The sequence below is a fragment of the Gossypium raimondii genome, chromosome 10 (genome assembly GCF_025698545.1).
Source record: "Gossypium raimondii isolate GPD5lz chromosome 10, ASM2569854v1, whole genome shotgun sequence".
Taxonomy (NCBI): domain Eukaryota; kingdom Viridiplantae; phylum Streptophyta; class Magnoliopsida; order Malvales; family Malvaceae; genus Gossypium; species Gossypium raimondii.
Genome location: NC_068574.1, coordinates 61,214,073 through 61,286,161, shown reverse-complemented (window position 1 = coordinate 61,286,161; position 72,089 = coordinate 61,214,073). Strand labels below are relative to the sequence as shown.

At 32.0% G+C, this 72,089-nt stretch overlaps 5 protein-coding genes and 2 long non-coding RNA genes across 11 annotated transcripts; 4 read left to right on the top strand and 3 right to left on the bottom strand.

The window, feature by feature from the left end:
• Positions 1-17,965: 17,965 nt before the first annotated feature.
• On the top strand, positions 17,966-20,290 carry LOC105774966 (uncharacterized). Of its 4 annotated transcripts, XR_008189580.1 has the most exons (4): positions 18,181-18,412; positions 19,264-19,411; positions 19,508-19,558; positions 19,957-20,290. It is a non-coding gene; the product is annotated as an uncharacterized LOC105774966 (long non-coding RNA). The 4 variants fall into 4 exon arrangements; XR_001127621.2 differs by lacking the exons at positions 19,264-19,411; positions 19,508-19,558 and adding an exon at positions 17,966-18,174 and having other exon boundaries at positions 18,313-18,412; XR_008189578.1 differs by lacking the exon at positions 18,181-18,412 and having other exon boundaries at positions 18,419-19,411.
• A 9,483-nt stretch (positions 20,291-29,773) lies between these two features.
• LOC128034111 (uncharacterized) lies at positions 29,774-30,616 on the top strand. Its single transcript, XR_008190213.1, has 2 exons — positions 29,774-29,887; positions 29,983-30,616. It is a non-coding gene; the product is annotated as an uncharacterized LOC128034111 (long non-coding RNA).
• Positions 30,617-36,441: 5,825 nt separating this feature from the next.
• On the top strand, positions 36,442-39,938 carry LOC105776876 (serine/threonine-protein kinase ppk15). 2 transcript variants are annotated; one of them, XM_012599819.2, is made up of 7 exons: positions 36,442-36,957; positions 37,373-38,198; positions 38,326-38,605; positions 38,700-38,807; positions 38,900-39,178; positions 39,268-39,411; positions 39,488-39,938. In XM_012599819.2, exons 1-7 carry the CDS (start codon positions 36,666-36,668, stop codon positions 39,659-39,661), a joined length of 2,103 nt encoding a protein of 700 aa, XP_012455273.1. In that variant the 5' UTR covers positions 36,442-36,665; the 3' UTR covers positions 39,662-39,938. The 2 variants fall into 2 exon arrangements, with proteins under 2 accessions (XP_012455273.1, XP_012455274.1); XM_012599820.2 differs by having other exon boundaries at positions 36,825-36,957; positions 37,317-38,198.
• A 5,272-nt stretch (positions 39,939-45,210) lies between these two features.
• LOC105776878 (uncharacterized) lies at positions 45,211-48,347 on the top strand. Its single transcript, XM_012599822.2, has 6 exons — positions 45,211-45,706; positions 46,270-46,398; positions 46,486-46,606; positions 46,681-46,762; positions 47,648-47,801; positions 47,911-48,347. The coding sequence occupies exons 1-6, from the start codon at positions 45,401-45,403 to the stop codon at positions 48,043-48,045; spliced, it is 927 nt and encodes a 308-aa protein (XP_012455276.1). The 5' UTR covers positions 45,211-45,400; the 3' UTR covers positions 48,046-48,347.
• Positions 48,348-48,811: 464 nt separating this feature from the next.
• Positions 48,812-52,455, bottom strand: LOC105776877 (DEAD-box ATP-dependent RNA helicase 38). The gene is made up of 8 exons (XM_052622879.1): positions 52,215-52,455; positions 51,833-52,126; positions 51,001-51,240; positions 50,011-50,076; positions 49,448-49,852; positions 49,270-49,381; positions 49,111-49,196; positions 48,812-49,021 (listed from the first exon to the last, which is right to left on the bottom strand). Exons 1-8 carry the CDS (start codon positions 52,428-52,430, stop codon positions 48,959-48,961), a joined length of 1,482 nt encoding a protein of 493 aa, XP_052478839.1. The 5' UTR covers positions 52,431-52,455; the 3' UTR covers positions 48,812-48,958.
• Positions 52,456-55,636: 3,181 nt separating this feature from the next.
• Positions 55,637-58,314, bottom strand: LOC105777923 (tryptamine 5-hydroxylase). Its single transcript, XM_052622649.1, has 2 exons — positions 57,384-58,314; positions 55,637-56,345 (listed from the first exon to the last, which is right to left on the bottom strand). Exons 1-2 carry the CDS (start codon positions 58,272-58,274, stop codon positions 55,728-55,730), a joined length of 1,509 nt encoding a protein of 502 aa, XP_052478609.1. The 5' UTR covers positions 58,275-58,314; the 3' UTR covers positions 55,637-55,727.
• An 8,128-nt stretch (positions 58,315-66,442) lies between these two features.
• LOC105784873 (tryptamine 5-hydroxylase) lies at positions 66,443-69,151 on the bottom strand. Its single transcript, XM_052622648.1, has 2 exons — positions 68,210-69,151; positions 66,443-67,148 (listed from the first exon to the last, which is right to left on the bottom strand). The coding sequence occupies exons 1-2, from the start codon at positions 69,104-69,106 to the stop codon at positions 66,531-66,533; spliced, it is 1,515 nt and encodes a 504-aa protein (XP_052478608.1). The 5' UTR covers positions 69,107-69,151; the 3' UTR covers positions 66,443-66,530.
• Between the last annotated feature and the right edge of the window lie 2,938 nt (positions 69,152-72,089).

The window sequence follows — 72,089 nt, the reverse complement described above, 5'->3', positions numbered from 1 at the left end:
GGATATGAATATTAAGGACTAAATTTGATATTATGGTAAAGAAATAAATAAATAAAATATGGGTGGATGAAGGGAGAGGGAAACGGCTTTTGGATAGACACCTTTGCGGTGTATGTGTGTGTAACGTAAATTAATTTACAAAATTAATATTTGACCAAAATTGCATGGATTTATCACTAAATATTGTTTTTAAAATAAAGATATTACATTATACATTAACCCAAATTTATGATTGTACTGATTATCGCATTATTTTTCAATGAAAATTTTTTATTAAGTACATTGAAGGAAGATATTTCATGGACATTGATGCTGGAGTGAAAATACAGAAAATGATTTGTATTAAAGCAAATTATCAAAGTTAAGAAATTACAAATGTAATTGTAACCACATGATATTACTATTCATAGTTGGCCTTTTAACATTTTATTGAATCTTCCTTACCTAAGTAATTCAAATAAATTTAACCCTCTATCAATTTAGTTCTAATTCTAAATTGAGCCCTCAATTTAGTATCAAATTATATGATTAAAACAATAATTAAATTAATATTATAGAATTATTAAAATATAATTAAATTAAAATTTTTAAGCATTGTCATAACCTTCATACTTTTTTATAATGAAAATACGGACTAAAAGTTTAATTTTTAAGCATTTCATAACCTTCATACTAAAAGAAGACACCTTTTCAACAATGCAACAGAAAAGGATGAAGAAGAAGAACACTAACAAAGTTGTAAATTGAGCAGACAGTTAATACTTATATATTTTTTTGAAAGAAAACCAGAAACCATGATATACTTTGACAAGAGCTTTAATCACCGCTCCATTCAAGTCAGAAAAGTTATATATTAATGTGAAGATTTAAACCTTATGAGATTACGGCACCTTAGTTCGTAGAAAATAATTTCAAATAACATTTATGGTTATACTAAAAAAATAATGTTATAATATTACTTTTATCAACCATGATATTTAGTGAACTTAATGATAAATGCAAGAAAACATATAGAAAGCATCAGAATTTATTCAAACTTTTTAACTCAAACTTGGATACAAAATTGTAAAGAAAAACCATAGGATGAAGAAGCTTTTTTCTCAATTTAGTTGCCGTCGACTTTCAAACCAGAAAAGAAGCTTTTTTCTCAATTTAGATTACAAAAGAAGACACCTTCTCAACAATGCAACAGAAAAGGATGAAGAAGAAGAACACTGCCTGCCCTGAACAAAGTTGTAAATTGAGCAGACAGTTACTACTTATTTTTTTGAAAGAAAACCAGAAACCATGATATACTTCATCCCTTAAGCAAATAAGCTCTCTCTCTACCCTGCTCTCACCCACACTCTGTTGAAGTTCTCACCGTCTTGTTGAGCATAAAGAGTGAGCATAGCATGGGCCCTTGCTCCAACAAAGTCGCTCCATGCATTGCCACTGATGCTGTGCATGCCTCCTCCAATCCGGCAGCATTCAAACTGCCACCATTGCTGCTCGTCTTCCGTAACACTTAAAACAATCCGGCCAGCAGGAAGTGTACCGCTAAGATCACGAAACCTCCACCTTTGCGCATGGTGTGCTACTAGATTAACTGTGGCGATCTCCGTCATTTCCTTAGCTCTGCTAAAACTAAACAAGTTTTTGTTTCCCCAAAGCTCAGAACAATTGTGTAATATGATTTGCAGTCCTCAAGCGATCCTTGAATGCGTATTTATAAGAGTAAAACACAAATAGTCCATATACTAAATTACATTATAATATTATAATATTATAATATTATAATAAATTACATTATAATATTATAATAATAATTATAACAGAACTCAATTTATCACCAAAATCAATCTTTAAACTTTTAATAATATTATAATATTATAATAAAAGTTTAAAGATTGATTTTGGTGATAAATTGAGTTCTGGTTATAATTATTATTATAATGGAGTTCAAATATCATTCTATCACCAAACTAATATTAATATAATATTAATTATAATATTACCAAAATCAATCTTTAAATTTTAATAATTAATTCAAGTTGAATTACATTAGGCTCAAACTAATTATTCTTAATTTTAAACAGATACATATAAATTTATTATACGTGATTTAAACATCTTAAATGATATTTGAAGTAATGAAAGTATAAAATTTCAGTTTATAATTTATTTTGAGTTAAAATTTTCTCCTAAACTTTTCTATTTATCATCCTCTTCTACCTTGTCTGATTTGGACCACCTCCCTCCGACATCTTGTATGAGTTAGAAGTTCCATTATGTACGTACGCAATACTTTTTCTAACATCTTATGACATGACCCATTTTTCTAACTGTGTGGTATTTGATGTTAGAAGTTCCAAAACTTTGTCTGCCTGAATTGTGGGGTATTAGATCTTATAACATCTTATTTCAACATCAGAACTGTCGTTTTCTTTCTAACTTTTGAAATCAAGTAAAAAACAAAATTTTTGGAACATCTAACACCCCACAATTCAGGCACACGTGGGAAAGTTTTGGAACTTCTAACATCTAATACCCCACAGTTAGAAAAAGTTTTGAGCCTACTGTAATTCAACTTGAATTATAATTAATATTAGAATAAAAGTTTAAAGATTGATTTTGGTGATAAAAAAATGTTTGGAAAGAGAATCAAATTTATAACTTTTTGTCTCCAAATAATCAAAAGGAAGCAAACCAGGACTCCATTTTAATAAATGAACGCTCTCATTTGATGAGATTCCACCACCTAATTAAAAACACAACCTTCGCCTGGATAATTAAATTAGCAAATAAAAGAAAACAAGTTTTAATTATGGTTCAACATTCGATCTAGTCAAGTTGAATTAAGTCTAAAAATTTTGAGTTAGTTGAGTTGGCGAATTTTATTTTAACAACCGAACTTAATTTGAATTTTTTGCGAATTAAATCAAATCGAGTAAAATATTTTCGAATTAACTTGAGTCGAGTTAACAAATCTTATTATTTATACTCAATGTTACATTTACATGGACCGATTATTTAACTACATAAACAATATAATGGTTTTGCTTGGTAAACATTTATTAAAACTACGTGGTTTTGCCTTTTCTTACTCAGATTTTCAAATAACTCAAATTGTGTAATTCATATTCGAGTTAAACTGAAAATTTTGATTTTTTATTCGAGTTGATCTGGACAACTTAATTAACTCAAATAACTCGAACTATTTAATTTAAAATATTGAATAATTAATTAAATTAATATTTCTAATTAACAAAGATGCACTAAATCATTAGATTGATCTAACCCTAACATTGACAAACAAACCCTTAGCACGTATATATCTTCCTAGGAAACTTCCGAGAAGATAGTTAACTGGCCGGGCCTCACAACACGACCTCTCTCTCTATAAGAAGGAACCCAGACTGGCATCAAAGGGAAGAAAGATGTCTCCGGGACACATTCCATCGTTAAGGTCCCTTAGCTCTTCACTTCCCCTTTTTCATTCTCCACTTTTTAACGTTATAAACAAACTATCTTAATGGTTGTTTGTATCGTTGGCTTATCGCAGGATTAACAACAACAACAGCAGCAGCACTAGTTTCAGCTTTCTGATGGGTGTATTCCTAGTTCTCATGAACCTCAATTTCCAACCCCTGCGTAATACTCAATCTCTGTTTGAGACCCAAGGTGTAGTCATGCCCATGTTCGTCATCTGTATGCTCATCTACTCCATAACGTTCTGCACTCCCTACTTTCCTGAAGTTATCAATCGCATAAACCTCCTAGCCGCAAGTCTTGCCACTGTTTTACTTACGTTTACCCTTTTCCCGCCTCTAGGCTGGCTCATTCTTTTCGTTTGGACCATTCTCTTTTTTAAGCTAATATATCGTGCAATTCGAAATATTCGTCAGCAATGCCGTGCAATTCCATCTGCGTTCGATTTATTGAATCAAGTAGTAGTGTTCGGTCGCAATGAACAAAGGTTGTAATTCATTCTCTCTATCACCTCTTCATGCATGTTTATACTATAACTCGTCACTATGTTTATACTATAACTCGTCATTAATTAACTTAATAAATAATATTACTATTTTTGTATTCTTATATTTAAACCCAAAATAAATTCAAATGGCAACACTTGGGTCAAGATGTGAAAAGATTCAGTTTCACCATTTCAATCAAACTCTAAATTTTTTTTTATATTAATGTGTTCAATCTTTTAAAGAAATGTTTGTTTAGCCAAAATAACATATGTTTTTTTTACAGTAGCAATGGTAGCACAGTCAACAACAATTGTCATGCCAGTTTGGCCTTTGCAATAGGTGTACTCCTCCCTCTCATTCCACTAAAGTATCCTCAGTCCACGAAGCCACTTGAGACCCACAACGCCATCATGTCGATATTTATCGTCGTCACACTTGTTTTCGCTGCAGCTTGGCAAATCGAACATCATCTTCTAACCAGCAACAATAATTCATCGATTCACCGCCTCATAGTTAACAAAATCTGTCTCTTTAGTGGAAGCCTCGCCGCCGTTGTACTAGTATTGCTTATCTTCCCAGCAATTGGGTGGTTCATTCTTCTTGTTTGGACCCTCATCCTTATGAAGCAAATATACGATGCATGCCAAATGCTCCGCCGGCTGTATCATTCAATTTCCTTGGTTTCCTATGTGTTCAATGAAGTATTTGGTCCCCGTGCTCATCTAAGGCGAGGAAGAAATGGACTGGAAGTTTAAGTAATTATGCCTTACTTGTTTGGACCTTGTTCTTTGTCAAGCAAATATAGGAGGAATGCTGAATGTTCCACCTGCTCTACCAGTCAATATTATCGGCTCATTACAGTTTAAGTTATGGCTTTGTTCTAAGTAATTAGAAATATATGTATAAATAATTTATTATTATTAGTTAAAAAATTATCTGTTAATAATTTGTTTCTCTCGAAAGGATTATATGTAACAGTTACCTCATGTCATTTGTATTTCTTTTTTCAATAGCTTTATATCGCATCAGTATTTTCATCTTAAAAATAAAAATAAAATTAAAATCTTAAAATTCAGGATAAAATTATTAATGTGACATAAAACTATTAAAAAATAGGGTAAACTACACCCGTGGTCACTTTTGTTTACCTTAGGTTACATTTCAGTCACTTATGTTTGAAATGTTACATTTTAGTCACTTATGTTATCGTGTTGTAACATTTTAGTCACTGAGCCGTTAATTGTCGTTAATGGTGTAACGGTAAGCTGACGTGGCACGTTAAATCATCATTTCAAACAAAAACTTTAGGTTAAATTATACAATTGGTCCCCATAATTTTTCGTTTTGAGCAATTTAATTCTTTTATGTTCTTTTGACTTTCTTTCTTTCTTTTTCTTTTTTTTTTTCCATTCTCTTCTGCTTCTCCCTATGTTTTTCTACCTTCTTTATTTCTTTTAACATACCAAGAAGTCGAATTGGTAGTGAAAAAAGAAGCATGGTGTAATACCCGATTTTGGCCCGGGTAAAAGGCCCAAAACCAATTTAAAACGGTGGCCCAAATTCGAAAATGGCCCAAATCATTTGCAGAAACCCTAGGGTTTCTAAGGAAGCCTTTGCGCCGCAGCCAGGAGCGTCATCGATCTTTACCTGCAAGGAAACAAACAAGAAAGGAAAGAAAATCAAGGATTGCAAAATCAAATCAAGCACATCAAGCAAGAAACAACAAAAAAAGGAAATGAAATCAAAGATTCACAAATCAAATAAAAGAGATTTGTTTTTTCTTTATATAATTTTTTTTAGAATGGCTATATAGTCACCGAATGTAATGTAAAAAAAAGGAGGAGGTTGCAAAACAGATCAAATATCGGTTTCTTTAAAGGTGATTATTAGAGTTTTTCTTAAGATTTTTTTCTTTCTCCGATTTAATTTACGATATGTGAAAAAATACAAAGAAAAAGAGAGAAAAACAGATTCAAAAATATTCGAATACAAAGGTTTCTTTTTATTTTTTTACATTATTGGCGTTCATCATTCTTTTACTATCTATCTATATTTTTATTTTTATTTTCCTTTATTTTTATATTTTGCTTAAAATAATAAAGAGAAAGGGAAACTTACCTTTTTTCTGCCGGAACCACCGAGTTGTTGCCATCTCCGTCGCAATCTGAGCTTTGGCACAAGGCTGAGTGGTGGCACTCTAGGGTTGATGGAACCCTAAAGAAGCAATTTCATTTGCTGCTTCAGAGAAAGGGGAAACAAAATTGTTTCCTAAAAATTTGTTTTTTTTTAACTTAAAAGAAGAAGCAAAAAGGCACCGTCCAGTTGGAGGGAGGGGTCCGCGCATTTCCACTCCTAATGGGAAAATTTCGCAACAAGCCCTCCCTCTTTTGTGCCATGTTTTTATTAAGCCAATTGCTTCTTTTAATTTGGCCCGAATGTTTTTATCTTTGTGCATTTCAGCCCGTATCGCTGCACACCGTTTTGGGGAGGCGGATTATTTCCTATTTGGCCCCCCATGTAATTTGCATGTCGCGATTTAGCCTACAATTTTGCTTAAATTTAATTTATTTCTTGTTATTTTAGTTGTTTCAACTATTTGGTCCTTTTTTGCAATTTGTTTTTTTTAAGTTATTTTCTTATTATTATTATTATTATTATTACTATTATTATTATTATTATTATTATTATTATTGTTGTTGTTGTTGTTGTTGTTTAGTACTATTATAATGTATATATGCTTTTATATTCTTAATTTCAAAAACTTGTTTTTTTACTTTTGTAAATATGTAAATACGTATGCTTCTATACATGTTTTATATATATATATATATATATATATATATATATATATATATATATATATATATATATTACTTTTCATAATTTTTTAACTAATATTTTCTCATATTTATATAATTATGCATATTTATTTATTTATTTTTATTAATTTTGATAATGATATTATTTAATTATTTTAATATATTTTATATGTTCATATATATATATATATATGTTTTTTTATTTTCTATAAACGCCTAAATACCTATTTATTTTTTAACACATATTTCATATGTATATATATATATTTTAATACATTGTATATTTTATATAAACTTTATAATCTAGAATTCTATATGTAAATTCATATATGTGCCTCTTATTCCTCATAATTTCAATATATATTATAAACTTTCTATTCTTTATTTATTTTGTTTATTTTCTTCGTTCGCTATTTTATTACATTCTTGTTTTTATTTATTACGCATATTTATGTGATATTTTATATGTCATTAGTTATTTGTACCTTATATTAATTTTATTTGTCTACTATTCATGTTATTACACCATTGATGTATTTATTATGGTACTTGTTTTGTAACAATTATGCATACGCTCAATTTAACATTACATTTTTTACTCGATTTTTTAAAAAAAAAATCAAACTCTTTCGAAATTGATATTCTTTAAATCAAAATAAACTCATTATTGGGAATTCAACACGTTGTGCCCTAACGTATTGGATGTGACGCATTGATTTCTCGAAATGAAGATTTTTTAAAAATCATGAAGGAAATATTCCGAGTTTGAGATTCTAAAGGAATTGTGCCCTAACGTATTGGGTGTGATTTCTTAAATCTTGGATAAGTGGATGTTCTTTTAAAGTAAAGGAAATATTCCGAGTTTAGGATTCTAAAGGGATCGTGCCCTAACGTATTGGGTGTGATTTCTTAAATCTTGGATGAGTGGATATTCTTTTAAAGTTTTATTGTATAAGTATTCTGACCTAATTCATCTTGGAGGAAATTAGAATGTTGTGCCCTAACGTATTGGGTGTGGCATTTTTTTTTGCTTCTCTAAATTGAAAAGGGTCTTAATACGCATCGTTTTAAGTTTTTAAAGGTTATATTTTTAAAATTTTCGACCTTAAGATATTAATTAATTAACTAGGTACCAATTTTTGGGCGTAATGAGGGTGCTAATCCTTCCTCATACGTAACCGACTCCCGGACCCGTTTTTCTAAAATTCGTAGACCAAAGTCGTTTTTAGGTGATCCAATCACACCTTAATAAAAAGATTGGTGGCGACTCCCAATTTTCATTTTTTAAAGTCGACAACCTAAAAATTTTGTTTTTTTTTTTAAATCGGTTTCGACAGCTTGGCGACTCCGCTGGGGAAATATTTTTTTTTAAAAAAAAAAGAAGAGAGTCGAGCCACAAAGTTGATTAATTTTTGTCTTACGGTCGAAAAAATATTTTTTTAAAAAACTCATGACATCCTTTTGCATTCATTATCTTCTTGTTTGCATTATACATTTCATGAGTTGAACAATGTTACCCTTTTAAGTGGGAGTGAGAAACTATGCCTTCGTGAGGTTTTTACCTCCGTGTAGGGTAGTGGATTACTTTTGGGATACATCCGTACCTATGTCTTCGTGAGATTTTTCATCTCCGTGCAGCCATAGGGAAATGTATTCCCCTGAACTGAACTCGGTCCATATGAGCCTATAATGGGTGAGGATTGAGGAATCTGCTGGTTCGGGTACCTTTACTCTAGAAGCCAAATTTCATATAATGAACCTTAGGAATCCACCTTAGGTAGAATCATACTAAACCCTAGTAGATATCCAATTAGGGATCTTTATTATTTCTTGATTATATCTTGTGTTTTATGTTATACTGACTTTTGGTGTTTTATTTGCATGACATGACATTTCATTTCATCATAAAAGGCGTCAATTCAAATTCAGTTGCTAGATAGAAGGCTTAACATGGAAAGCGGGTTTCTTGATAAAGTGGAGGACAATGCAGCTGTTCGAACTTGGTCTGAGACAACGCAGCAGGAAAAGGGTGAGTTAAAGGATAGAGTGATTATGTTGGAAAGATCTCTTCGTCAGTACCGAGGCCGAAATTCTACGATAGAGTTAAAAAACCAGCTTAAATAAGATTGAAGAAATGGAGAAAAGAATTGAAGAGTTAGAGATGGAGCTGCAAAAGTGTGAGATTCAGATCAAGCACTTGAAAGCAAACGAGAGTCATAGTAATGAACAGTTTCATCATTTTCAGAATCAAGTTAGAAGCAGAGACTACCTTATCGAGAAAGCTGTAGTCCAGATTCGAGGAGTAGCTGACCATATACAGACTTTAGCAGTACAAGCTGACACGCTGAGTGTGAAATATGAATTAGAGTCAAATCGGGGGCAAGAATTGGCTTTGTTACTTAGAAAGATTAGAGTTCTGGGTACTAGGGCAAGGTCGTATTTGTAATTCATTTTATGTAAAGGAACTTAATTTCTAGTAAAGTTTTCTTATATGGAATTGAATTCAGATTGACGCCTTTCTGCATTCATTTCATGCATTACATTGCTTCATATACATTAATAAATTCATTAAGGGATTCTAATTAATCTAAATTACTCGTCAGTTAATCTGGAAACCAATCAAGCTATCAAACACTGCTACGGAACTCGATCCAAAACTAGAGACATGGACCAAAGGCTAGAACAGTTCCAGAAAGAAATGCAAGAGCAAATGAATGAGCAATTAGAGAAGATTCAACAAAAGATGATGGAAAAAATAATGGAATCTCAAGGGAGTATGATGGCAAAGTTGACTCAGTTATTGGCTGGAGGAGTTGACAAAAGAAAGGGGTTGGTGCTCAACAATGAATAAGGAGACAACGAGGGACCTGTTTACTCCTCAAGACTTACTTCTCACCAAGCGGGGATATATCCGCGCAAATCCTCCGTTACTATTAAACCTCAGGACGGTACTGAAACACCGATAAACTTCCAAGCTAGAGACAATCTTGCTAATCCTGTTATCCCAGACTTCGATGAGACAATCGAGAAAATGAATGATGAATTACCGAAACAACTTGAGGAAAAGTATAGATGGCTAGAAGAAAAACTTAGAGCGATAGAAGGTACTGAGAGCTACCATGGAATTGATGCTAGAGAATTGAGCTTGGTTCCAGGTCTGTTACTTCTTCACAAGTTCAAAATGCCAGAATTCGAGAAATACAACGGGACTAGTAGCCCGGAGCACATATTACTATGTTCTGTAGGAGGATGACTGGATATGTTAATAACGATCAGTTGTTGATACATTGCTTCCAGGATAGCCTCACAGTGGCTGCATCCAGATGGTACAATCAACTGAACCGTTCCCAGATTAATTCATGGAGAGATCTAGCACAGGAATTCTTAAAACAATATAGCCATGTGACTGACATGGTACCTGATAGAATGACTTTGCAGAGCATGGAGAAGAAGCCTGGTGAAAGTTTCAGGCAGTACGCACAGAGGTGGAGGGAGGTTGCTGTCCAAGTTCAGCCATCTCTTTTGGAGAGAGAAATGACGATGCTTTTCGTCAACACATTGAAGGCACCATTTATTACGCATATGTTAGGAAGCGCTACTAAAAGTTTTTCCGACATAGTTATGAATGGCGAGATGATTGAAAACGCCATAAGAAGCGGAAAGATTGATGCTGGAGGAAATAACAGAAGGCATGCTTCAAAAGAAAAGGAAAATGAAGTGAACAGCGTGAATACGTACGGTAAATTGATTGCTAATCAACAGGGTTTATCAAGACAAGAATTATGTGTGAAGCCAGGTACTGAAAAGCTCCAGTTCACGCCAATTCCAATATCGTACAAGGAGTTGTATCAAAACTTATTCAATGCGCATGTTGTTGTTCCTTTACATGTGAAGCCTCCACAGCCCCCGTATCCCAAATGGTATGATGCAAGTGCACGATGTGATTATCATGCAGGAATTACGGGGCATTCTATAGAAAATTGTATTACTTTCAAAAAGCTAGTGGAAAAATTTATCAACATGGGTGTTGTCAAATTTGATGGCTTATCAAGTGCAGAAAACCCACTACCCAGTCATGATTGAATGCAATATATGTAGTGATGAAACAACTGAAGATGAGACCTTGTCAGATATTCGCCCTTATAAACTTGGAAGTGTTCTAAATAATCGAATCGTAGAAGAAAATTTCTGTAGTATCTAAAGATTACTGAGAGTAATGTTCAAAACACACTTTTTGTCTTCAGCCTAGAGGCAATAAGAATTCTTTTATGAAATAGGCTTATGTCTGAACGTTGTTATTCTAATAAAATACATTTTTGCATTCATGTTTTTAGCCAATATTCTTTCATTTTTTTCGAATAATTATACTTTCATTCCTTCGGATCTTCTTTCATATTATTCTATTCATTCATAATTGTACAAATGATTATTCATACATTCTTTTGTATATTCTTTGGTACCTACTATGGGTCCCCAGGTATCAACGACATGAATGATGCTGATACGGGCTCAGAAGTTTCTTTTGAGTGAGATCTGTGTTTAGAGGGATCTCATGACTTTAAAGATGACATAGATTGTAGCCTATTTTTAGACTTGTTGAGGATGGTAGAACAGGAATGAGATCTTACTTCATGAGGAGACAATGGATATTATGACCTTAAGATAGCGTGCATAACCGAAGAAATGAAGCATGACCTTGTTGAGTTACTTCAAAGAGTTCAAAGATATCTTCATATGGTCATATCAGGATATGCTTGAGTAAGCACCGACATTGTAATCGGAATAACAATACGATATCAAGAATTTACAGTATGTTCAAAATTAACATCATGAACGATGCATTTAGAATTCTTTGTCGGGGCAATGCCTTCTCCTTTGGCTTATCATGGTTTAGCCTGTCGAAGTCAAGTTGCCATTTCTCTGTTGTTGGATTTCGTCCTAATTGAAGAGAAAGATCTAAATTTTTCGTCATAGTTAAATTTTGCCCCAAAAGACTCTATGAAAGAAATCTGATCACAAAGAAGATCTTACATTGATTCTGATCGAAAAGGATAACGAGGACTTGTCTAATCCTATGAGTTCAGATTCAAAAAAAAAAACAACAACAACAACAATAACAAAAAAACAAAAAAAACAAAAAAACAAAAAAAAACAAAAAAATAAAAGTGAAAGAAAAAAGAAAAGAAAATGGAGAGGCCAAAGTGAAAACTCGCAAAGGGCACTTTGAGACCAAAGGAGATTTGAGTTGAAAACCCGAAAAGGGCGGCTCAAATATTGATCAGAATGGGGCACGAGGTGATTAGAGCAACTCAAAGTTTAACCAGATTGGGGCATGTGGTGATCTTGTTATATCTGAATTATCAGGAAAAGGTAGGCAACATCTTGGGGCATTGGCAGAGTACTGTGGATCTCCTAAACACATGTCATACTCAGAAGGGTCTTTAAAAAGTTTGTACAGAGAAGTTCAAGCTGCGATATCTGGGGCACCCAATATTTATACTGAATTTGTTATTCTTAGAATACTTCATTCTTTTCCAAGATACACATTCTCAATCAATTTCTTTGCTATTCTTGTTTAACTTTTTTTAAATTTATTCCTTTTGAGCTATGCTCAGAACCAATTGTATTCTCATCCATTGTTATACCTTTTTTGCAAGCATGTTGCATTAGAATAGTGATTAATGGACTAATAAAACTTTCACGAAGAAAGTTTTGCACATTACTTTAGAAGTTTCTAAATAATACAGGAGCCTGAAACAGGACTATTGTTTAGAACGCACCAAGTTTAAAGGTTGGAAATCTGAGAATAAAGTGTCTAAACTAGGACTTTCTCTTTGGATTTTGTTGTCAAAAACATTGAACAAAATGACAAGATGTCGTGTGGATAAATAAGCAAATAATGATGACCATACAATAGGAAAAGGTTTCCTCGAGGAAGAAAGCCTTCACTTGTGCATGAGCCTTTGGTACGATACCCTGGGAATGGTGTAAGAGACCAGAGAGATTTAGATCTTATATCCTTGAACTGTGATAGGAGAGAATGGAGGAAAAGCCATATATTTCTACCCTTGGGTTACAATGGGAGAAAATGTTATGAATTTTTGCGCCTAATGTATTAAACTTGGAGGTTCACAGTGGAGGGTAGCCTGGCTAAATGTTTCTTCAGAAAAGCCAGTCAAGCAAGAAGGCGTTGTAGCACGTCATTCACAAAGCCTTAATAAACTTCGAGTAATGACAACCCAAGTGGAATCATTCTCGAAAAAAATAAATTTTGCATTCATGCAAACACCATTCACACATGTCTAGTTAGGAGCATTTGATGCATTTTGATCATGACATCCTAATCATTAGGCATAATTAGGTTCATTATACAGGTCATGTTCCACAGAGAACAGATCAATGAAAGAGCAGATCTTGCCTTCCTACATTGACGGTGAAGCAGATCGAAAACAAAGCCTTGCCTCCCTGGGTTGCAGCGGAGCACGTTAAAGATAGCAGATCTTGCCTTCCTGCATTGACAGCGAAGCAGATCGAAGATGGCAGATTTTACCTCCCTGTGGTTACATTGGAGTACATTGAAGCCAGTAATTCTACTTCCCTGGGCAACAGTGGAATAGATTAAAGATTTCAGATCTTATCTCCCTAAGCAGTAGTGGAGCAGATCAAAGATGACGGATTTTACCTCATTGTGGTTACAATGGAGTACATTGAAGCTAGTAATTCTACTTTCCTGGGCAACAGTGGAATAGATTGAAGATTTCAGATCTTATCTCCCTAAGCAGTAGTGGAGCAGATCGAAGATGGCGGATTTTACCTCCCTGTGGTTACAGTGGAGTACATTGAAGCCAGTAATTCTACTTCCCTGGGCAACAGTGGAATAGATTAAAGATTTCAGATCTTATCTCCCTAAGCAGTAGTGGAGCAGATCAAAGATGGCGGATTTTACCTCATTGTGATTACAATGGAGTACATTGAAGCTAGTAATTCTACTTCCCTGGGCAACAGTGGAATAGATTGAAGATTTCAGATCTTATCTCCCTAAGCAGTAGTGGAGCAGATCGAAGATGGCGGATTTTACCTCCCTGTGGTTATAGTGGAGTACATTGAAGCCAGTAATTCTACTTCCCTAGGCAACGGTGGAATAGATTGAAGATTTCAGATCTTATCTCCCTAAGCAGTAGTGGAGCAGATCGAAGATGGCGGATTTTACCTCCCTGTGGTTATAGTGGAGTACATTGAAGCTAGTAATTCTACTTCCCTGGGTAACAGTGGAATAGACTGAAATTGACAAGTCTTATCTCCCTGAAGTTGCAGTGGAGCGGATTAAAAACCTTAGATCTTATCTCTCTAAAGTTGCAGAAAGCAGATCGCATCAAGTCTTATTCTCCTAAAGTTGCAGTGGAGCAGACTAATTGCAATGGAGTAGATCGAAGATGGCGGATTTTACCTCCCTGTGGTTATAGTGGAGTACATTGAAGCCAGTAATTCTACTTCCCTGAGTAACAGTGGAATAGACTGAAATTGACAAGTCTTATCTCCCTGAAGTTGCAGTGGAGCGGATTAAAAACCTTAGATCTTATCTCTCTAAAGTTGCAGAAAGCAGATCGCATCAAGTCTTATTCTCCTAAAGTTGCAGTGGAGCAGATTAATTGCAATGGAGTAGATTGAAGCACTAGCTCCTATACTTCTGAAGATGCAGTAGAAAGAGACGAAGCTTTTTGAAGAAGAAAAATACCAAAGATCCAGCATGACCGGACAAAATCAGGCATTTTTAAAGTCTTTGCTCTGTTCCTGTTACACGACAACGAGCAAAGAGGGGCAGCTGTAATACCCGATTTTGGCCCGGGTAAAAGGCCCAAAACCAATTTAAAACGGTGGCCCAAATTCAAAAATGGCCCAAATCATTTGCAGAAACCCTAGGGTTTCTAAGGAAGCCTTTGTGCCGCAGCCAGGAGCGTCATCGATCTTTACCTGCAAGGAAACAAACAAGAAAGGAAAGAAAATCAAGGATTGCAAAATCAAATCAAGCACATCAAGCAAGAAACAACAAAAAAAAGAAATGAAATCAAAGATTCACAAATCAAATAAAAGAGATTTGTTTATTCTTTATATGATTTTTTTTAGAATGGTTATATAGTCACTGAATGTAATGTAAAAAAAAAGGAGGAGGATGCAAAAACAGATCAAATATCAGTTTCTTTAAAGGTGATTATTAGAGTTTTTCTTAAGATTTTTTTCTTTCTCCGATTTAATTTCTGTATATGTGAAAAAATACAAAGAAAAAGAGAAAAAAACAGATTCAAAAATATTCGAATACAAAGGTTTCTTTTTATTTTTTTTACATTATTGGCGTTTATCATTCTTTTACTATCTATCTATATTTTTATTTTTATTTTCCTTTATTTTTATATTTTGCTTAAAATAATAAAGAGAAAGGGAAACTTACCTTTTTTCTGCCGAAACCATCGAGTTGTTGCCATCTCCGTCGCAATCGGAGCTTTGGCACAAGGCTGAGTGGTGGCACTCAAGGGTTGATGGAACCCTAAAGAAGCAATTTCATTTGCTGCTTCAGAGAAAGGGGAAACAAAATTGTTTCCTAAAAATTTGTTTTTTTTTTAACTTAAAGAAGAAGCAAAAAGGCACCGTCCAGTTGGAGGGAGGGGTCCGCGCATTTCCACTCCTAATGGGAAAATTTCGCAACAAGCCCTCCCTCTTTTGTGCCATGTTTTTATTAAGCCAATTGCTTCTTTTAATTTGGCCCGAATGTTTTTATCTTTGTGCATTTCAGCCCGTATCGCTGCACACCGTTTTGGGGAGGCGGATTATTTCCTATTTGGCCCCCCATGTAATTCGCATGTCGCGATTTAGCCTACAATTTTGCTTAAATTTAATTTATTTCTTGTTATTTTAGTTGTTTCAACTATTTGGTCCTTTTTTGCAATTTGTTTTTTTAAGTTATTTTCTCATTATTATTATTATTATTATTATTATTATTATTATTATTATTATTATTATTATTATTATTATTATTATTATTATTGTTGTTGTTGTTGTTGTTTAGTACTATTATAATGTATATATGCTTTTATATTCTTAATTTCAAAACTTGTTTTTTTACTTTTGTAAATATGTAAATCGTATGCTTCTATACATGTTTTATATATATATATATATTACTTTTCATAATTTTTTAACTAATATTTTCTCATATTTATATAATTATGCATATTTATTTATTTATTTTATTAATTTTGATAATGATATTATTTAATTATTTTAATATATTTTATATGTTCATATATATATATATATATGTTTTTTTATTTTCTATAAACGCCTAAATACCTATTTATTTTTTTAACACATATTTCATATGTATATATATATATATTTAATACATTGTATATTTTATATAAACTTTATAATCTAGAATTCTATATGTAAATTCATATATGTGCCTCTTATTCCTCATAATTTCAATATATATTATAAACTTTCTATTCTTTATTTATTTTGTTTATTTTCTTCGTTCGCTATTTTATTACATTCTTGTTTTTATTTATTCGCATATTTATGTGATATTTTATATGTCATTAGTTATTTGTACCTTATATTAATTTTATTTGTCTACTATTCATGTTATTACACCATTGATGTATTTATTATGGTACTTGTTTTGTAACAATTATGCATACGCTCAATTTAACATTACATTTTTACTCGATTTTTAAAAAAAATCAAACTCTTTCGAAATTGATATTCTTTAAATCAAAATAAACTCATTATTGGGAATTCAACACGTTGTGCCCTAACGTATTGGATGTGACGCATTGATTTCTCGAAATGAAGATTTTTTAAAAATCATGAAGGAAATATTCCGAGTTTGAGATTCTAAAGGAATTGTGTCCTAACGTATTGGGTGTGATTTCTTAAATCTTGGATAAGTGGATGTTCTTTTAAAGTAAAGGAAATATTCCGAGTTTAGGATTCTAAAGGGATCGTGCCCTAACGTATTGGGTGTGATTTCTTAAATCTTGGATGAGTGGATGTTCTTTTAAAGTTTTATTGTATAAGTATTCTGACCTAATTCATCTTGGAGGAAATTAGAATGTTGTGCCCTAACGTATTGGGTGTGGCATTTTTTTTTGCTTCTCTAAATTGAAAAGGGTCTTAATACGCATCGTTTTAAGTTTTTAAAGGTTATATTTTTAAAATTTTCGACCTTAAGATATTAATTAATTAACTAGGTACCAATTTTTGGGCGTAATGAGGGTGCTAATCCTTCCTCATACGTGTCAACTCCGGACCCGTTTTCTAAAATTAAGTAGACCAAAGTCGTTTTTAGGTGATCCAATCACACCTTAATAAAAAGATTGGTGGCGACTCCCAATTTTCATTTTTTAAAGTCGACAACCTAAAAATTTTGTTTTTTTTTTAAAATCGGTTTCGACACATGGTATGGGTTTATGGGTTTTGGTTATAGGCAAATGATGACAGTCGACTTCCTACTTCTTTTTTCATTGCCAATTCGACTTCTTAATATGTTAAAAGAAATTAGAAAGGTATGAAAGCAGAGGGAGAAACAAAAGAGAATGGAAAAAAAAGGAAAGTTTAAAGAACATAAAAGAAAAAAAATTAAATTACTTAAAACAAAAAAAAAATATGGGGATCAATTGTATAATTTAACCTAAAATTTTGTTTGAAATGATGCTTTAACGTGCCACGTCAGCTTACCGTTACACCATTAACGACGATTAATGGCTCGGTGACTAAAATGTTACAACATGATAACGTAAATGACTAAAACGTAACATTTCAAACATAAATGACTAAAACGTAACCTAAGGCAAACAAAAGTGACCATGGGTGTAGTTTACCCTAAAAAATAATATTCCTGTTTCGTACAATCCATTCTCGTTCTTTACCTAATGAGAATAACATTATGTCTGATGATAGATAAATTTTAATATTATATATATGCATATATATAATTTATAATTATAACAACCAATAATATTATCCATCATGTTTTTAACCAATGCCTAGGATTCCTTATAATGCAATTTGCTACGGCATTCAGTCGAAGAAGTACAAGACATAAGTTCGAAGAAAATGGCCCAACTTTCAAGTTGGCAGTAAGGCCCACCATCAACAGTAGTAATAGTATAACTATAACACACGGTTATTCTCCTCTCTTTCTCACAATCTGAAATCCCCAATCCCCAACTGATATTTTGTTTTTCATTCTTCTGCCCTCCACAACTGTAAACTTCATTTCTTCTTCACTTAATTTAAAATTTTCTTTTTAATCTCATTTCCCCTAACCCTAATAGCTTAATTCATTGAAAAAAAGAAGTGAAGCGTTTTTCGAGTCTTCTCGTAGGATCCAAGATCTGGTAAGTTTTAATTTGAACTATCTGTTTTTCAATGTTTCTTTACGTGTTTTTCAATTAATATCTGTTTTTCAATGTTTCATTTTCGATTGTAAAAGCAAATGTAAAACTTACCCTTGTTCAAGTAATTTGGCTTTCCAGGAAGAGCACTGAGATTCCATTCTATTTGTATTAGATTGAAAAAACTTACCCTTCTTCGATATTTGGGCTCTTCGTCTCGCTGTTTTCTCCAACACTTCCAGTAAAACTTTCTTTCTCTATTTTCTTCATTTTCTTAAATATTTCCTTTTTGATGTTTGGTTTTCTGTGAATTTGATGATACATTTTAGGAAAAGATCACTAAATCCGGCAATAATAAATCATTATAATTTTTAAACAAAAGGAAGAAACTTTATTTTTATAAGCCATGGAGAGACAATATGTTGTTCTTGTGTGCGTGCCTAGTGTTTGTTTATCTGTTTTAGGTAGATAAAGGTAGCTTCAAATACCCAAATAAAAAATTATGAGAAAAAAAGTGTAATTTTGGGATCCCAATGTTTAGAGATTTTGATGATTCTTATTGGGAAAAATGGGGAAAAAATTTAGTTAATGCGCCAATTTGGTATTTAGCTTAAATTAATGGAACATGTTTGCTTCTTTGAATCTATTATCTAAGATTTTCTAATTCTTTCTTCTAGAGGTGTATTGGATTTGGTTTTTTATTCGATTTATCGTTTTATTTGCATTGAATTTTAGATTCTTGCTTGATAGTCCAATGCTGATTATGGATCTTACTTGAAACTTGTCTTGGTTGATAAGAAGGAATGAGGGTTGAGGAGAGTGCAAGATTCATATTTGTACCTTATTCAAAGTAGCAAAACCAAGAATGATATGGATTTGAAATGTATTAGTTCGTAAAAATGTGGACAAATCTAGAATTATAAGGGAATGGTGAATTTGGTAAGAGTGCAATGGATTACAATGGTGCCATTGTCCAAGAAAGATTTTGGATGTATGAAATGGAGTAAACAAACATAAAAAGATTTGGGGTATCTGAGAATTTATTTGTAGCTTCAAGTATGGTTCTTTTAAGTGCATGTACTATGTTGGCAGTAAAGGGGTCACTGGTGGCTTCAAAAGAGGAAATTTAGTGATGAGGATGCAAAGTTTGATTCAAGTTTGAACACATGGTGGAACTATTAAATCATGGATCTTTAAAAGGAATTGGTTTGGTTTGCTCACAGATAGTCCAAAAGCAGAGGTGATAATTAATTTGGCATGAAGTGCAAATTTGTTGTTTTTAGTTACTTTTCAAGTTTTCCTAACATGCTAGTTTTTTGTTTCTTTCTTTCACAAGGCTTCTCAGTTTGCTGCAAGGATTAAGTCATTATGTATGTGTTTTGTAATCGTAAGTATGTTTATCTCGTCTAAGACTAAACAAGTCGTTTGTGATCTTTAGATGTTTGTTGGATCTAAGACTAAAATGATTGAACTATTAACGTTATCTTCCCGTGCATCTTTTTATTGCCACTGATTTATGTTTAATGTTTAAAGCTTACACCATGTTTAATCTTTCCTATACTATCAACTATTGTCAAATCTTAACTCAAATCACTTCTCTGCTCTCTTTCTTTCTTAGCTCAAATCCTTTATTAGCATTATGGATGAATTTATTGTTTTATCTTAATTGCCAGAACTAGTTGTCTCATGTTCAAATATATATAATATGTTCTTGTCCTGCACTATATGGTAATATATTTATATTCTTCATATATATAATTAGTTTCTTTTTTAATTGATTTGCAGAGCGGTGGTGGGAGAAATAGGCAGTAAAAATTCGGTTTTGAAAACAATCCCATCAATAGTACAAGTGAGCCTTAATTTGAGCCAAGAAACAACTCAACATTTCTTACAGATTTTGGAAATCGGCACCATTATCATCCCCCAATGGATTTGTACCAATCTTGACATCGATCATGGAGTGTGATCAACAAATTCATGTTTCTGCCATTTGTGGGTGTATAAGTTTGAACTTGTATTCTAATAAAAATGTAATCTATGGAGTACAGTGGTTCAAGAATTGCCCTTGTCAAATTTGAATATAAAAAGTAATGGAATATTGTGTAATTTTAACCTTTTATACTTTTGCTTTTGTTTATGACATTTTTGACATTATCCTTGCATTTAATTCAATAGAAAAGTGAACAACGACAAGAAATAGAATGACCCAAATTTGGAAAGAAAAAAAATCATGTACCTAAAATAATAATTATACTAAGAATGCTATTAAATTATATATTCTTTTATTAAATTGTATTAATAATTATATTAAAATATGATTAAATTATTTATTATAATTTTATTAATTCATATAATTATATTAAGAATATTATTAAATTATATTTAACAATAATTATGTTAAAATATGATTAAATTATTTACTTTTTTATTAAATTATATTTAATAATAATCTTATTAAAATTTAATAATAATAACAATAATTATCTACCTAAAAAATTCTACTAAGGGTATTACGGTCATTTAAATCTTTTCCTAATGCTATTACAATATCTATTCCATCCAACCAAACACTAATACTATTACAGTTCTATTCAATTCTATTGAACCAAACAATTGAATTACTGATTACAGCTTTATTCCATTACAATTGTATTCCATTACATTTTTATTCCATTACAACCCTTATTTTATTCACCCCAACCAAACGTGGTGTAAATGTTTTACTAATGCAATTGTTCGAATTCGAATTCCACCACATGTTTATTTTTATTTTTATTTTATATAAAAAACTAAGTACTCTTGAATAATATAAATTATTTTAATTACGGAATGACAATCCCATAAATTTCTATCCGGATTGGTTATTTTGGCAATCACGTTAAAATCACAATCAGCAAGCTAACGTGGCAATTAAAAAATTGGTATAATAACAAATCTAGCTCTCAACTTTTGCATATTATATCAAATTAGTCATAATTTTTTAAAAATAACCCTCAAAATTTAAAAATAATCTCAATTTAGTCCTAATTTTAAATTTGAAAAAATACACATATATTAATATCAAATTTGGTTTATCATATCAACATGCTAAACATCTTTAACTGCTTAATCTCAATTTATATCATATGGTTAATTCTCTTAAGCTTATTAATGATCTCTAAGTATCTTTCAACAAATTTTTAACTGCCACGTCAGTTTACTGTTTGTGATTTTAACTAGAGTGATAATAATCGAACTATGTAACATGATTAAATTATAAACATTTTATTTTAAATGCTTAAAATTTAACAATTAAATCTATTTTGATATTTATAATTCTTTTACTTTAATAATTAAATTCATTTAAATCCTTAAATTTGAAGTCCCATTAAATTGGGGACATCAACCTTTTACCTTTGCCAAGTTTTAATGTGACATTATTGTTAAATTAACTGGAAAAAGGGACATAATCAAAATAGAAGACTAGCTATTGTGTGACCTTATAGCCTAGCCCATAACTAAAGCTTGTTGGGCCAGTTGACTTTTTTGGTCAAACAATAATTTGGGTAGTTTTTAGCCCAACCAACAATCAAGAATCAACCCAAATTATATTCATTTTTAATCAGAAGTCCTTGAAGCTTTTGGATCCTTTTTTTATTTAGGAATAATTTAGTCTTTGCTTATTATAGTGGAAAAAAATTGGAAAAATTAAAAATTAAAAGGGTAAAAAACTAAAATAATTGAGAAAAGAAGAAAATATTCAATCCATTGTTTGGTAGAGTTGAAAAATGGAAGGCAAGAATATAGAACATTAGAAAAATACATAATTTTTAATTGACATACACATCTCTGTCATTTTTATTTCTCCTCGTCTTTCCAATTTGGAATGATTGATTTTTATAGATTAAGATGAAAAACGATAATCCCTTCTATTTTCTTTCCTCTCGCATTTCTTTCTAACCAAACATACTCAAAATTTATTTTCCTTCCGTTTTTCCACTCCTTACTCTCATCTCTCTACTTTTCTACCCTACCAAGCACATCCTGCTTTAAACTCATATCTTAATCACCCCTAAAAATTAATCAATAGGTCAATGCATCTTCCATATGGAGTAAGAGTGGGGTAACTCAATAGTAAGATTTTTATCAACAAAATGGAATTTCATTTAATGAATGATACATGATTCTCTATGAAAGCAAGAGAGGAATATTTTAGGGAACTTATCTAATAAATTATTAATAAAAATTTTAGACTTCACGATCAATATCGGAAGACAACGCATACTTTTTTAAATATGTTTTCATTCCTATCGGTGTTGAAGATATAGAACTTTTACTTGAATTTTCTTGATCTTCCTCTATTTGAGTAATTGAGTGTAAAGCCAAATTATCATTTGTATTTGTTATAGCTATATTTTTAAACATAATTTATCACCGGATAACACATATTCTATTGTACTTACAGGTTTAGAAGTACTTGCTATATTTTTAAAACATAAAATATGTAATTAGATTATTTTATTTCTTTTAAGCCGTTTGTTTCTTATTTTTTGTTTTGCTCAGTGGTAGTATTAGTTTTTGAGTTGGCTATCGTCCGCCTTTTTCCTCTCCCATCAACCCTTTCTTTCTTTATTCTTCTTATTCACTACACACGTCTTCTTTCTTTTCAGTTTGCAGATCTATTTTGTGGGTATCTTTATTGTCTTCATAAGTTGTGATGGACAGATGACAGTACCTGCTGTTTGCTAAAACTCCAGTAGCTTTTTCTTGAAAAATGGGTGGCTCTTCGTCAACTTCTTAATTTGTTTCTATTTTGAGAGTATTTCAAAATAATAAATGATTTCACATGTCGATTTGAACCCGTGTTGTCTTAAGTTTTATATTTTTTTGTTTGTTTTTCCATTGTTTAATAAGTTTTTAGTTTTAGAAGTTTTTGTCTGCTCTTGTAGCACATTTTTTTGTCTTGCTTATCCATGTAATCTTAACTTTTCAAGTGATTTTAAGGATGAATTTGTTGTCGTCCTCTCTAGTTTGGTGAATATTCGATTCTTTTGTCGATTTTTGCTCGCCGCTTTGGACCATCCGGGGTTGATTTTCTTATCGTATTAAGTGCTTGCAATCACTCTAGATATGTCGTGCTTGAGTTGTGACAAAGCCAATTGTTAAGTTGCATAATGTTCTATTGATGTTGAAGCTAAAGTCTTTGTTGTATTGATTGAGCTTGTCCTTCACCATCTACAACTAGTGTTTATTATTTTTTTTCTCTTCGAATTGTATAGTTCCATTCATTTAATAATTAATGAATTTACCTTTGAAAAAAATATATTTAATTAGAGAGCTTTATTTTCTATTTCTCTTTTACACATTCTTATTACTAGAAATTCTATTAAACATGTATGCATATAGAAATAATGTATTTAGAATACAAATTTGTGTTTAAAAGAACACAAATAAATAATGAAATGTATAAAATAATAAAATTAAAATGTATAAAATATCAAAAATAAAGTTTTAATTGAGTAATAAATTAAAGGTTTCATTATTGCAATTGGTTTGGGTTCAAATTCCACTATATGTATATTTTATTTGCTTTTTAAATAAAAAACTAAAATACCCTCAAATAATATAATTTATTTTAATTATGGAAGGACGTTGACAAAAAGATGACAAAAGACCCCCTTTTTTGTTGTGGCACAAAGATGCATTAAATACATTAGATTCTCTAACCCTAACATTGACAAACATACCCTTAAAGAGAATGATGTGACTTGAGTTGAGTTTGGACACAAAAATTCTCTTGCAATCTTTTTGCACCCGTCAGACTTTAGTTACGCGACACCAGGTGTCACGACATTCATGGCAGTGGACATGAGCTTGGCTTGGGGGTTCTTGGTGTCACGACATAGCCTTACTATAACACCCCTAACTCGTATCCGTCTCCAGAACAAGGTTACGAAGCATTACCAGAATAATCAGATCAATATCCAGACATTTCGTAACATTTTACAATTATATCAGAAATCAATAATACATAAATAATTGTGTCCCTTATACTAGCCCTCAAGGCCTAAAATATGTCTTAGAAACGAGTCGGGATTAAATCGGGTACTCAGAGAATTTTTCAAAACATAAAAAATTTTCCTAGGTGCAGGGGACACACGCCCGTATGGTTAGGCCGTGTGGTTCACACGGCCAAGTGACACTCCCGTGTCTTAGGCTATGTGGTATTTGAAGTAGGGCACACAACCGTGTCCCCAGCCTATGTAACTCTCTGTCTTGCAATTATTTAAGTGCAAACGGCCAAGTCACACGCCCGTGTGCCAGGCCGTGTGATCAATTTTGAGTATTCTGTTTTGAAATTTTAAAATATAGGGGACACACGGCTAGAACACACACCCATGTGCTAGGCCGTGTGTCACACTGCAGTGGTATGTAACACCCCTAACCCTAAAGCATCACCGAAGCAGGTTACGAGGCATTACCGGACCTATCAGACAACTTACGAATAATTCATAATTAAAATAACATTCATAGTATAATTGAATAACTAAATCCTTATGATGAACTCTCAAAGTCTAAAACATGTATTAAAGTAGAACGGAACTTGTTGGAAAAATATATTTTAATAAACTTGTCTTCAGTTTCATGACCCATTTGAAATGCGACTCGGGCACCCTCACTTCTAATAAATGCGAAGCTTTATTATTCTTTTTACTGTCCATTTGAACGTGGATTAATTATCCCACATGAAATATAGTAAAACATTACACAATTACATTTGTAATTTCTTAACTTTGATAATTTGTGAGTTGTTTTCGATAATAATAGCAACTGTACATTTATATTTGATGAATTTACAGTGTAACTTTATTGTAAACCATGTAATTTACATGGTTTGAATTTTATATTATCATTTAAAATTTCAAACCATCACCAAATATAAATATACACGTGGGTTTTGGGTTGTGAACAATTGTGTAATATGATTTGCAGTCCTCAAGCAATCCTTGAAACTCAGCTCTTCTAACTCCAGCCAACAAAGACAAATGCATGTTAAGCTAAAGGAAGGAACATAGGAGGCGACTCGGGTCGGTCATATTAAACCATCAGACGAGGGAGGAAAACGTTGAGAAAGATGGGAGAGGAAATATAAAATTTTTATCAATTTAATTTTTATTTTTTTAAGCAAATTGCTTGCTTTTAACCGTAAAGCTAACTAAAAAGATAATTTTATTAAAGATATTGGTGTGACAACATATATTTTATGTTAATGTGACATTATTTATCATATGTACTATATCAATAAATAATTTAAAAATATTAAAATATATAAAAACTTCATAAAATCCAAAAAAAAAAAGTATGAAGGTTATGACAATGCTTAAAAAGTATGAAGGTTATGACAATGCTTAATAAATTTTATATTTCCTCTCCCATCTTTCTCAACGTTTTCCTCCCTCATCTGATGGTTTAATATGACCGACCCGAATTTAAGGAAACTTCCGAGGAGATAGTTAACTGGGTCGAATTCTAAAAATTCAATAAATATAACCCTCAAAATTTACAAAAATTTATTAATTTAGTTCTAATCTTGAAAATTTCAGAAAAAGGAAATATATTTTTAAAATTATATAAAGGAAAATCCAATGGCATCTAACATTTTAAATTCTTTTCTTCTCTCTTCACATTTCAAATTCTATTACTGTCAAATTTTAGCTTCAATTCATTATTGCTACAAAATAGCTTTTCATTGCATTCCAATGGCTGATTTCCACAGCCTGGCATTTCTCCGTGAAATTGAGCTTATCCTAAAACTTGAGGACAAAATAGAAGGGAGAGGGAAACGGTTTTTCATTGCTTCACGAGAATCGAGGCTTTTGGATAGAATTACTTAGTTAATAGGTAAGGAAGATTAAATAAAATGTTACTAGTTGTAGCTCCAGTGTTTGATGAAACATGTAAAGAATATGTTTTATATTCTCTAAATTGAAATGTAATTTCAATATCTGTGTTATATTTCCTCGACTGGAAATTTGAAAATGTAATTACATCACTTGTTCCAAGTTTCATTTGTTGGATTATTATCGAAATTTCTATTTCTTCCATTCTAGTGTTTTTAGAAGATACAACGTTTCTACTTGGTTCTGTAGGAAAAATAGGAATATGAACTGTTTTCATTCCTATCGGTGTTGAAGATATAGAACTTTTACTTGGATTTTCTTCATCTTCCTGTATTTGAGTAATTGAGGGTAAAGCCAAATTATCATTTGTATTTGTTATAGCTATATTTTTAAAACATAATTTATCACCGGATAACACATATTCTATTGTACTTACGGGTTTAGAAGTACTTGTACTACTTATCCTATCTATCATCCAATCTCCTGGTATTGATAGATCTCTTAAAAGTAATAATTTTTATTGTATTTCAGTAATAAATTTATTAGGTTCAAAGAGTTCAATAATTTTATTATTAATTTCTTTGATTTCTATTGGTATATTTTATATATATTTAAATAATTGAAATGGCTCGGCTCATGGTGTTTTTTTTCTCTTATCTTTTTTGAGGCTTAAGAAGATTTGGTTGGCGTCAGCGTATCATGGACTTCACAAATATATTGCATGTAATGTTGTACAAATGAAATATTGTGTAATGTTTTACTGGTAGACTACCACGTCCATTTGAACGTGGATTAATTATCCCCCATGAAATATAATAGGGTAAACTATTAAAATAGTTACTTTTGTTTGCCTAAGGTTACACTTTAGTCACTTATGTTTAAAAGGTTACGTTTTAGTCACTTAAGTTATCATGTTGTAACATTTTAGTCACTAAGCCATTAATTTCCGTTAACAGTGTAACAGTAAGCTGATATGGCACATTAAATCATCATTTCAAATGAAAAGTTTAGGTTAAATTATAAAATTGGTCCCTATATTTTTTCATTTTAAGAAATTTAATTCTTTTCTTTTATGTTCTTTTAATTTTTTTCTTTTATTTTCCATTCTTTTCTACTTCTCTCTCTTTTCCTCCTTCTCCATTTCTTTTAATGTAGTTTTTTTATATTTCCCATTTGTTAAAATTAGTCCCTATACTTTTTTCTTGAACAATTTAATTTTTTATTTTTATTTCTTTATTTGTTAAAGCAAATTATCTTTGATTACATACTCTGTGTGTAAACCCAAATATCGTTTTTGATCATTGCAAGATGAATAAAATCGATCTTATTGCATTAATCAATACCAATTCTTCTTCAATGTATAATAGAACACCAAGCTAAATTCTACCAAAGACATTAATTTGTTTACCAAATTGGTGCCAAAAACTGGAAATCAAGTTAACTCTAATGGGATCAGAAGGGTTAACCAATATTATGAAAATCTTGATTGAAATATCAGGTCCAAGCAATTCTATAAAATCACCATAATAATCCATTTTTGGATCCTTTGTATAGCATCAACAATAAGTGTAAAATATCAAAAATCCCAATTCACAATTGTTTACAATAAGCAAAAAAAAATTAAAAAAATCTTTATTCTAGATTTTCATTGAAGAGCAATACAAAATTGTTACCCTAAGTTGAAAATATATTAAAACTAATCAAAAGGAAGATTAAGCAGAATGTACAAAAACACCCAACATCAAAATAAAAGTATAGAGACTAGTTTTAACAAGCGGAAAATATAGAAAAACTATGTTAAAAGAAAGAGAGAAGGGAGGAAAGCAGAGGGAGAAAGCAGAAGAGAATGGAAAATAAAGAAAAAAAAGGAAAGTTAAAAATTTTGTATTGATCTTCAACGAAAACCGAATAAAGATTTTTAATCTTTTTTTGCTTATTATAGACAATTGTGAATAAAAATAAAATGTTCAAAAAATAAAACTTTAGGGACTAATTTTAATAAATGGAAAACAAAAAAACCATGTTAAAAAATAGAAAAGGGAGGAAAATATAAGGAGAAACAAAAGAGAATGGAAAATAAGGAAAAAAGGTTAAAAACAAAAAAAATTTGTTCAAAACGAAAAATATAGGAATCAATTGTATAATTTAACCTAAAATTTTCATTTAAAATGATAATTTAATATGTCACATCAGCTTATCGTTATATTGTCAACGACAATTAACGGCTCAGTGATTAAAATATCACAATACGATAATGTAAGTGACTAAAATATAACCCGAGGTAAACAAAAGTGACTATTTTAATAGTCTATCCAATATACTAATAGTCCATATAGTAAAACATTACACAATTACATTTGTAATTTCTTAACTTTGATAATTTGCTTTATTTGGAATTTACAATATTTCATGTAGGATAATTAATCCACGTTCAAATGGACGTGGTAGTCTACCAGTAGTCCCAATGTCCTAATCATTAAATATAAAATACGACCTTTCCATTTGAACGTGGGCTTTCCGTCAGCCAAACCCCCACTTATAGTCAAAGAGACTACCACGTTGATTTGAGACTACTGGTAGTCCCTCCGTGTCGATTTGAGACTACCACGTTGCCGTTTTCTTTGCTAAACGTTCCCACTTTTTTATGGTACCATTTGTCTTAGATTTTGTTGTGTTTTTTACGTAAAGAGTAAAACACAAATAGTCCTTATAGTAAAGCATTACACTTTCATTTGAATTACTTAGGTAAGGAAGATTCAATAAAATGTTAAAAGGCCAACTATAAATAGTAATATCAATACTACATCAAAACAGGTCTTTAGTGACGTTTTTAATTTGTTTTATTTGGAATATCAATACTTGCAAGTGGTTACAATTACATTTGTAATTTCTTAACTTTGATAATTTGTTTTATTTGGAATTTACAATATTTTAAAATAAAATATGGGTTAATTCATCTTTCATCCTCACTGCGAGTTGGATTAATTTGGATCAAGTAAATCGGATCGGATCCTTTTTATAGATGGAGAAATTTTGGATCAATCGAATTCATTATTGTTTACGATCTTAATCAAATTTAATTCAATTTAGACAGAGATAAATCAAGAAAATTAAATCATTTTAGAATTATTTTTATAAATAAACCATATTCTTTAAAGATTATTTTAAACTAATCATTCTTAATTTTAAACAGATACAATATCATTTTGTATAAATGTTTCTTATTTTTATGTTTAATTCACGTATAGTAAATTTATATGGATCTGTTTAAAATTAAGAATGATTAGTTTGAGTCTAATGTAATTCAACTTGAATTATAATTAATATGAATAAAAATATTTATATTAGAATAAAAGTTTAAAGATTGATTTGGATAAAAAAATGTTTGGGAAGAGAATCAAATTATGATTAGTTGTTGTGGTAATAATATATAACAGCAAATATCCGTCCTCAAACTTAGCTATCTCAAACCTAGAAATCTAAAAATGGTAAAGGAGAGGGCTTTGCAGCTGCTGTCCAACAAGTTGAAGAGTTTGCTACAAAGAAGAGAATAAAAGATGTTGACAAAAAGATGATAAAAGACCCCCCTTTTGTTGTGGCACAAAGATGCATTCAATACATTAGATTCTCTAACCCTAACATTGACAAACCTACCCTTTAACAAATGCGAACGACCCTCACTTCTAATAAATGCACTCGAATTTAAGGAAACTTCCGAGAAGATAGTTAACCTCCGTTAACGGGGTCTCAGAACAAGTCCTCTCTCTCTATAAGAAGGAACCCATACTTGCATCAAAGGGAAGAAAGATGTCTCCGGGACACATTCCATCGTTAAGGTCTCTTAGCTCTTCACTTCCCCTTTTTCATTCTCCACTTTTTAACGTTATAAACAAACTATCTTAACGGTTGTTTGTTCGTTGGCTTATCGCAGGATTAACAGCAACAACAACAGCATCACTAGTTTCAGCTTTCTGATGGGTGTATTCCTAGTTCTTTTGAACCTCAATTTCCAACCCCTGCGTAATATTGAATCTCCGTTTGAGACCCAAGGTGTCGATATTTATCATGTCGATATTTATCATCGCCACACTTGTTTTCGCTGCAACTTGGCAAATCGAACATCATCTTCAAACCAGCAACAATAACTCATCGATTCACCGCCTCATAGTTACCAAAATCAGTCTCTTTAGTGGAAGCCTCGCCGCCGTTGTACTAGTATTGCTTATCTTCCCAGCAATTGGGTGGTTCCTTCTTCTTGTTTGGACCCTCATCCTTATGAAGCAACTATACGAGGCATGCCAAATGCTCCGCCGGCTATATCATTCAATTTCCTTGGTTTCCTACGTGTTCAATGAAGTATGTGGCCGACGTGCTCATCTAAGCCGAGGAAGAAATGGACTGATAGCTTAAGTAATTATGCCTTATTTGTTTGGACTAGTCAATATTATCGGCTACCTATGTGTACTATGGAGTATTTGGTCATTACAGTTTGAGTTATGGGTTCGTTCACGGTTACGCTTTAAGTAATTAGAAATATATGATAACATTTGAGTGTTTAGAAATAATTTATTATTATTAGTTAAAAATTATCTGTTAATAATTTATTTCTCTGAAAAAAGATTATATGAAACGGTGGCGTCACGTCATCTATATCTCTTTTCTAATAGCTTTATGCTACATCAACATTTTATCTTAAAAAATTTAAATCCAAATTAAAATCACGAAATTGAGATTAAATTATTGATGTGACATAAAATTATTAAAAAATAATAATATATCTGTTTCATACAATCATTTCTCTTTCTTTACCTAATGACAATAACATTATGTCTGAATGATAATAGATAAATTTTAATATTATAAATAAGGCCTTCTATCTCATTTCCTTAATTAACGATATGTTTACATTACACCCCAATTCAATGAGTTTTGGTAATAACATTACACAGTTGGCTGGTAATAAATTACACCTTTTGGTGGGTGGCTGGTAATACATTACACCCCAGTTTAGTGAGTTCCTTAATTAACGGTATGTTTACATTACACCCCAATTCAGTGAGCCTTGGTGGTTATTCAGTGAGCCTTGGTAATATATTGATTACAGGATTATTCAATGTGAAAATGCATCAAACCATTCCGTGCTCCCCCACTGAATGGTAATTCAAGGAACGAGTGGAATAAACATCTTTAACTGCTTAATCTCAATTTTATCATTTGGTTAATTCTCTTAAGCTTATTAATGATCTCTAAGTATCTTTCAACAATTTTTTAACTGCTACGTTAGTTTACTATTTGTGATTTTAACAAGAGTGATAATAATCAAACTATATATATAACATGATTAAATTATAAACATTTTATTTTAGATGCTTAAAATTTAATAATTAAATCTATTTTGATATTTATAATTATTTTAATTTAATAATTAAATTCATTTAAATCCTTAAATTTGAAGTCCCATAAATTTTGGGACATCAACCTTTTACCTTTGTCAAGTTTTAATGTGACATTATTTTCCAGGGGCATAATCAAAATAGAAGACTAGCTATTGTGAGACCTTATAGCCTAGCCCATAACTAAAGCTTGTTGGGCCAGTTGACTTTTTTGGTCAAACAATAATTTGGGTAGTTTTTAGCCCAGCCAACAATCAAGAATCAACCCAAATTATATTCATTTTTAATCAGAAGTCCTTGAAGCTTTGATCTTTTTTTTTATTTAGGAATAATTTAGTCTTTGCTTATTATAGTGGAAAAAATTGGAAAAATAAAAAATTAAAAGAGTAAAAAACTAAAATAATTGAGAAAAAAAAGAAAACATTCAATCCATTGTTTGGCAGAGTTGAAAAACGGAAGGAAAGAAAATAGAACATTAGAAAAATGCATAATTTTGAATTGACATACACTTCTCTGACATTTTTATTTCTCCTCATCTTTCTAATTTGAAATGATTGATTTTTATAGATTATGATGGAAAACGATCATCCCTTCTATTTTCTTCCCTCTCGCGTTTCTTTCTAACCAAACATACTCAAAATTTATTTTCCTTCCGTTTTTTCACTCCTTACTCTCATCTCTCTACTTTTCTACCCAACCAAGCACATCCTGCTTTAAACTCATATCTTAATCACCCCTAAAAATTAATCAATAGGTCAATGCATCCTCCATAGAGTAAGAGTGGGGTAACTCAATAGTAAGATTTTTATCAACAAAAATGGAATTTCATTTAATGAATGATACATGATTCTCTATGAAAGCAATAGAGGAATATTCTAGGGAAATTATCTAATAAATTATTAATAAAAATTTTAGACTTCACAATTAATATCGGAAGACAACACATACTTTTTTAAATATGTGATAAAAAAACCAGACACGTAACAATCTTTAAATCCTATTTATAGATAATATATCAAATACTAATAGAGTAATTCAATTTTCACAATAATATTATATTAAAAAATAAAATAATGAAGTTGGAAAAAAAGAGAAAAGCCTTCACATGAAAGATAAGATCAAGTGGGGTAATTAAAGCATCCATGCCTTGCCTTGCTTCATCAACTTGTCTCCTACCTTACCCTAATGTGTTGGATACATTAATATTGTTTAGTAGTTTATGATGACACTAATGTGTTTGTCTTGTAATATAAAAAACATGTTTCATTATTTATATTTATTATTAAATAATGATAGTTTAATATTATATTATTAGGTATGTGAAATATTTTATTGGAGAATAGTATTTATCATTACCTAATACATCTCCAAAAAGTTTGTTGGGTCTTAATTTGTTGTTTTAATTTTGAAAAGATTGGGATTTTGACATTTTCACTTTCCTCTTTATTTACCTTTCTCTATTTAAAAAATAAAAATAAAAACATATGATTTTATATGATAATGACATGATCTGGGGAAGGCAGAAAAGTTTTGTAGGGTTGAAATTAAATTTTAATTTTTACGATAGTAAAATATAAATTTACCATTTGAATAGTCTATATCTTTATAATTTTTTAAGGAATAAATCGAATATTTTTTTATCATTTTTAGAGGGCTAAAGTACAATTTTATATTTACTAATTTGAAATTTTAAAAAGCCTAAATAGAAAATTTTCATTTTAGGGGGCCCGAGACACCTACCAACCCCTGACTACGCCCCCATAAATAATGTTTGTTTTCTTTAAAATGTTAAGGGGTTTTTTTTTCTTAAGGTTAAAAGCTTAGAAAATTGAAGAAATAAAATTTAATGACTGAATTGAGACTTGTTAATTTTAATTAATTCGACCTGATTAATATAAATTTAAATAACTAAAACTTGATTTGATTAAGTCTGAAAAAACTTTAAAAAATTGAACCTCGAACTTAAATAACTTGAATTGAGGATTGGAGCTTAAGAAAACCCCTTCAAAAGCTTGAAAAATTGTTATTAAATTCTTCAAAATATTTGAAAACTTTAATTAAATCTCTAAAATTTTAAAATATTCTCCATAAACTCTTTTTTTCTTGAAAAATTCCAATTAAATTCCTTAAAAATTAAAAAATTAATTAAAATTCGAAACCTAATACTACATTTCATCATTATCCGAACTAAACAACCCAAACTCGAAATAAAAACAAAAAAACCCAAAATCCGTGGATGCTAGATTCAATCTCACATTACCATTATGAACTACATCTTACCCATTAAAGACTTGGAAAAGAAATTTGACCAACCTCTTCGCTAGTTAATATTGGTTTAGATTGACACAAATGAGTTGGATTTATGGCCAAACACATTGTCCTATATTGGACCAACTCACCTACTACATAATTGAACACCCCCTTTTTTAGGTTGGAATTTTGGACACCTAGTCTAATTTAGTGTAATATGACATTTATTCAAATCATATGTTAGTTTTAAGCATTTTATTAGTTGGTTACCATTCACCAAAAATTCAAAATTAGGGTTTTTCAATAGTACGGGATAAGGGTAACACAATTTAAACTCATACCAAATAGATATCTGACAAGAATTTTAATCAACGGTCCATTCAAATCAAAACTTTCGTTTATAATACAACGACTAATTTTGGGTGATATTTGAAATCTAAAATAAAATAAAAATACTTTTAAAAAGGAAAAAAAAGTGAAAGGTGGGAATAATTACAAAAGGGGAAATAAGTGGGGGAAAATAAATTAAAATTCAAAACATACTTTTATTTTTATGGGTCACATGGAAAAGAAAATTAAAAAGTGAAAAAAAAAGGCAGTGTTTGTCACACTATTCATGGTGAAAGAAGATAAATTTCATCATAGCATGAGCTAGAATTTTTCCTTTTTAATATTATTATTCATGTGCCCAAGACCCCATGAAAAGTAGGTTGCACCAATAAAATAAATAACCAATGGGTCCCCACACCAAAATTTTAAGATTTGGAGTTCGAGTTTAAATTCGATTTGAAAATTTGAGTTTAATTAAGTTCCAGTTTTTTTACTCGAGCTTAATTTAATATGAAATCAAATAATTTGGGTTGATTTGATTAAGTTTATTTATATATTTTTCTATGTATGAATTTGAATTCTTTATGCTATTAAGGGAGAGTAATTTTCAATTAAAATCGAGAAAGTCAACTAAATTGACTGAATCGATTTTTTCGATTTTGGTTTTGACGGGTTATGCGATTTTTCTGGTTATGGGTTCAACTTTGTTGGTTATTTTAATCAATTATCGATTTTTAAATTTTCTGACGGACTTGACCTAAAAAATCAACTTAATTTAATATATTTTTAATGATTTAAAATATATTTATATTTTATTCAAGTCCAATAATTAAAGTCGGTTAACCTATCAAACCAATTGATTCGATTATGTTAATTCTTGAACTTTAATTCGTCCAGTTAAGTACTCAAATCGGTTTAATAAAAAAATCGAAAAACCGAATGTTCTACCCTTTACGTATAGCTCAAATTTCAATGTGCTTCTTAAATAGAATTTGATTTTTTTAAACAATCTTATTATAGATTCTGATCATATCAGATCTTTTTGAAGCAATGCCTAAAACTATTCATAACCCCTTAAACAGAAGGATAATGTGCTTCAACACACTCGAACACACATCCTCCTATATCGATAACAATACCCATACCAGTCGAGTCAAGACTCAATCGACAATTTGATTGATTTATTAGATTAAACTACAAATAGGGTAAAAAAATCCATATTTAATTTTTTTTGTTAACATTAATCTCTACCATTATAACAAAATGTATTAATTATGAATCCAACTTCCTTATTATAAAATCTCAAGATTTGACAATGATGAATGCATTAATTTCTGTCTTTAAAATATAAGATAAATTTGACTCTTTGAATTTTTTCTATAAAAATGGGAAATATCTCTTTTCCTTTGTTTGGAAGCTTTCATTTTAGGTTCAATTCAAACATTGATTATGACACTTTATTTTTAAAGGTTTAATGACATCAAGTTACTCTTTTTTTGTCTTTGGTAATAAAAATTTATTCCCTAATTTAAAATTAATAAATAAAGTTTAAAAAAAATCTTGAAGGTAAAAAGTCAAAAAGCAAAGTGAAATAAAAGGAAGTGGGCAATGAATATGTTATGGTCCCTAAATGGCCACTTGACTTTCAATAAATATATATATATCCTTAAATTAATTAAATATTAAATATTAATATTGTGTCAATTAGATTATTTTATAGTAAATGTTAATTTTAGTATGACGTATAATATATTTAAAATACGTGGATTAAAATATAAAAATATGGACCACATATGTGTAATTTGATCCTTGTATTTGTATTATATCTCAAAATATATTTAAGCAGTGATTTCAAAATTGAACTGGGCTAGTTCGGTCGGAAGTATAGATACAGTATAGATCAAATTGCTTGGGACCCAATAACCATCAATAGTTAATTTGGTTTTATGAATTTTTAATTGTTTGTTTAATTATTATTGAATTGGAAATTAAATCGATCCAACTGGTTGAACCAAGCATCAATGGTTTGACTCAAGGTTGTTTGAATAAGACTCGGTCTTTGATTCAACTATTGATTCGGTTCCAAAAACTTTGTGTTGACTAGTTCGACCACCTATTTAATTTTTTTTTTGATACAATGTTTAGAACTAGCCGTAACTCATCTTCAGTGTATTTGAACTCACATCTTCTTCTATTTACAACAATGTCAATATCAACCGAGCTAAGAGTTGGGTTTTAATTAAAATAAATTAATTTAAAAGCTGGAAGAAATATGTAATTAAGAAAAGAACAATCTTGACATCCACGTGTATGAGTCTGATTCATCCACGTGTCTAAATGATGAAAAAAGGGCCCACAGGAGAACAAAAAATTTGAAAACCCAACTTAAACCCTTGTGTCAGCCCCCTCCAGTTTTCAAAGTTGGTAATAAGGCACATCTCTCTCTCTCTCTCTCTCTCCTTTGCCTTTCAAGTTTCACACCCAAAAAGAAAAACAGAACATGCAGAACCTGAAACATGGTATTTGGTCCATGTCGTTTTCCACTTTTGACCCTCCAAATTCACTTAATTTCCACACTTACACCTCCTAAAACCACACTTGGGAGAGGGGGAGGGTAATTGCTGTTTTTATTTTTTTTTCAATGGAGGTGAGCTTCGATGTTGAAGCTGTAATGGAGTTTTTAAGGAAAAACGGCTTAAAAGAAGCCGAGAAAGCTCTTCAACAAGATATGATAGAGAAAAACGAAGATGGGGAAAAAATGGGTGCTTTTGATTTCGAGAAGTTCTTGTTCCCGATGCCACCGCCGGTGAGGATTCCGGCGACAACCCGACGGTCGGAGGAGGATGAGAAAGAGAAGTCCGGTGATGGGTGGGGTTCCGATGGCGATGAATTCGTTAGCTTGAGGTCTTCTTCTAGTGATGTTTGCTCTTCAGGTAAGGCAAAAAAACATGAACCTTTTGATTTTTTTTAAATTTTTTGTTTGATTTTTTAAATGATTTGATTAATCTTGGTTTTCTAAAAATTTAATCTTAATTAACATATATTGATCTTAAAATCGAAATCGATACATATTCAGACATGGAAAGGACTAGATTGCTCTTTGATCTAATGTATAGGGACTTATTAGCTCATTTTTTGAGTAGAGGGGTAAAATGTTATCTGACTCCTATTATAGGGGTCTCTATGATACTTTTACCAAAACATTAGATGTTGTAGACTTGTTTCAAGGGATTTTGTAACACTGAAATTATTTTTGGTTGTTGTTGTTTTGGTTATATTTTTCAATGTCTAGGTGGCTGCTGGGGATGAATGTTAGTCCAATTGTGTAAAAATTTTCATTTTTTGCAGAATTTGTGAATCCATATGGACTTAATTCTGCATCTCAGGCCAATTCCGATACATCGTCGGATCGATTATCTCAATTCGGGACGGCTCGGGATTATCCCGATTTCGAAATGCAGAACGACTTGTTTTGGCATGAGGAGAAAGATGAAGATGACTTCATGACTCCCTGCTTCGCGGGGTCGGACTTCTACGGCTGTCCGAGTCAAGATAAGTTTGTCACGACTTTGGAGATGGAGAAGCAACGTGATAATACACGGAGTTCGTATGACAAATCCGAAGGATTTGGAACTGAAGATGGCCTTGATTACTTGGACAAGCCGTGCCTTTTTAATATGACCGGTATAGACGGAGAAAGTGATATTCGAGTTATGGATTATTATTGTTTCGATAAATGTAACGGGCTTGAAGGTGACAATGACATTGTACCGGAGTTGAAGGACTGTGCTTACGATGAAAATCTTTTGAACTTTGGCTGTATAGGCTCGAAAGGAACCAATTTTGATGATTTTGAGGTAAAGGTTGCTGGTGATGTTATCACGGATTATAATGGAACTTCCGAATGTATATCGAAAACAAACCATTACACGGCCAAAAGGGGTTCGAATGATTGGATTGAGGGGTTTATAGGTGATTCCGATTTAGTGAACAAGATTTCCGAGAAAAGTTTATCGCCGGATACAATTGATACTAACGAAGTTGAAGATGGAGAACTCAATGAACCTCAGGTTGCTACAAATGAAGAGGGTGATGCTACAGACGAACTTCTAATGTACTCGAACGAGGATGAATATGAAGAATTCAACTTACGAATTGTTCATAGGAAAAACAGGTCAGTGCTGTACTTTTTCTTGCATCTTCCGTGTTAAGCAATCTAGTACGAGTTTGAATTAGATATCGCATTGCAGGTTAATACGACCTGCTTAATCCGTAAAACTCGTGAATTATGCCGTGTGCAGGACCGGATTCGAAGAAAACAAGGACCTGCCTATTGTGCTAAATAGTGTCATTGCTGGAAGATATTACGTAACGGAATACCTAGGTTCAGCTGCTTTTAGTAAGGTCGTTCAAGCGCATGATCTTCTTACGGGAATCGACGTTTGTTTGAAGATCATTAAAAATGACAAAGATTTTTTCGACCAAAGTTTGGATGAAATCAAACTTTTAAAGCTTGTTAATAAGCACGACCCCGGAGATGAGTACCACATTTTGCGCCTCTATGACTACTTCTATCATCAGGTACCCCATGTTGTTCCGAGTTTCTCGAGAAACCATTTCGTTAGTGTTTGTTAATACTAATGATCTCTTTATGACTTATGCAAAATCGATCTAGGAGCATCTTTTCATTGTATGTGAACTCCTCCGAGCAAACTTGTACGAATTCCAGAAATTCAATCAAGAATCCGGTGGAGAAGCTTATTTTACGATCAGCAGGTTACAGGTTTGTTCGAACCGGCTAGCCCAGAGTTACTTATAAGCGATAAGGCTTTTGGTATATCTCGAGTAATTTGCTGTTTTTATTCTCTTGGACAGGTCATAACTCGTCAGTGTTTGGAGGCACTTGATTACTTACACGAGTTGGGAATTATTCACTGTGATCTAAAACCTGAGAATATTCTTATCAAAAGTTATAGAAGATGTGAGATAAAGATTATTGATCTTGGAAGTAGTTGTTTCCGGACCGACAATCTATGTCTATATGTTCAATCTCGCTCGTATAGAGCCCCGGAAGTCATCCTTGGCCTCCCGTATGACCAGAAGATTGACCTCTGGTCTCTCGGATGTATCCTTGCCGAGCTATGTTCTGGGGAAGTATGTCTAAGATTTATCATAGATTCGATTCGATGATGGATTTCAACTCTAACCCATTACTCATTTTAAGTACATGTATCCTTTTATAGGTCTTGTTTCCAAATGATGCGGTTGTGATGATCCTTGCACGGATGGTTGGAATGCTCGGTCCTATCGATATGGAGATGTTGGAGAATGGGCAAGAGACATACAAGTATTTTACGAAAGACTACGACTTGTACCATATAAACGAGGTCCGTTCATCGTTTTCCTTCCAATGATAGAACTTGTCTTATTGGACTTAGACCCTTTTTTTTTTCGCCTATTCAGGAAACGGACCAACTGGAGTACATAATTTCCGAGGAGTCTTCGTTGGAGCATCATCTTCAAGTATCCGACGTATTGTTCGTCGATTTCGTTAGACATTTGCTTGAGATGAATCCTCGAAGGCGGCCAAATGCGAGGGAGGCATTAAAACATCCCTGGCTTTCTCACTCGTACTAAACCGGAACTCGCCGAATGGCTGGAGGAACGACAATTTCGGTGTGTATATTACACATTCATCGATCGATATCTTATGAGCCGAGTATATTTTCAGATTTCAATTTTGGTTTTATGTATAGTGAAAACAAAAAAAAAAAAACGAATCACACTTCATATTTATTCACATTTTTTTTTGTACAAAACAGTTCACCAAGTCCTTTTTTTTCCCCAATCCTCTACTTTGTTTTGAGTGACAACAAAAAAGATGCAATAAAATCATTTTGTTCATTGATTGAAACTGTTAAATACCAATGACCGTACGTACGTACGTATATACATATGTACGTACATATAATATCTGTGTCCGAAATATATTTGGACGTTAAAGAGTCAACGATGGACCACATCTAGACTTGTTAATTTTGACACGAATCTGAAAATTTGACTAGATCAATTTGAACCCAAAAATTAAAATCGACTCGATATGATCGTAAAAAGTCTAGAACTCAAGCATTAATTGACTTGAATGGTAAAAGTATCATAAAGGTTCTTGTACTTTGTATAAAAGTCGGATTGTATTTTCCTCCCTCTAGTAAAAAAATAGGTAAATTAGTCGTTGTGCATTATACTAAAAAGCAGATTAGTCGTTCTATTGAAATTTTCATCCAGTTCTATTGTTAAAAACTGAATTAGCTAACCGAAAAATCAGACAATGACATGTGGTGTGTTATATGTACCTCATGTTGACATACAAGAATCAACTTTTAACAGAAAAGACTAGTTTGTTATTTGATCTAATGTACAAGGATTAATCTACTCATGCTTTGAGTAGAATAGAAAAATGTAATCTGACTTTTAGTATAAGAGTCTCTAGTACTTTTACTGCTTTGAATCCAACTTATCCAAACTTAAAGAATTAAGGCGAAATGAACTGGAATTGAAGTGATCAAAATTTGAAGCAATAATAATCATTAATTACTTGACTTGAAAGACTAAAGCTTCAAATTCGAGTAACTTGAACTCAAAATTAACTCAAATTAGAAATATTTAAGTATAAATTGATCCGAACTAAATTAATCTCAACTCGATCCACGGAAGTCTCTTTCAATCATCAATTACTTTGTAGACAATAAGGTTCAAAGAGTCATAGTTTTGTCAGCCCAAAACCATGTATGTCCTAAATTGAATCTTGTTAGGAAAATAAATAAGCAAAGAAAAAAGCAAGGAAAGTTCATTTCTCTAATTTATTATATATTTTAAAAAAACTTGGTATTATTAAAAGGTTAAATAATTAAAAGCTCTCAAAAAATCAATAATCAATCGATTGAGTCCTAATTAAAAACCACACCCAGTTGAGGTTTTAATTACAAAGTAATAATCAAATAAGCATTCGAGATTATCTTTTCAATTAAAACCGCTATGTATGATAAGTGGTGACATGACATATGACGTTACATGAACATAATAATCGATATAAACATTTAATGGTATGACATATTATAATTTTTTTTTACAATTTTTTAACTACGTATTTAGAATAAATTTAGACAAATAGATGTGAAATCCGATAAATTTTGATACTAAAAAACACTTAATTCAATTGTGCTTAGTTTAAGCAAAGTGCCATACAAGTTTACAAGAACTAGATATGCTTTAAAGCAATTCTTGTGTAGGGACAATAATAATAGCTGTCAATTAATATTAAATTTAGAAATAAAAAAATTCATAAATAAATGGTTGAATTTTGACCAACCAAAAAAGAGTAGACAAGATTGATTATTTCTCTCTAAAAAGAAAGGAAGAAAAGTCATTGTCAATTAAGAGATAAGTCCGTGAACCTTGTTCAAGAAAAATAGATGTCTAAATTTGAATCTTAGTCCCTGTATTTTTAAACATTTAGAATTTAGTCCTCTTCTTTTAAATTAGACTTATGAAATTAAAAGTAAAAGGACTAAATTTTAAAAGCTTGAATACTATAGGGATTGAGACTATAATTAAACTGAAAACTCATAAATTTAATTACAATTATTTCCATTAAAATCAAGCTGAAGTCCAAAATGAGATGCTGACAAAATCATCATTATCTAAGCATTTATATGCAAAGCATATTCCGATTTTTTCTTAAATTATAAATTCTTAATGTCTGGTTATATAATAAATAATTTTTTATTCTCTTTCTAGATGAAGCTTATTTTAGTCATTTTGGTTTGAGGATAATTTAAAATATATTTATTTATAGTACAAAAATTTCAAGATATGGAATTTGGTTTTAATTAAAATTTATTAGATATTTGTATTAAAAATTATTAGATAAATAACCGTTGGAATTAGGTGAGATAGTAAGGGTTACTTTAATCAATGTTTAAAGGTTACCCTAGGTATGGAGCGGCTTAAAACTTGCGGCCGGCATCTATCCTCTTAATAGAGAAATTATTTTATGAACCCTTCTCACCACATCATCCATAGTTCCTTTCCAATTATTTAATGACATTTCAACAAATTTTTTCCATGTCGTTGACACATAATTTTTGTATTTTTTTTACTTTGAACACTGAATCCCAAACCTAAAATATTTAACATCGAACCTCAGACCCTAAATATTAAATCCTAACCCTAAAATTAAAATCGAATCCTGACCCAAATAGTTTAGGGTTCGAGTTCAAAATTCAAGGTTAGGGTTCAAGATTCAGGCTTTGAATTTTGAAGTCTAAGATTTGGGGTTTAGGGTTTAAGTTTAAGGTTTGGTTTTGATTTCAAGGTTAAGATTCAAGATTTAGTGTTTGAGGTTAAAAGTTCAATATTTTGGGGTCGGGATGGGATTTAGAGTTCAATGTAAAAAATACAAAAATTATGTGTCATTGACATAGAACAAATTGTTGAAATGTCATTAAAAAATTGAAAAGAGACTATAGATAATGTGGTGAATAAGGTTCGTAAGACAATTTCTACCCTTAATTGGCCTATAGAATGTGGAAGATAAGATTTTGGGTGGGTTCGTTTGACAGATAAATTGAAAAATAAAAAAATATTAGATTAATTTTGAAAAAAAATTAAATTTTTATTAAAATTTGGTGTGATGAAAATGAGATTGGACAATCTATTTATTTTATATAAAAATTAATATTAATAAGATTATAGAGTAAAATCTATTTCCATGTAAAATGTGCAATCATATCAGTGTAGCTTTAAACCCAATAGATTCGTTGCTGACATTAAATAATGAGCGGAAAGTGTGTGTCTTAAAGAACCGAACATTGTCTCTTCTCATTGGCTGCTTCGATCCACTGAAAATGTCCTATTTTTTTTATTTTTATTTCACTTTCTCCACAGCGCGTGGAATATATTTCCTTTTCAAAATTAAATTTACATAATAGGAACCATTATATTATGGTTTAATATAATATTTAGTATCTTGACACATTTTTTCTAATTTGGTACTTAAATGTTTTTGATTCAATTTGGTATCTAAACTCGACACCTTTTTCTTGATTTAGTACCTAAATTTGACGCTTTTCTGTTGGTACTTAAACTTTTTGGGGGTCCAATTTGATACATGAACTTGACTCTTTTTCCTAACTTGATACGTAATCTTATTTTTGTTCGATTTGGTACTTGTCAAACGTTTTACAAATTACTCCAATATACCAACGATGTTTTTTTATGAAGCAGCAAAAATAATTAATGTATGATTGACATATAACATATGATATGATGGTTTATTTTTGTATTTTATATGTTCAATTACTTTTAGTTTTATTTAATTACTTAATTATTTTATTAATTGAAAATAATGAATTTTTAATTTGGGGTTCTAAAAATATTCTTTTCTTATTTAATATTAATTAGTTAAGCATAGTTCAACACCTATTTTTTTAACATGAATTTCCTCTAATGTTGACAATATTTTTGTAGCATAACAAAAAAAATTAGCACTGTTAGCGTTTTGCGTAATTTGTATAACATTTAATAAATTGAACCTAAAAAAAAGTTTAGGTACCAAATTAGAAAAAAATGCCAAGTCCAAGTACCAAACTGGGCCCAAAAAAAATTTAGGTACCAAATTAGGAAAAAGTGTAAAGTTCAGATACCAAATGTTATATTAAGCCTAATATTATTAAAACAATTATTTCAAATTTTTTAGATTATTAAAGTATTATATTGTTTACTTATTTCTTTTATTTTCTTTTTGTTAAGAAAAAAATGAGAAAGTAAGTTTGCAAAGTTTATGATAATTAATCATGTATATTAGATTAAAGAGTAAATTGATTTAAATTTTTTTTACCCATTTCTACTATTAAAATTTGGTCATTGTATGTCAACATGAGGTACACCTAGCATGCTACATATTACTGTTTGATTATCTTGTCAATCACATTAGTTTCTAACAATATAAATAGATGAATTTTTTTTAACAAAAAAAACCAATTTGTTATTTGATCTAACCTATAGGGACTAATCTGATCATTTTCGGAGTAGAAGGGACAAAAATACAATTTGACTCCTACTTCCGGGGGCTCTATGATACTTTTATCTTTCAACAATCTATTTAAAATTTTTTTTACCCTAGAACTACCCATAATTCCTCCTTTCCCTTAAAAAGAAGGAAAAAATGTGTTTGAGCATGCTTAAACCGACGTTCTCCTGCACTAAAAGCAATACCAATGCCAATTGATCTAAAACTCAATACCTTAAACTTCAATTTAACTTTAGAATAATTGTTTTTTAATAATAATTAGAACCAAAATAGCCAAACACAGTTCATTATTATCCGAGACAGGGGCCAATTCATGCATAGTATTAATATCATACATAATTGTTCAGGTTTAGTCCAACTCAAAATATAAATTTCAAATTTTGTCCAAGTTCATTTAAGTTCATCTAAATTTGAAGGGTTAAATTATATTTTGGGGCCTAAACTTAGCAACTTTTCTCGTATTGAGGCTTGAATTTTTTTGTCCAAATTAGACTCCGAACTTGACAATTGTTCTTTCATACTTACAAATGAATTTTTATCTTGTATACATTCCAAAATATGGTCTAATCATGGTTTTAGTTCTTTTATTATGTTAAAATTCGAGATTCAATCTCTTAATTTTAATTTGATATAAATTGATCCTTTATTTTTATAATATTATTAACATATCCAAATTGATAACATTGTTAGTTGTTTCATGATATTACTTTTTTTTATTGTTTTTCGATTACATTGTTAGAGTCGCATAATTTTAACAAATAATAGAGGGATCAACTAGATCCTTAAGGTTGTTTTAAAAAAAAATTTTCTCACCATTGCTTACATCAACAACCAACAGTTTTATCAATTTGGACCATAATGATATTATAAGGACCAAATTATGCCAAATTAAAGAAAAGGGATTAAATCGAAAACTTCAACAAAATAGAAGGACAATGTTATAGTTAAACCCCATAATGATTAACCCCAAATAATACGCTGAAAAGGTAAAAAGAAGTACTCACTCGCTTTACAGAGCGCGTGGGTAAACATCACTTTCTCGAATCACCATTCACCACCATGACCACATCCTCTGATAAAAGAAAAAAAGAAAGCCTCTTTAAACCAAATATGAAGAAAAGACTCTCTATTTTTTAAAGTGCTAACCGTATTTAACGAACCGGTCCGGTTCCGGTTAACTGTGCGCACTTTAGCACTCCCTGCTCAGGATAAGCGCTCCCTTCCTCTTCCTCGCCGGTTATCTGTTTTTTTTCTTTTGTGTATCGTGAATCGTTCGATATTTGCGAATGGCTGAGTTGACTCGGGCCGAGGTGTATACGCCTCGGTCGATGCAAGTATGGAGGGCACTTTTGAATTGGCTTGCTTTTTTCTTTCAGATCTTCGCTCAGATCATCAGAGCCGTTGGTCAATATCCTTTGCTTTCTTCTTCGTCGACGACGGAGACGAAGACGACGACTTCGTCTTCTACGCACCGTTTTAAGCCCTTGCCGGTCGTTGACTCGGTCGAGATCGAGTGTCCCTCTACAGTCGAGATCGCTGCCGTTTTGGACTCACCCGCTCCCGTTGACGACGACCGAACCGAAAAACTCACCGTAAGAAATTGTTTTCATTTTTAGTCAGATTTATTTTCTTTAAATTACGCAATAAAAATGCAATTTCATAGGAATGGAGTTAGAATTTCAATTACCGCTTTAAAAAAATTCATTTCTTTACTGTTAGAAAAAAAATTAGAATTTGTTAAACTTAATTTGCTTTGAAAATTAAGTTGTTTGAAGAAGTAGATAAACATTTCACAAAGAAATTAAAATTATGAGCTTAGAGTTGTAGCCTTTATTCAATTTAACCTTGAAAAAAGAAATGCTAAAATGATTTATTACTTGGGAGATTTTGATATGCAAAACATCACACAAGCGAGGAATTCTTTTCTCTAGTCGTTGCGTTGAAGAGCAATTAGAGCGGCGCTCTCTCGAGGTAAAACCATGGCCGTTGAAGAGCTTCGCGCATCTCAAGTATGGTACCGCACTCAAAGAGAATAATTTCTTGACTTGTGTGATGTTTCGTATATCAATAGATGTAAAAGGAGAACCTCTCGATTCTTGAGGTTTTGTGCAACGATGTATCACCGATGTTCTACATCTAATCATTGCTCCTGCAGGTAGTTCTCGACTTGGATGAAACTCTAGTATGTGCGTATGAGACATCTAGTCTTCCACTGGCCCTTCGCAGTCAAGCAACGGATGCCGGATTGAAGTGGTTTGAACTTGAATGTGTATCTTCAGACAAGGTATCATATGAATAATCAATTCTCTACTTTAAATGCTTTGCTATTTACATGATAGCTTTTGTCATTTGTGTGCTTTGATCCTTGAAGGAATTCGAAGGGAAACCTAAGATCAGTTACGTTACAGTGTTTGAGCGCCCGGGATTGCAAGAATTCTTGAATCAACTAAGTGAATTTGCTGAACTTGTTCTATTCACTGCTGGCCTTGAAGGTTTGCGCACTATTAAACATTGTTTTGTTTTCATTCATTTTCATCCTTTTATTTGTTTCCCCAATCCTCCACAGGCTATGCTAGACCACTTGTTGACAGAATTGATGCGGAAAATCGATTTAGTCATCGACTTTATAGGCCTTCTACAATTTGTACGTAAGTACCACGTCCTTCATATGATCTTTCTATGATCTTCCGGCCTTCATTCTCTCGGTTTTGTAGATGGGAAATTATACTGCTAGTGGTTCTTTGCATTTCATTGCCTATGTTATGCTGATGATACTTTTTGGGGATACTTCTGCCCCAGAAATCCATGAGGGCGAAAATCTAGATGTGTTAAAGCTGTTTCTTGAGTTACATGTATAAATTATCATTTACGTAAAATGAGCATCAGTTCAACTTCGAATTTTCGAGTTTCAAGTAGGATTTCAGCAGGTATTAGGCCATCTTAAGGTAATGTTTGTATGCAAGGAATGCATTGATAAGGTTTTGTATTAAGATTTTGGAATCAGAAACATGAAGGAACTAGTTTTAGTACCCGAAAACTCCGTATTTGTGTGAGGCTTTTGATGTTTTAGAAGCAAACTTGTGCTTTGTGTCAGAAATTATACTACTAATGGTTCTTTACATTTCATTCCCTATGTTATACTAAATGGACCTTGATCATGATACTTTCCGGGGATTCTTCTGCCGCGGAAATCCATGAGGGCAAAAATCTACATGTGTTGAAGCTGTTTCTTGAGTTACATGTATAAATTCTCGTTTACGTAAAATGAGCATCAGTTCCAACTTTGAATTTTCAAGTTTTATGTAGAATTTCATCGGGTTTTAGGCTGTCTTAAGGTCACATTTGTATGTAAGGAATGCATTGATAAGGTTTTCTATTAAAATTTTGGTACCTTAAACATGAACTAGTTTTAGTATCCGAACACTCTGTATTTGTGCGCGGTTTTTGATGTTTTAGAAGAGAATTTGTGCTTTCCTTTGTATCAGATGCATAATCAATCGACTTCTTCATGATTTTCTTCTGATATTTTACAGTGAGTTTCGAGAACATGTGAAAGACCTCTCCTGCTTATCGAAAAATTTATGCCGAACCGTTATCGTAGACAACAATCCCTTTAGTTTCTTGTTGCAACCACTAAACGGGATCCCATGCATTCCATTTTCTGCGGGGCAACCACATGATACACAGGTACCACGATTCCTGTCGTCTTAAAACTCGTTATCTTCATTCAATATCGATTAGTTATAGTATGCCTGGTTACTTACACAATGTTTACATCCGGTTTTATGTCGAAAAGCTTCTGGATGTCCTCCTTCCACTTCTCAAGCACCTTTCTCTACAGAAAGACGTGAGACCTTTTCTTTATGATCGGTTCCACATGCCCGAATGGTTTCAAAAGCAAGGGATCCCTTCTTCTAGTTGGTCAGCTTAGGAAGAAAGAGATTCATTACATGTACTTTCCGTTACCGATCTCTGTCCAAAGGTATCATAAATTTTACAGATAGCATCCGAATTCCATCGATCAACGCCAACGATGTTTTGCAAATGGATTAATGCAATGCTATCTCTTATTCTATTAGGTAAATCATTTATGTATTTAGATCCACCTAAAAAAGAATTGTTCATTCTTAGTGTAACTTTGTTTATAGGCTTGCAATCTTGTTTGAATGTTTTATGTATCTTTCAGAATTTTGTAAATTTTCTCCTCAAATCAATTATTATTTTTAGCTTTAACTTTGGTATCCGTGTTGGACAAAGCGGATTGATTTCTGATTTCGGGTTTTAGTTATTTTAATTTTGGGTTATTTCAAATTTGAATTGTTTGATTTCAAGTAAGCTAATTTGATTTTTTAAATTGGTTCGTTTCGAGTTCAAGCACAAATCCTTTTAATAAAGGTATAGTGCAAGCAACCCAAAATTTAGGGGTGTTCAAATTCGGTTTGGAAGTTTGATTATCGATTAATTCAGTTTGAAATTGAGTAATTAACTGAACTTAGTAATTAATAATATAAATTATAAATAGTTTTAGTTTAATTAATTCGGTTAAATGAAGATTACCAATTTATATTTTATATGTTTTATACTTGTTTTAACAAAAAAACATAAATATATAAATTTCAATTAATTCGATTAACCAACTGAATTAATCGAAATATTTCAGTTCGACTATAATGTTTTTACTTTTATAATGTTATAAAATCAAACCTTTTTCTATGATTTCATGCCAAAATGTAAAATTATGAAAAATCCAACCAAAATATTTACCTAAAATTCCCAAAATGTGCTCCAAAAATCCCAACATGTAAATTTTAAACTCCAAAATTATTCCAAATTTCAAGCTTTGGTTACAGTAAACCAGCTGATCTGAGAGCAACTACAAAGTCTTCCTCATTTCTCCAGTCACGAACCTACATCCATGATAACATGAAAATGAGAAAGCATAAAAGGAAAAACAAAATTTAGATAATGCACACACCATAGACATGAGAGGGCTTACCTCTGCAATTTCCGTGCCGAAATGATTTTCGATTTTGGTCATTATCGTTTTGTCTGCATCGCTGCATAGCAAGTTGAACACAGCTCCTGCAAATCCATGTACATGATGTTTTAACATACGGACAAGACGCAAAAGGGTTCAATCATTTCGACAACTTACCCTTGCGGCCGAATCGTCCTGCTCTGCCAATTCTATGCATGTAAACTTCACAATCAGGCTCCGTAGGATGGTTATGTTTCACAGGAAGGTCATAGTTAATCACCAAATTGACCTGCAGATATATACAGTATTAAAATGTTGGCAACTCGAAAAAGATTGATCAAAAGGGAAACGATACCTGATCTTGATCAAAACCCCGAGCAAGAAGATCGGTTGAAATAAGGACTTGAGTCAACCCATCTTTAAACTCTTTCACTATCCTGTCTCGGTCTTCTTGCTTGAGAGCACCTTGAATTGTGGTAACATCGTAACCAATTTCAACAAGGATCCAGTGCAACGTCATTGCACTATTCCTGGTGCGTACAAATATTATCGTCTGTCCTACACGCTCTCCGAATTCCAAAATTCGGTCCTTGATCACCATAACCTTAGCAAGTTCATCAGGACAATTCACTTTGTACTGTTTCACCGACTGTAATGATAGTTCTTCCTTCTTCACAAATAACTGGTTGTGATTTCCTTTAACTATCTTTGCAGCAAATTCTTTAACAGTCTCATTGAATGTGGCAGAGAAGAAGAGAACCTAAAGATTAATTCAAAACCAGACATACAATCCATCACTAAGCATGCAAAATCACTTTTTACAGACAAAACATCATTAGCATCAAAATATTAACAATCTTAACATATGCATCCTAGACCAAATAAATAACATTTAGAATATATGTTTGAAATAAAAACCTGACACTGAGGATTGACGCATCGAATCTTGTTTATTATGTGCACAGAATCATCTTTAAATCCATCCTGCAGCAAACAAATGTCCATGATGATCAACAGTAAGTTCATATGATTGAACAACATGATTAAAGGAATGTCCATTCTTCCAAAATCAATCATAAGGCGGGCAATTTGAATAATGCAATAAACAAACATAGGTAAAAGCAATGTGTAGGCCCTATAGTAAGAGTCAAATTGCATTTTGTAATCTCTACTAAAAAAATGGGCATATTAATCTAACTCATCATTTTGTTTAAAATTTCATCCATTTTTGCTGTTGAAAACTGGTCATTGTACCTTAACATGAGGTAAATATGGCACGCCATATTGCATACACCAGTTTTTAATAATACAAATAGATGTAATTTTTAACAAAAAAGGACCAATTTACTTTAATTTGTCCATTTTTTAGGTAGAAGAGTCAGAATACAATTTAACTCCTAACACAAGGACCTCTATGATACTTCTACCAACAAACATACTTACAAGGGAGGGGAAATCAATACTACCATACAAAATCAAGACATACATAAACCAAGTAAAGCTTTAAAAAATCAGCATTAATTAAAAAAACAAAGAGAACTCTAAATTACAAAGTCCAAGCAAAAATAAACTATTAAACCGTAGGTTAATATGGTGACTAAGCTCGGCCTGGCTTAAATTTAACCTGACCTAATTTATAAACAAACACCTTTAAATTTAAAATAAGCTTGGATTAAACTTTTACAAATATAAGCGGGGCTTAGAAAAAATTTTAAATTCATATTTTGGATAAACCTGAACTTAAACAAGTATAAAATATGTTAATATTTATGCTTAAATCCGACCTATAAACACTTTTAATCATAGATAAACCAAGTGAAGCTCTAAACAAAAGCATTAATACAGAAAACAAGAGAACTCTAAATTACAAATTCCAAGCAAAAAATAAACTATTAAAGCATAGGTTACCTCTGCAAGCATGTGATCAGCCTCATCCAACACAAGAATCTTGAGATAACTCAAACTCAATTTATTAGCACGTATCCGATGCCTAATAGTGCCCGGGGTGCCGATAACTATTTGAGATGTAATAGGCGGCCTAATAGTTTGCTTCTTGCCCGTATGAATTTCATTTCCAAATCCCGCTCGAATAGCACATTCTGAAGTTATCCCACTATATTTCCCCATCTTCCTAAGCACTTCCAGATTCTGCACAAAATAACCCCAAAACTGAGAATTTCATTAAAAAAAGTCAATGATCATAACTAAAAACCGATTTCATTAAAAATCGAAAATTCATTCATAGAAACTACACTCGAATAACTAAAATAACTCAAAATCAATAATCATAACTAAAAGTCAAATTTCATTTTTCAAATTCATAAAAATTAAACTTGAAGAAGCAAATAACCCAAAATCAAGTCGAATTTCATTAAAACATCAAAACTACACCGAAATAACTATAATAACTCAACATTAATAATCACAACTAAAAGTTGAATTTTATTAAAACATCGAAAATTCAAATTCATAAAAATTAAACCAAAATAATCCGAAATTAATGATCACAACAAAAAGTTTGAAATTACCAAAATAACCACCCAAAATCAATGATGATAAATAAAAGTCAAATTTCATTAAAACATGGAAAATTCAAATTCATAAAAGCTAAAATAATAGAAACTAAACCTTAATAATCAAAATAACCAAACATAACCCGAAGTAGATGATCATAACTAAAAATTCAAATCCATAGAAACTAAAAACCGAATTTGAAAATTCAAATCGGTAGAAACTAAACCTGAATGGCCAATTCTCTGGTAGGACAAATACAGAATGCTTGAGGAGCTTTTAATTTCGGATCGATACGAGATAACATTCCGAGAGTAAAGCAAGCAGTTTTTCCAGAACCATTATGAGCTTGAGCAATTAAATCCAAATAAGGAGGATTCAAAATCATTGGCAAACTAATTGCCTGAATTTTACTAGGTTTTTCATATTTCATCTCAACGTATAATCCCTTCAATAATTCTGGTAACAAATTCAATTCCTCAAACGTAAATGCCGATGCGTACGGCGTATCCCCTGACGTAATCTGAAAAACAAAATTACGACTCAAAATCTTAAATCTCTCGATCAAACTACACAAAAAACTAAAAATTTCTAGATTCAAGAATGTATACGGTTTTAATGTTGCAGCTTTCAGGATCATGAAAGAACTTATTATTGCTCTCGTTGATCGTTAGGTTCCCGATTTCGATTTCGGATGCGATTTTTTCTTCCGATTTTGAGGAACTGCTTGGTTCCTCTACAGCATCGTGTTTTAAATCGGCCAAATGTGCCGTCGTGTCGGCGGCGGAAATGGTGGACGTGGCGGAGTCTGCGGCGGTGGCAGCCATGAAGTTTTCTAAATTAAGGGAACTAATGGCGGGAAGGTAGGTTTTGTTTCTTTTTACGGTTAGTTTCGATGGAATGTAGAAACCATATATAGGGTAACTTCAGCTTAATAGTTAAGCAGTAATTTTACGGGTCAAAATTTTAATTATAAAAAAATTTAAATATTATTTTAAAAAAAAATTATATTTCTAATATTTATTATTTAGTGGTAATTTTAGCTTAATACTCTCTATTCGTTTTAAATTAAATAAAATAATTAAAATATATTTATTTAAATTTCATTATTAAAGAAATTTTTTATATTATATATATTTTTAAGATAAATACAAACGACTCTATCGATTGTTACGATCTAAGAAAAATTTTATTCAAACTAACTATAAGATTTAAACTGGATTCAAATATATGCGAAATAATTCCATTGTTATTTCAACCACTTGTTGATATATTTCTAATATTTTATGATATATCAATAATTTTGGTCAATTTTTAATTATAATTTTTGTAATGGGTAAATTCAAAAGGGTTAATTATAATTTATATTTATTTGATATTTAAATTTTTATTTAATTAATCCTGTGCATGACTAATATTATTAAATTACGCTGATGTGTCAACAAAAAATATTTTCTTTATAAATATTAGATATTTTTACTGTTGAGCGTCGCCGTCTACCCCTGACTAGACCTGTCCATGGCTGGGCGGCTCGGCCCGGCTCGACGGCCCGCCCGAAATATGGGAGGGTTCGGGTAAAAATATAGGCCCAAAATATGGGCTTGGGCAAAAAAACGAGGCCCGTTTAAAAAATGAGCCGGGCTCGGGCTCAACTTTTTTGGCCCGAGCTCGGCCCGACTCGGCCCGAATATAATAAATATATATTTTATTTTTATTTTTTAATTTTAAAATACTTTAAAAATATTTTTATTTTTGTTTTTTATTTTTAAAATATTTTTTTGTGTTTATTAAAAATCGGGCCGGGCCGGGCTAGGCTCGGGCTTATTTTTTTCCTGGGCCGGGCCTGGGCAAAAATTTTAGGCCCATATTTTGGGCCGGGCCCGGGCCTAAGAGGCAGGCCGAAAATTTTTCCAGGCCCGGCCCGGCACATGGACAAGTCTACCCCTGACCGTCGACAAGCCTTTGCTCTCTCTTTTTTCCTTTTCCCCTCCCTCTTTTGTCATCATTTGGGCTGCTGGCAAGCTTATTTTTTGGCCGCCATTCAGAGCTCCTCTTTTTTTTTTTTTTACTCCTTTTCCTCTTTCTTCTTCTTCCCTAATCAAAATAATCAAAACCTTAACTAATGTCCATTGCTTCTCCAATGATGAATGGAGATTAGATCTCTCTCTCTCTTTCTCTCCCCCTCTCTTTTCTTCTCTTTCCCAAATCGAAACCCTATTCATCATCCGTTGCTTCTCCAGCAATTGATGAAAATCAAATCTCTCAAAAATCTACCTGGGCCAATGGGTTGGTGCGATTAAATATGATGGATTAAGTTTACTTGTTGTAAGAATTGAAGATAGTGAATATTTCTTATTAGCCTAAAATTTGTAGATATAGAGAAACCAAACTGTAAAAACAATTTTTATATCCCCTATTTTTGTGCATTGTTTTGCAGTGTTTGAAGAAGTGTCAGCTTCCTAGTCAGTCACTTATTCCAAGTACATATCTTGTTCATTAACAACTACTTTCAAGTCAACAAAACCTAACACGACACTTGTTCAGGAAACTATTCAAGAATGGTCTCATGAACCATGTACCATTTTCAATATAGATAGTAAGTGTAACACCCCAAAATTTCTGGTACAACACCTAAGGATTAAACATAGTGAATTTTTGAGGAAATATGGAAATGAGTCAAATAAAGGATCAAACCATAGATTTTAAAAAGTTGAATAATTAAAATATAATTTGATCAAATTGAGAAAACATAGGCATTGATGATTATTGAGCATGAGAATGAGTTGAAATATGTTTTAATTGTACTTGAACTGAAGCTATACCTATGGCAACGAATACCCGACTATTAAGCCAACACATAATGTTTGAATTTTTTTTTTTGATATTATATAATTGAAGTTTCATTTTAGCCCTTAAATGCGAATTAATTTGGAGATTGAATGCGCACATTTTGCTTAGTTTAACTTGGTTATATCAAACTCCCCCCTCACCCCATCAGCATCCTAGTTGCCAACCCTTCATCTTCTTCTAGGGAGAATTTTCCTTTTCTTTTTCTTACCATTTTTCTTGAAATCAAGTCCTCCCAATTTTGATTTTTCACCAAAATTAAGCAAAAAATCATTTTTTAAGCTCATTTCCACCATTGTTTTCTTCATCCAAGCTTAATGCTTCATGGGTTTGATGAGAGAAAGTTGAATTTAAGGAGAGAAAAGTCCAAATAAAGTAAGAAATTGTACTTCCATCATTCCTACCTTGCTATTTGAAATTTTTGTTAGGAGAAAGCTTTATAAGCTTGGGTTTTTATATTTTTAATTTGTGGGAAACGTGGAAATGATGGAAAGTGAGCTTCCAAGCTTGGAGGAGAAGATTTAAGTGTTAAAAAACTTAGTTATGAGTTTTAGTTCATCCAAGAGGTAAGTATCTTTGAATTTGCTAACTTTCCTTTTATAGAATGAATGTGAAAATTGATAATCAACTTATTAAATGGCTCAAATAAATACGTGTATAGGAATGATCGGACAAAAAAGCCAAGATGGTGCTTTTATTTGCAGTGGCTACTCTCTTCAAGCTGGAATAAAGCACAAGAAACTACCAATGGGATTACAGTGTCACAGCTGAAGCAATGACAGTGCAAGGAACAATATGTTTTATTGAAGGATTGCCAAGCTTTGTGATGTGATCATCGTTGCAGTCGGCTAGAGGTTGGCCCCGGAGAGCCAGTATCCGGCAGTGTTTGACAACAATTTGGCGGAGTGTGGGAAGTGGATGGGGAAGGGGAGGAGAGCAAATGCTCATGTTTTCCATGGGTTCGGTGCTTCCATGGCTGAACCTTGGTTGGCTGCTCATGGAGATCCCTCCAGGAATGGATTTAGTTCTTCATTTTTCAATCAATTAGAGTCCTTCAATTCATTAGCAACTTATTATTCTAATAATTTATTTGGTTTTCATTCTTCTTTCTTTGAATTGCCTACTGGACTGAAAAACTTATAATCAAGAATAGCAAGTGAAATTCATCCAAACACACCCCTGGGGATAAATCAATAACTTGGTTATTTTTATTTTAAAAGAGTGAAACAGTTCTACAAGATGGTCTCGACTTCACTTCATTGTCCTAGTTGTTAACTTCACAATCCTTTGTTTACCGTCGGGACGAGTATTAGCGGAGTTCGTTTCCTCGATGCAAGGCCGAAAATTTCATCAACATCAACATCATCAGTATGAATTCCGTAAGGCAATTCCCAGTCAAAGTGAAACAAGAGGCGAGCAAGTGCGATCTCGACGGTGGCAAGACCGAAAGTATAACCAGGGCAACCTCTTCTCCCACCGCCAAATGGTAAAAACCGAAAATCTTGATCTTTAAGATCAATGTTTGAATCTTGGAATCTATTGGGATTAAATTGAAGGGGATTATCCCATGAATTGGGATCTCTTCCTATAGCGTAAGTGTTGATAAGGAGGCGAGTTTTGGGTGGTATTTTGTAGCCATCAATAATGCATTCATCCATGGATTCTCTTGGAACCAATAAGGGCACCGTTGGATGTAGTCTCATAGCCTCTTTGATAATGGATTTGATGAAGTGAAGGTGTTGAAGATGGGTTTCGTCGATGACTTTACCGGTTCGACGTGCGACGGCTCGAACCTCTTCTTGTGCTTGCTTCATTATTTCAGGGTGTTTGGCTAACTCTGTCATTGTCCATTCCAAGGTTGCTGCTGATGTATCTGTTCCTGCAACAAACATGTCCTAAACATCCAAAAAAGCCATTTCACTTTTAAATTAATGAATACATCACAACTTAAAAATAAATAAATAAAGTTAAGACATGTTTGAACTGGTTTGATTGGGAATTGATCGTGTATCGGTCTAAGGAATGGTTTTGAAACGGTTAAATTGAGAATCGATATAAGTTAATTGAATTAACAGTTAAATCATATTTTTTTAAATTTTTTTAATAATTTTAGTTAAAGTAAAATGAGTTCAGAGTGTTGAGTGGCACTTGACAATGCCACCTACAGACTAGGGTGGTTAAAAACTTATGTTATTTGATTTGACAATTCAATAAAGAAAATCTTTAAACCCGTTAATGTGTTATTTTATTGAAGATATTATGATCCATCAATGGAAAACCTATCATTAGCATTTTAAGATGGGATTGGATTAGAGTGAATCAAATCAACTCTTGAAACATGAAGGACTAATGAGGACTATGTAGTTATTTTAGAAATCAGATCTTCGATTGATTGTATTTTGATTATTGAGATTGTAATGGCTAATTTCAAGAAGTTACTTTGATATTCACTTAAATTCTACTTAGCAAGCTGAATTCGAATATATGCTTTTGAGGCTTGTATAGGTTTTGAGTAATAGAGTATTGAGTGCATTCTAATATGTTCATTGATAAACTGTTTTGTGAGAGTGCAAATTGTATTGTAAATACCATTGAGCGTTTACTATTCAAGTTATCGAGGAGATTTAGAGGTGAATATTCTAACCTTTAGATATAAAGGAAATATATTTACATTTGGAAAGTGATAGGTGATATCTCTAACATTTAGATACAATTATTTTCATATTAGGGCTTAAATTTGACAATTATTCTATTGAACTTTGGGTTTTCAAAAGAATATCAGGTATTAACTTGAAAAAAAAGTTCAAGTCTACGAGTTCAATATCTAACTTGAGAGGAAAAAAATTGAGGTCTGAAATGAAAATAATTGTCAAGGCCCAAAAAATAAGTAACCCAAAATTTTGTTAGTTGAACAAGTTAGATGAAAGATTTACCAGAACAAGAGCCTTGAGATTATCATCAGTAATGGGTACTTCCAAGTTATCTTGCTTTTGTACTCTCAATAGAACATCCACAAAATCCTCTTTAATCCCAGTTTCACCCCTTTGTAAATGCTCCTGTATTACCTCATCGCAAACTCGCCTTAGCTCGTTCAAATTCTTCATCAACCTTCGTTTATACCCACTCACTGAGTGAACCCATTCCCACTCGGGGAAGAAATCCCCTACGCTCATCCCTGCGAACAGTTCCTGTGTCTCCCTCAACACTGCTGCCAAATGATTTGACGATCCTACCCTTTCCGTGAACCTCCTCCCAAACGCCACCCTACATAAGATATCATTCGCTAACGACAAGAAAAGCTCACTTACGTTGACTTCTGAACCGGGGTGAGCTGACAACGTTGTTAGTAACCGACTCACTTCTTCATCTCGGATGAGTTGAAACGAGTTGACTCGCTTGGAGCTAAGTAGCTCGGTGACACAGATTTTTCTAGCTTGACGCCAGTAAGGTCCGTAAGGAGAGAACGTAACGTCGGAACAGTTGAAAGACAAGTACTGAGCTGAAACGAGTTGAGGACGATTTGAGAAGACATGGTCATGAGTTTTGAGGATGAGTCGAGCGAGTCGAGGCGAAGAGACGATGACGGTGGGAACTTGGCCGAGCTGAAGGTAGATTATTGGACCGAGTTTTTGAGCGAGTATAGTGAAGGTATGATGTGGCATGTCGGTGAGGAGATGAAGGTGACCGATTATGGGAAGACTTGGTGGTGACGGTGGGGTTAGTGACTGTGACCGTGAGTTTAGCCATTTTCGTAGGTAAGTGATGAAGGTAAGGATACCGAGTAGAAGGGAAACAAAAATGATTTGAGGGGTAAAACGGTCCATATATTTTTGAAAACGTAGTCGGATGTAGGGAAGACTTAGTAGCTAATGGCTTATATAGAAGGTTGGACCATTTCTTTTATGACTAAAATAACCTTGTTTGTAGTTTGTATAAAAGGTTGAAATAAAGGGTATAGTGGAGAAATCATGTGGATGAACACAGCAAATTACCATTAAAGTCCGATAGTAAGAAGACGGAACATTAGATCCGGTAGCATTAATTGCAATACAGAAACGTGAACAACGCTTTGGGTGTTTTTTAATTTATTGTGAGGGCGACCAATGATGAGTTCATTTAACTCCTTTTAAGTATAATAATAAATAATAATAAAAGATTTTATCAATTTATATACATATTGTATAATAATAAATTTTATATACAAAATTAAAATATTTATAATTTAGAAACTTCAAAATTATTTGAATTTGTTAGAGCTCATCTAACTTGATCCAAGTTCAAATCTGAAAAAAAAAAAAAAAAGAATTTGAACCCCAAAAAATCCAAGTCCAAAAAGGCTTAAGTCTAAAAAAAAAAAAAATCTAAGCTTAAATTGATTTAAACCCGACAAAACCTAAATTCGAAAAAATCCTTATCCAAACTGGCTCATTTACCACCTGAACGAGTAATTATAAACTTATAATGAGTTTACATGATATTTATTTTTATATTTTTCATTATAATTATTTGTTAACCCAAAACAATATTAACATGACATCAAGGTATCTTTCACCTTATACTCCTAATTATAGTATTAAGGAACACATTATAATAAATGCTCGAGAAAAAAATATTTTGCATTTGAATAAATTATTCTGTCAATTATTAAAATATTATTTTTTTGAAATTTTTAGAATTAAGATCAAGAGATAAATTTGTTGATTTTTTAAAATCAAGATTAAATTAATAGAATGTACAAATTGAATAAATTTGTTCAATTTCTCTAATAGCAGTGACTAAATTGAAAATTATATATTTTTAAATGATCAAAATAAAACTACCCTAATCTTTATGTGACTCATCATAGAATCTACCCATTTTGAAAATAAATTCTTAATGCTAAAGCATTTAATATGACAAGAAGAAAAAAACACATTATTTAACATATAACAAGGGGAACTAATTAAGAATTTTATCGAACCCTATGTGATGTCTTGATAATTATGGTATTCATCACCCCAAGTGTGCTTTGAGTTTGAGTCGCGTTAAGCGCATTTGTTACTTGGACTTTACCATGTTATTGTGAAAACTTGCCTATTCATTCCACTAGTTTCATTTTCTTTTATTCACAACTGTTAGATAAATGAAATAACTTCGCTATTTAAATCTCTGGCAAAATGTTTATGTAAATTTATTTTATTAGCATAACAATAAATTTATCTTTTTAACGTTTGTATAACATCCCTATACCCGGTTCAATTTAAGGAACCTGATATAGGAATACTACATTTGGTGCCAAAGTGATTTTGGCTAATCATTAATATATTTGAACATTTAAAAAAAAAATTAAGTTTCCATAAAATATATTTTTGTCCCTACTACTTGGAGCACACTTGATCTTCCGAAGTACATGCCTTTCTATTCAAAATTTTGAAACATACCCTCTTGGCACTTGGAGATGTGATGTGATGTGATGAGATGGAAAACAAAACCGTACGCTAAGTAAAACTCAGTTTGTATTTCTATAATTCGAAACTAGTTATTTATTGTTGTATTTTTAATTTAATGAATATGGTAAGTGTTGAGGTGAGAATTATTGTGTTTTGCAATTGAAATGAATTGATTTAGTATGTGATGAATTTATTAAATTTATATTGATTGAATTGGTATCATGTATATATTGAATATATTGCTTATTTGAATTGAAATGAATATTGGTTGTATTTGAAAAGTGAATTGAAACTCTATTAATTGTATCGGGCTGAGTTAGATATAAACGGCATGCCATAGGATTGGAAGAGTTCAAGGATTTCTTCGACTTCGAGTCGATGAGACGCTGAGTGTCAATTTACTACTTTGGATTAGTTCGATGAGGCACTGGGTGCCAATTTACTTCGGTTTAGCTGATAAGACACTGGGTGCCAAACTGGTATGTTTTGGTTGGATCCGTGTATCCGTCCAAGTCCAAGTCGTGCTAATAGGGGTAAACATATAATAAAGTTTTATAATTGATATTTAAATGGCATGGTATGAGAAATGAAATTGATATAGTGTTGAAAATGGAACGTGAAATATGTTGTAAATACATGGAATACATGAGTTAAATACTTATGAATTGAATATGGAATGGATAGTGCCATTGTTTAAATGATATGTGAACAAATTATAGAAAACTATTATATAGCAAGTGATGAAAATTGAGTATGGTATATAATGATGTATTCATGAATTGAGTATTGCACAACTAATGTCATTGTACGAATAAATATGGTTTCATATGTGAATAACTATTTATATAGCAATTGTGCGAATAGGATATTGTTGAATAAAAAAATGATAGTCATGATACTAGACATTAATATGTCCTTATAATTTAATGGTGCTTATTATATTATCATGTCTTTAAATATCCAGATTATAGAAATACCATTGAATTTTACTCGGGTTTTGTTTTAATTATTATAATAATATAATAATAAATATTTACTTAATTAATAAGAAATACATATTATATTATTAAATACATATGTTTATTATTATTACACATGTATTTACCAACACCATCCACTTGTCAATTTATGGCTTAATTGCTTATTTAGTCCCTTCACTTTTCCTCTAATCTATAATTCAACTTTCTCCCTATATGCAATCTAGTCCTTACACCTAATTACTCTTAATTTAAACAAATTCACCTAATCAAAACCTAATTAACCACACAACTGACTTTCCAATACCTGTGACTATCTGATCGTTTCAGTTTGCACGTTGTGTCAATCTAATTTTGATTTTCAAAAATTTAAGAAAAATAGCCTCTAACATTCATTCTAAATATTTAAAAAATTTAATTATAAATTTTCAAAAAATATAAAAATTCAAAAATACATACAATTATATATAGAGAGATAATACATAAAATTTTATCAAACCAAATGCTAACAACTAAGCAACACTTAAATCGCACCTTTTTTTCTGAATAATTTTATTGTAAGTTTTGATCATGTCTGTTCTTTCTTGACACAATGCCTAGAACTGCCCATAGCTCTTCCGTAGCCCATCAATAGAAGAATAATGCGCTTCAACACATTAAAACCCACGTCTTCTTCCATTGACAGTAATATTCATGCCAATGAAGTTAGGACTTAATCGACTTAAATATACTTTTTAACTAAATGTTATACTTAAAATTTATTTAGCAGTAAAATCATTATGATATATTTAAAATCTTATTTCAATGAATGTCAGTAGTGGACCCGAAATCAAAAGTGAAATTGATTAGACCTACAATTTTTGTTTTTTTTTTATAATTCTTTTAGTTCATAATATGTTATTAGCACCAATTTGTTCAAATGGAAAAGAAAAATGAATTTATCCTTCTCGATTTTTGATTTGAAATTTTGGATAGAAGATGCAATAATTTGGAAGGGATTTTATTTAATTTCTTGATTAATTAGGATAGTTTTGTTTAATATATTTTATTTTTATATTTTAAGGATGTGTTAAAAATAATTTTATATCAAATTTTATGAACAACTTATGATTGCTATTGAAATATTGGTGAAAAATAAGAAATTAAGATAAATTTACTTATTACATCACATACTTATATGTATTTAGATTTTGGTTCACAAAATATATTTTTCTTAATCTGGGACCGACCAGCAACTTAATTATAAAGGCCTTAAGGTCTATATATGCATTTGAGCAAAGGGATTTAACTGATAATTCAACTAATTATTTGGAAGTGGTAAAAAATTGAAAATCAAGACAAAAGACTAGTCTTAAACTGGTTTATAATTTTAATATTTTTTAATTTTATAAAATTTTAATTATTTAATATTGGATGGGTGATAGAACTATTTAATATGAGGATTGACGATTTGAGCAGTTTAACCATCAGTTTTATTATTAAAATACTTTATACTCAAAGTTAAATAGTGGCCTTTTTATTTTTAAACAAAACTTTTAGATTAGTTTTATGATAGAAAATATAACTTTTAGTTTTACAAAAGTTTGTTTGGATTGGGAATTAGAGCCGCTAAAATAGGTTTGAGCTCGAAAGTCCATCCGTGTCGATTTGAGTTTAAGAAAACTCAAGCTTGTAACATATTCAAGCTTAGAAAAGTTCGAGCTCAAGAAATGATAAGACCAAAGATATTTGACTTCAACTAAAATTCAAGCCAAGAAAATCTGAGTCTATAATAAATTTAGTTTGAGATTGATCTAACCTAAACTCGAGATAAATTTGATTTAAAGCTCGAATTTATAATTAAACAATCATAATAAGCATTAATAATTAAAATAATTTTTTTATATCACCAAAATAAAAATAAAATAAAAATAAATGATTATTATTTGTTTTATGAAAATGTATTTATAAACATCTCGTATTTAAAATGAAATTTTATTAATAAAAAAATTAATAAAAAATATTTTATATTAAAATATAAAGTGAAATAATTTTTTAAAAATAAAGAAAGACAGTGATGCTTCTTCAAAGTTGAGCCAAAATTAATAACATAGTGATGTTTGTTGAGCCAAGCATGATTTTGAAGAAGCATAATGCACTTTATTTTTGTTGAGCCAAGCCAAAATTAATAGCTTTTAGTGATGTTTGTTGAGCCAAGCTTGATTTTGAAGAAGCATGACTATGTTATTAATTTTGGCTCAACTTTGAGGAAGCCAAAATCAACATTTGGCTCAATTTTGAAGAAGTCAAATGCTTCTTCAAAATCATGACTAGGTTATTAAAAATAAAGAAAGCCAGTGATGTAATTTTGGCTCAACAAACATCACTTAAAAATATTAAATACATTATATACTAGCACCTTCCCAAGCAACTAGCTAATAACATGGTTTTGGGTCTCCGTCCATACCACAGAGAAGAAAGATGTCTCCTGGCCACATTCCATCGTTAAGGTTACTTAGCTCTTCACTTCCCCTTTTCATTCCCCACCTTGTAACGTTATAAACAGACTATACTAATTATTGTTTGTATCGTTGACTTATCGCAGGATTAACAACATCAACTGCATCACTAGTTTCAGCTTTCTGATGGTTGTATTCCTAGCTCTCATCAACCTCAAATTCCAGCCCCTGCGTAATATTGAAGCTCCGTTTGAGACCCAAGGTGTGGTCATGCCCATGTTCGTCATCTGTATGCTCGTCTACTCCATAACTTTCTGCACTCCCTACTTCCCTGAAGTTATCGATCACATCAACCTCCTAGCCGGAAGTCTTGCCACGGTTTTACTTACGTTTACCCTTTTCCCGCCTCTAGGCCTGGTCATTCTTTTCATTTGGACTATTCACTTCGTTAAGCTGATATATGGTGCAATTCCAAAGCTTTGTCAGCTATGCCAGGCGCTTCCATCTCTGTTGAATTTACGAGTACTGCTCCGTCGCCATGCCCACCATAATGAAGAAAGATGGTAACTCGTTAACTCTATCAGACAAATCAGTCTATCACCTCTTCTTGTATATCATTCAATCGAATACCGGTATATAATGTATTTAATCTTTTTAAGTGATGTTTGTTGAGCCAAAATAACAACACTGTCTTTCTTTACTGTAGCTGCAACAACCGTATCCATGCAAGTCTGGGGTTTCTAATAAGCGTGCTTGTCAATCTCATACAAGTGAAATATCAGTCCACGAACATGGCGGTGCCTTTTGACACCCACCCTGCGATCATGTTCATATTTATCACTGCTACACTTGTTTACGCCGCAGCTGCAACAATCATAACCAGCAACGATAACTCGTCTATTCACCGTATCATAGTTACCAAAATCAGTCTCCTTAGTGGAAGCCTTGCCACGGTTGTACTGGTACTGGTTATCGTCCCGCCAATAGGGTGGTTCATTCTTCTTATTTGGACCTTCTTCCTTGTCAAGCAAATATACTACGGATGCCAAATGCTACGCCAGCCGTACCGGATAATTTCAGTGGTTTATTATGTCATCTATCAAATATTTGGTCGCCGTCGTGATATGAACCAAGGAAGAAATAGGTCGTCTTTATTCATGATCTGATATTTAAATATACTCATATATTCATTTTGATAGCTGATTTTTTTCTATTTTACTTTTTGAAATTATTGGCATTCAATAAAAATTAGATTTTTAGGATAAATTGAGAAAAAAATAATTAAATATAAAATGATACCAAAACATTAAATATCAAAATAAATATAATTTAGTGATTAAATCATAAATCAAGCTTAAGTAATTAGGGATATAAAATAAGATTTGTAGATAATTTACTTATTTTAATATTTTCATGTCTATTTTATACTTTATGTTTAGGATTGATATCAATTTTATTAGAAATTTCACTTTCAGCACTATCCAATGATTAAGGATCCTTTGACAAGGTAAAATTTAAAATGATAAATGTTATTCAAACTCAAGTGGGAGTATTTGTTAAGGGATAGAATAATAGGCTGAATTGAGGTTTTCATTAGTTAAACGCAGCATTTTAGTCCATTTTAAGTGAAACGGCTTTTGTTTTCCACGAGGCAAGTCTCCTTCTTCGATATAACAGCATCAGAGAGAAGAAGGAATGCATGCTATCTGTTATTGAATGGATCAGTCTCTCATCCTCTTCTTCTCCATTTCTCCTGCTCTATTCTCCTCTACTCATCATTTCTGGAAATTAGTTCCTATGACCAATCTTTCCAATTATTTGCTAAAACTATACAATCAGGCTCTTCAGGACTTGTCCATAATACTAGTTTTGCTAAAAGAAGTTCGTACACTTCTTCAAGTGAGAGATTTTCTTGATCGGCTAAAGTACGTAGTGAAAGAAGAGGAAGGCTAGCGTTTGATAATAGATTGAACAGTCGAATTTCGAGATCGAGGCCACATCTTAACAACCAACCAAAAGGGCTTTCTCAACATCTCCTTCCTCATATCTTCGACAAATCGACTACATCGAATATTTCTTCCCATATGCTATAGAAATAATGTTTGTTATGGTCATACGAGTGAGATCCCAAACAGAGTTAATCATGTCCGCAATGTATCTCAAAACATCACCTTCGATATTAGACCAATTTGAGACATTTGCAAACTTGTTCATTGATGGAAAGCTTTTAGGGTTTGAAAGGAATTTATGAGTTTGATTAGAGACGACCAGGCCAGCAAAGGTGTTTAGTTATGTACGGTTTACATTTGTTTCATGGCGACCTAACCGGCAACTTAATTACAATGGGCCTTAAGTTCTACATATTGATTTCAACAAAATTCGAAAATCGAAAAAAATACCAATGATTAAACTGGTTTATAATTCTTTTTATACTTTTCAAATTTTTTTTATGAAATTTTAATTATTATTTGATTGATAGTACAACTATTTTAAATGAGAATCAGTTGTTTAATTGATTCCACCATCAATCCTATTATTAAAATGCTTTATATTCAAAGGTAAGTAGTGGTCTTTTTATTTTTAAACAAAACTTTTAGATTTTTTTTTTTTTTTTGCAAAGAAAATACAATCAATTAAACTAAAACAAAAGGATTGTTTGTAAACAATTGCAACCCTTCCTCTTTATTATAAGCTATTTTAGCTAATCTATTGTCTTCTAAGTTTTCTTCCCTAGGGATGTACTAGATTATCCAATCTCCTACATTTTCCAGGAGATGATGGATTCGCCTGAGGAGCGTCGACCTAGAAGACATTGATTCTGAATCTTGAATGGCTTTAATTGCTTTCAAACTGTATGTGAGAAATAGAATGTTGATAATAGCTATGTATCGCAAAGAAAAGAGCAAAAAAATAAACAACACACTGATTTCCATGGGTTCGGTGCTTCCATGGCAGAACCTTGGTTGGCTGCTCATGGAGATCCCTCCAGGTATGGATTCAATCAATTAGAGTCCTTCAATTCATTAGCAACTTATTAGACTAATAATTTATATGGTTGTTCATTCTTCTTTCTTTGAATTGCCTATTGGACTGAAAAACTTATAATCAAGAATAGCAAGTGAATTTCATCCAAACACACCCCTGCGGATAAAGCAATAACTTGGTTATTTTTTTAAAAGAGTGAAACAGTTCTACAAGATGGTCTCGACTTCACTTCATTGTCCTAGTTGTTAACTTCACAATCCTTCGTTTACCGTCGGGACGAGTATTAGCGGAGCTCGTTTCCTCGATGCAAGGCCGAAAATTTCATCAACATCAACATCATCAGTATGAATTCCGTAAGGCAGTTCCCAGTCAAAGTGAAACAAGAGGCGAGCAAGTGCGATCTCGACGGTGGCAAGACCGAAAGTATAACCAGGGCAACCTCTTCTCCCACCGCCAAATGGTAAAAACCGAAAATCTTGATCTTTAAGATCAATGTTTGAATCTTGGAATCTATTGGGATTAAATTGAAAGGGATTATCCCATGAATTGGGATCTCTTCCTATAGCATAAGTGTTGATAAGGAGGCGAGTTTTGGGTGGTATTTTGTAGCCATCAATAATGCATTCATCCATGGATTCTCTTGGAACCAGTAAGGGCACGGTTGGATGTAGTCTCATAGCCTCTTTGATAATGGATTTGATGAAGTGAAGGTGTTGAAGATGGGTTTCGTCGATGACTTTACCGGTTCGACGTGCGACGGCTCGAACCTCTTCTTGTGCTTGCTTCATTATTTCAGGGTGTTTGGCTAACTCTGTCATTGTCCATTCCAAGGTTGCTGCTGATGTATCTGTTCCTGCAACAAACATGTCCTAAACATCCAAAAAAGCCATTTCACTTTTAAATTAATGAATACATCACAACTTAAAAATAAATAAATAAAGTTAAGACATGTTTGAACTGGTTTGATTGGGAATTGATCGTGTATCGGTCTAAGGAATGGTTTTGAAACGGTTAAATTGAGAATCGATATAAGTTAATTGAATTAACAGTTAAATCATATTTTTTAAAATTTTTTAATAATTTTAGTTAAAGTAAAATGAGTTCAGAGTGTTGAGTGGCACTTGACAATGCCACCTACAGACTAGGGTGGTTAAAAACTTATGTTATTTGATTTGACAATTCAATAAAGAAAATCTTTAAACCCGTTAATGTGTTATTTTATTGAAGATATTATGATCCATCAATGGAAAACCTATCATTAGCATTTTAAGATGGGATTGGATTAGAGTGAATCAAATCAACTCTTGAAACATGAAGGACTAATGAGGACTATGTAATTGTTTTAGAAATCAGATCTTCGATTGATTGTATTTTGATTATTGAGATTGTAATGGCTAGTTTCAAGAAGTTACTTTGATATTCACTTAAATTCTATGTTAGCAAGCTAAATTCGAATATATGCTTTTGAGGCTTGTATAAGTTTTGGGTAAGAGAGTATTGAGTGCATTCTAATATGTTCATTGATAAATTGTTTTGTGAGAGTGCAAATTGTATTGTAAATACCATTGAGCGTTGACTATTCAAGTTCTCGAGGAGATTTAGAGGTGAATATTCTAACCTTTAAATATAAAGGAAGTATATTTATATTTGGAAAGTGATAGGTGATATCTCTAACATTTAGATACAATTATTTTCATATTAGGGCTTAAATTTGACAATTATTCTATTGAACTTTGAGTTTTCAAAAAAATATCAGAAATTAACTTAGAAAAAAAGTTCAAGCCTTAATACGAGGATAAGTACCAACTACGAGTTCAATATCTAACTTGAGAGGAAAAAAATTGAGGTCTGAAATGAAAATAATTGTCAAGGCCCAAAAAATAATTAACCCAAAATTTTGTTAGTTGAACAAGTTAGATGAAAGATTTACCAGAACAAGAGCCTTGAGATTATCATCAGTAATGGGTACTTCCAAGTTATCTTGCTTTTGTACTCTCAATAGAACATCCACAAAATCCTCTTTAATCCCAGTTTCACCCCTTTGTAAATGCTCCTGTATTACCTCATCGCAAACTCGCCTTAGCTCGTTCAAATTCTTCATCAACCTTCGTTTATACCCACTCACTGAGTGAACCCATTCCCACTCGGGGAAGAAATCCCCTACGCTCATCCCTGCGAACAGTTCCTGTGTCTCCCTCAACACTGCTGCCAAATGATTTGACGATCCTACCCTTTCCGTGAACCTCCTCCCAAACGCCACCCTACATAAGATATCATTCGCTAACGACAAGAAAAGCTCACTTACGTTGACTTCTGAACCGGGGTGAGCTGACAACGTTGTTAGTAACCGACTCACTTCTTCATCTCGGATGAGTTGAAACGAGTTGACTCGCTTGGAGCTAAGTAGCTCGGTGACACAGATTTTTCTAGCTTGACGCCAGTAAGGTCCGTAAGGAGAGAACGTAACGTCGGAACAGTTGAAAAACAAGTACTGAGCTGAAACGAGTTGAGGACGATTTGAGAAGACATGGTCATGAGTTTTGAGGATGAGTCGAGCGAGTCGAGGCGAAGAGACGATGACGGTGGGAACTTGCCCGAGCTGAAGGTAGATTATTGGACCGAGTTTTTGAGCGAGTTTAGTGAAGGTATGATGTGGCATGTCGGTGAGGAGATGAAGGTGACCGATTATGGGAAGAATTGGTGGTGACGGTGGGGTTAATGATTGTGACTGTGAGTTTAGCCATTTTCGTAGATAAGTGATGAAGTAAAGGATACTGGGTAGAAGTAAGATGGAAATAAAAATGTTTTGAGGGGTAAAACGGTCCATATATTTTTGAAAATGTAGTCGGATGTAGTGAAGACTGAATAAAGTTGAAAGGTAATGTTATCAGCTAATGGCTTATATAGAAGGTTGGACCATTTCATTTATGACTAAAATAACCTTGTTTGTAGTTTGTATAAAATGTTGAAATAAAGGGTATAGTGGAGAAATCATGTCGATGAACAACAGACAAATTACCATTAACGTCCAAGCAAGCATTACCAAACAAGAATTGATTGCGATAGTAAGAAGACGGAACATTGGACACAGTTGCATTAATTGCAATACAGAAACGTGAACAATGCTTGGGTGTTTTTATATGTAATTTATGGCGAGGATATGGCGAGGCAAAGTAGCAAAAATGGTGGCCTGTTATTAACATATAGCATGGACCTAGCTTTGATGATGGCTTTGTTCCAATCAATCAAACATGCTTAAAATTTTATTAAGGCTCGACTCAGAATGCTTCTACATGGTTTAAAAGTTGTTACATAACTCAAAATTTACTTCCATTATCACAAAAATAAAAGGGTCTAAAAATCTTGAGTTACCTTTCTTGTTATCATTTTATATTCGGAGTAAAATACAATTCAAATAAAAAATTAGGTCGATGTTGTAAAAATAAGTTAGTATTGTCTTTTTTGAACACCTCATAGGTCTTTCAAAATTTTATCACCTAAAAGTGTGCATCTTTGGGCACTAACCTACATGGGATTTCACTTGCAACATAAGTATCATTTGATTTTAGATTCAAACATGAAAAGGCATACCTTAACATGACAACTTTGAGGATCTATGAGGTGCCTAAAGAGGGCATTAGTTATTTATGCTTGCAACATTAGTATGATGTTATTAATGAAAATTAGAAAATCTTATTGATTGACAAGTTGTGACAAAAAAAAGTCTTATTACTCTCGTTTTTCTTGACACTTGAAATGAGGCAATGACCATGTCTTCATTCCCTAGTTTGATATGGGGGTGTACAAGTTATTCGAGTTTAACTTAAAAAGAACTCAAATTCGATTTAGTAATTATTGATATGAGCTTGAGCTTTAATAGCTAGAGCTACCAATCAAGTAGAATTCAATCACTATAATACCCGATTCGAATGGACATGAGCTTAATCAAATTCAAGTACAAATGATAAGCACTCATATTTCATATATTTTAGGCCGTTATACTTAGTATTTTGTTTGGTTCTTAAGTGAAATGTTGCATATTAGCTTACTTTGCATGATTTATGTCTTGTTTACATTTATTTGAGTTTTTATTTAGTTATGCTTGATTTTGATATTTGATGATTAATTAATGTTTTTGTGATTTTGATATGGGAGCTTAAGGTTCGAGCTTGAAGACCATCAGAAATGAAAATGAGGAGTTAAAATGAACAGAATAGAGCATGCCCAAGCTAAGCGCCCTTGCCCTAAGCCAAATGCCCCTACCCCTAGCCAGCGCCCTAGCATGCAGTCGAGTGATCCTTTGTTGGCACCCTTGCCTTGTCTCGATGCCTCTACCCCCGGCCCGCATGCCCTGCCTCGTCTAGGTGCCCCAATGCCCTGGCCCATGCACCCTTACGCCGAGCCTCCAATGCCCTAGCGCCAACCTTGTTTCTTTGATGTGTCTCGTTCGCATTTTGATCGAGCTTCAAGGGTACTTTGGTCCATTAGGAGTGTTACAACTTCAAGTAAGCTCTCGTAACCTAGTTTAGGTTAACTAAACAATATAAATATGATATTTTGATAGGGAGTTAGAACTTTTGGCTATTCTTTGGCATCATAGCTATTTTATTGTCTATTGCGTTTTCGATTTTATAGTTTTCTAAACTCCATTTTTCTAGTCAAAGGAATATTGAAGTTCAATTCTATAAATTCGTGAGACTTAATTTGTGTTTAATCCTTCTTTATTTTTTAGTATTTGCACATCTTCTACTTGAAATAAAATTGTTCAGGTTTGTTGAAATTTGTTAATTTGATAACTTGGAATAATTGCCTTATCAATTAAAATAATTAAATCTGTAATTATTTAATTTATTCTAATACTTGTGACGAACTGTATAATTGTGCCAAGTTATTTATTTGTAAGGTAAGTAATTTCAAACGAGTTGACTCTTGGTTCCTAAACATCTAAGGAGAGATTGGTTGTCAGGCGTTGACTCAACAATTAGAATTAATTTATTAAAGTCATTGAAGATATTCTTGCGTCAATGATTGGATTTACCTTTGACTAGAACTTTTCCTCATTAATTTTTCTAAACTTTTAATTATCGTTTTCTTCACTAAAATTTTAATTTTAATTTAGTTTTTTATTTACTAAACCCCCTTCATATTTATTTAAGAAATAAAATTATTATCGATTTCTATGGGTACGTGCTATCTACTAATTTTATACTTTTAAGTAAATTCCATTTTTGCAAGTTCCAACAATCTGACAACAAACGAGCTCGAGCTTACATACTAACAAACTTGAACTTGAATTTACCGGTACTCAAATTTAACTCGTCTTAGTTAAACTCCATAATTTTATCTCGGAAAAACACTTACGAGAAATAACATACAAAGATTTATATATTCCCAAACAAACTTTAATACAATGCTTTTTTCTTGGACCCTAACCTTAGTTTGATTTTATCATAATGTGTAAACCGATATAGTCCGACAATATTCAACAATCTGGCACAAAAAAATGGACAACCTCAGCATTGGTCACATGAAAGAGAGATGGGTTTTTGCTTTAGTTCCACAACCATGTTCCAAAAATTGTATAAAATTAGGTAGCACCCGACAGAATGTTAGAAACTTAAAGCAATGAAATTGAAGCTTAGTTACAGCTTTCCATGTCTCAAAAAGCTTATATACAAGTACCCAAAAGCAGCCTAAAAGCTTCTAAACATACATATCAGTGACAAGAAACATCACAGTTTCTTTCTCCTACACCTTTTCCTTCGTAGACAAGTAGATCTGACAATATCCAACACCAATCCGGTAGAAGA

Coding starts and splice junctions, on each gene's coding strand:
- LOC105776876 (XM_012599819.2), top strand. CDS start 36,666: ATGGAGGTGAGCTTCGATGTTGAAGCTGTAATGGAGTTTTTAAGGAAA. Junction 38,199..38,325: donor ATTGTTCATAGGAAAAACAG/GTCAGTGCTGTA, acceptor TGCCGTGTGCAG/GACCGGATTCGAAGAAAACA. Junction 38,606..38,699: donor ATGACTACTTCTATCATCAG/GTACCCCATGTT, acceptor AAATCGATCTAG/GAGCATCTTTTCATTGTATG.
- LOC105776878 (XM_012599822.2), top strand. CDS start 45,401: ATGGCTGAGTTGACTCGGGCCGAGGTGTATACGCCTCGGTCGATGCAA. Junction 46,399..46,485: donor AATGTGTATCTTCAGACAAG/GTATCATATGAA, acceptor TGATCCTTGAAG/GAATTCGAAGGGAAACCTAA. Junction 46,763..47,647: donor AGGCCTTCTACAATTTGTAC/GTAAGTACCACG, acceptor GATATTTTACAG/TGAGTTTCGAGAACATGTGA.
- LOC105776877 (XM_052622879.1), bottom strand. CDS start 52,430: ATGGCTGCCACCGCCGCAGACTCCGCCACGTCCACCATTTCCGCCGCC. Junction 51,241..51,832: donor CCAGAGAATTGGCCATTCAG/GTTTAGTTTCTA, acceptor TATTTTGTGCAG/AATCTGGAAGTGCTTAGGAA. Junction 49,197..49,269: donor AGGACGATTCGGCCGCAAGG/GTAAGTTGTCGA, acceptor ATGGATTTGCAG/GAGCTGTGTTCAACTTGCTA.
- LOC105777923 (XM_052622649.1), bottom strand. CDS start 58,274: ATGGACCGTTTTACCCCTCAAATCATTTTTGTTTCCCTTCTACTCGGT. Junction 56,346..57,383: donor ATCTCAAGGCTCTTGTTCTG/GTAAATCTTTCA, acceptor TTGGATGTTTAG/GACATGTTTGTTGCAGGAAC.
- LOC105784873 (XM_052622648.1), bottom strand. CDS start 69,106: ATGGACCGTTTTACCCCTCAAAACATTTTTATTTCCATCTTACTTCTA. Junction 67,149..68,209: donor ATCTCAAGGCTCTTGTTCTG/GTAAATCTTTCA, acceptor TTGGATGTTTAG/GACATGTTTGTTGCAGGAAC.